This window comes from Corylus avellana, chromosome 6, assembly GCF_965113065.1.
Source record: "Corylus avellana chromosome 6, dhCorAvel1.hap1.2, whole genome shotgun sequence".
NCBI lineage: Eukaryota > Viridiplantae > Streptophyta > Magnoliopsida > Fagales > Betulaceae > Corylus > Corylus avellana.
The window spans coordinates 6,209,961-6,281,882 of NC_142495.1; the positions used below are offsets into that span (position 1 = coordinate 6,209,961).

The following is a 71,922-nucleotide window of genomic DNA, read 5'->3' on the forward strand; positions in this document are numbered from 1 at the left end:
ATGCCCACCATAAAGTTACAATATTTCTTACATTATGGTTCAAAGGAGCTTACTCAATGGGTGGATGGGGTTGATGGCCCGTTCGTCCAATTTTTTTAGTTGCCTAGGTAATACGTCAAAATTAAGGACCTCACCTAATTTCTTGTATGTCTTATTCTATAATTTCATTTATTTAATTCCCTAAGTAATACGTTTAGTGGGTCACTTTCATGAATTAATTTGGGCAAACAACTAGCAGAAGTTAAAGAAAGGACCGAAATTCAATGTTGTCATTTATCCATTAGGACCATTAATGGAGACTTAAAAGAAACACATATCTATGTTGTATCCTTTCAAGGATGTTTTTGTTCTGATCCATGCACCTTCCTATAGCTCTTACTAACGTTTGCTTGTTTGTCTAGAATGGAACTTTAAAAAATCATGAAAAATATATATAACCGTTTTTCTTCTATTTGGATCTCCAAGTTTTTGAAATGCTTCAAATCTAATTGAGCACCAAATAAATCTAGTTAGGTTAAAAGAAAAGGCAGAATGGGGCCTGGGTATCTATCAATATCGTAAGAACTTGACCTTTACATATTCACTTTTTACATGTTATTACACTATTACTCAACAAAATAAAAACAAATAAAAAATAAAAGCTGGTTTTAGGATATGGCTCATATTAGCTAAAAATTGCTAATATGAGCCATTTTTATTGTCTAACAGATTAACTTCAAAGTATGCACAATTTGTGTTATAGTATGCATAATAATCTCTTGCTATACACTGTAGCACAATGTTTAATTATTTTATTATTTTTCACCATCCCCCTCTCTCTCTCTCTCTCCCAGCATCGTCCTCTCTCTTCTCATCGATTCTTCCTCTCTCAGTGCAAAACAATCAACTCCTTTGATCTCATCGATATATTCTTCTTCTCTCACTATAAAACAACTAAACCCGGCCCATTGCCATACAACCTTCTAGTGGTTAGAATACTCATTAAATGATTAAATTTATTCATTTTTATTTACTTAAGTTTTTAACAATATGATATCAAAGCAAAGGTCTTGAATTCGAACCTTGCCTCATCCATTCCCCCTCCATTTCAATAAAAATATTTCATATATTGGTTTTCACCTTCTAAAAGGCAATTAGAACCCATACCTGTGATTAAATTTACTTATTTCCAGGATAGGATAGAAGTGGAAACCATGCATACCTGTGAAATAACTCCAAGAACTCCAAGTGAAACTTTAGCTGCATTAAAATCTTCGTCGCCATCGTTGAGACTCCGAGTCTTAGCATATCCTTCTTCAGGCTTTCCTGGACTAACAATCCGAAGCTCCACAACATAATCATGGACCGAGCTCCCCTTGCCCCACAATGTGCTACCGTGTGCACCAGTGCCCAAGAGGCCACCAATTGTCAAGCCCCACCAATATGGCGCATAAGGCAATGCTAGCCCAGACTTGGCAGCCTCATTGATGAGTTGCTTCAATGTCACGCCGCTCTCCACAGTCATCGTCATGGCTTCAACATCAACTTTCAAGATATGGTCGAGGTACTTGGTGCTTATTAGCAGTCCATCTTGGCCGTCGGGGCAAACCAGCTTGGGAATGCTGTGTGAATAACGTGTAGTCACCTTCATTTTCCTTCTCTCCTTGGTTGCTGTTGCCACCGCTGAAATGAGTTGTTCCTCTGTGGACGGGTACGCCACCTCAGCTGCTCCACACACGCTTCGATCAGGAAATATACCGTAGGCGTTTGTGACCGTGCAATTTGTATTCTTTGATGAACATTTGACAGGGTCCTCTGGGGGGGTACAACTCACAATAAAGATTAAAAGAAAGAGACTGCCGGATCGGAGAATCGACCGGAATACAATTTCTTTTGAGCTTATGAATGCCATGGATGGGAGTTTTGCAGGTGCTTTGTCGTTCAGATTGTTGCGTACATAGGCTTGCAGGGGTATATATATAAATAGCTGTGTAGCTTAGAGCCTAGTTTTAGGATGCTTTGAAGACATGGTCTTTATGGGGTTTTCCATTTTTTTATTCCTTCACATGGGTTAGCACGCATGTGACGCGCAACTTCAACAATCAAAACGTGCTGCGCGCGGTAAAATGTTGAGATTTTGTCAGATTAGGTGGCTTGCTTTCTTCGTCAACTTTATACGGTGAGTTCCAAACCAGTGTGATTTCTTTTAGAGGAATGCTCAATGCATTCTACCCACCATCTACTCACCATCTCTTCACTTGCATTTTGATTATTATTATTTTTTTAAAAAAAAAAATGTGAAGAGAGAAGGGATGGTGGGGAGATGGTGGGTAGAATGCAAAAATGCATTTCCCATTCTGGGTAGAATTTTACGTCTCACACTTTTTGACTTAGGTTTTTACCCACACTTTTTGACATTGTTTTTAACCACCGGATTGCATGTCTTTTAGCAATGCTCTATATGCCATTCGATCATTTTTTATATTTAAAATTTTTTAAAAAAAAAACCACAAAAATATACTTACATCAGATTTTTTATATTTAACCAACTCTCAAGAGTTGCTACAGTGTTTTCCAATGTGTAGTAAACCCAAAGTGGTTTCTTATATATTATTATAATATAAACATTTCTTTTTTCTCTCTCCTCTTTCATCTTTTTATCTTAAATTGAAAATTGTGTTGGGATTTTGTGAAAATAGGGTATGTAGGGAACTTGTGTTTTGTAAAAAAATAATATTTTAATGGTATAGAAAAGTGAAAGAGAAATTATTAGAAATATATTTTAATAGGGAAGAAAAAGTAATTTTGTGCTTTTAAATTTAGAAAAATCAAAGAAACTTCTAGTGCTCTTATTAAGCTTATTCTAATAGCTTTAAAAAGGAGCCTCTTGTTGTTGAAAACAAAAAAGTCACAACAACTTTAGTCAAAGTGGGAGAAAGAAGAAAAGCTGAAGTTGCCGAAAAAGAAGAGCAGCAACTCGGTTTGAGAGAGAGAGAGAGAGAGAGAGAGAGAGATACGCCATTGATGTGTTTTGAGTGCAGAAAAGCTTTGTGAATTTTAGAGAAACTCTCTCTTTTGTAATTTTTTTTTTTTTTTAGAGTGATAGTTTGGTGTATTTAGAATTTTAAGTTTGAGTGGTTTTGTTTGTACTCTATTTTTTGTTAGTGAATTTCTCCTTAATCGTTTCCACCAATAAATGTAAGCTTATTAAACCGAACCCCTTAAATTTTAATATTTTATATAATTGTGTTATTATTATTATTATTATTTTTCTATTCTACACTTTTTTTACTTCTTTGGTGATCTTGAAACTTGCAATATTTGTCACAACAAGTTTAAAGGCGAGGAAAAAAATGAAGATAAATAGTCAAACAAAAATTTGGTAGAGCTAGCTCTTCCCCACAAAAGCCCTAGTAAAACTGGTTTGGTTTGGTAATTAAGGCTTTTTCATTCTCTCTATTTTAATTTTTAATTTATAATATTTTGTATGGTCCGGTTGAGTAAAAGATGGAAGTGGATTTGGTTTATCTTATTTATGGTTTGAAGACATATATAGTTGGCAAGAAAAATGAGCATTATTGCAAACCAGATAACTGTGTACGAGTCGTCGATCGTGGCAAGTTGTCAGAGTTTCTTTAACTTGAAATCATGGAGTTTTTGTTGCTTTACATTGGGTGTTCGTTCACCAAGTTAACTTCTCCACCTGCCGCTATCTTGAGAGGCAAGGAGATCGAGAGGGTTCTACTGACAGTTTTAAGATTTTAACTGGATGTGGTTATATATACAGGTGTGATAACGAGGGGACGAATTGAAGTGAGAGGCACAGTTAGGTATTGCGTACAATGTGTTGCAGCCAGCCAGCACACACCTTCGCATAGGGTCTTCTTGCCACCTCAAAATTAAAGCATTTCTGACATCAGACACACGAACTTCATTGAAGAGACTAGTTCCACAAACTTTTAATACAAGTTTTTGTGTGTGAGTCAAGAGTTTGTTGGTTGGTGTGAAACACTTTAATTGAAGAATGCAAGCTAATGCTTTAACATGTTGTTCCTAAAAAAACACAACCAAAGTCTATCTGTGGAGATTGGTAAGTATTGCACTCTCAAAAAACCGACCAAACTTGTTGGAGGTGAGACACTTGAGGAGTTGGTCATCCTAGCTACAAACTGTCATAGTAAAATTAAATTGATGGACGCATGATAATTGTTGAGAAAATTGATAATTAATTGACAATCAATTTTTCACCAGCTCTTTATGTGAAAGACAAGTTTAAAAAGAAAACACACGATAACACACACCAATTACACACGTATATAAAGAGTTTACGTGGTTCGACAATATGCCTATGTTCACGGGGCATGATCCGGTATCCTTCTTTACTATTGAGTACAATAATACAAGCCTGAACCGCTCAAGTTGAATATATATCTCAAACCCAAACCCTTAACCTCTTGTACACCCCACTCAATTGTCCCTCTCAAATACCCAGTAAAAAAAAACTCTCTACACTTTGTAAATGTTACAAAGTCTTCTCACCAATTTGGATTTTCCGGATAATCTTAACCAAGGACTACATATACTTAGGCTTAATCACGAAAAATAAGAGAACAATTTTAATTCAATTGCTACTGGGAAAACGAAACCATCATGAATACAAAGTCTTTTCCATGACGAAGATAAGCATTGCAGCCTACATGTTTATCCACACACGTTTTTTCCAAAAAATATCCAATTTCAAGTTGTTCTTGGACTCCTTTTAAAATTAACATTATCTTCTTATAAATAAATAGGACTTGAGCCCATCAACTTAAATATTAATATTTTTTTAGCAATTATCTTCATACTTATTGACAATTTGAGTCATTATCAACAATTAAATAACGAAGAACATAAAATAAAGAACGTGCTGAGTCTCAATGACCAATAATGAAGTTTTAAATACTTTTCATCGAGGAATTGTTCAACGAGTACAGATCATTACGTGGAATTAGGGAAAGATAACTACGTATAACTACCTAGAGAATCGAAGAAAGTAAAAGATAAAACAAATACTTCCACAATTAGTCTGGAACTACATAGACAACACGGAAACAACACCTTCGTGAATTGGATTTGTGTCACAAAGTAGACTTGAAGTGCAAATTGGACTTTCAGGTGGTCTCCATACTTGTACGATATGATTTGCTGATGATCATTAGCAAACCAAAAACCATAAAATAAAAGACATCATGAAAATTCCATTGAAAGTTAAGAAATTAAAATATTAATTTTTAGCACCTCTGACACATTGAACATGGAGATCGAGGCTAATTATAGATGATCCAAACATATATGGGGCTTTGCAGTATTAATCTTAGCACCTTTAATTAATTTGACACATCGAATAATTCGAAGACAACAGGGTCCAGTTCTCATCTGCCAGATCTGTTCACAAAAGAAAAAAAAAAAACATATACTCAGAACCTCAATAATTTGGTGAAAAACTGAAGTTGGCAGGACGAAATTATGGCAGCATGCAAGTTGTTTTAGATAAAAAATATTTTGGAATATTTACTAATAATTAAGAACCCATTGATGAGCGTAATAAACATCCGGGAGTGAGATAAACTAAATTATTATTTAGTTAAATGGTTTCTTATTAAATATGTAATTAACATTCTAAATGGGGTTAATTAATAGGAAGGATGCGCACATCAAATGAGTGGATTAAGTTGCCGTTTTATCCATTAAATGCACTAGATGATGGTAATATATATATATATATATATATATATATATATATATATAAAATTGATGTGGTTCTTAAAATTATTATTAAATAAAAAATTATTCAAAAAGAAAGAGGCCCATCAATTTTGTTGTTGAGCAAGTAAAAAACATTTGGTTGGGAAAGTGGAGTAACTAATTAAAATAATCAGCCATCACCAAAACATACAGGAACAAGAAAACAAAGAAAGAAGAATATTCAAAATCTGATCCTAAGACATGCAACAAGAAACCAAAAGCATACAAGTCAGATGCTATATAAAATATAGATTAAAACAAACAGTTTCATCCAACATCCAAGCATCGATCTCCGCAAGAATTTTGATCCTTATATCTTTTTTTGCCGTTCTCATACTTTACATTCTTTATATAAAAAATTCCCACTTCAATTAAAAAAATATTTTGAATTTAATACAGAAAAATTGTATATAGCACACACAGATTTACAACTTGTGTAGAAGATGGGAAAGCCTTATTTTTCAGTAATAAAACTGGGTTCGTGGAATTAACAACCACAAGAATTACAAGTCTTTCCAAAACCAAAAGTCAATCATGGAATTGAGGAGAAAACTCAACTTGCGGGCAACGAACTCTCTAATTCATTCTAGCCACTTGAAGTTAGGAGGCTGATATACAAGTATTTTCCTAATTCTGTCACTTATATGTTAATACATCTAAGAGAAAAGCGCTCGGTATATCTGTGCTATTATCACAAAGGGCTACCCAATTTGAAATTTTCTTAAAAATACTTATAAAGCCTAATTTCACATAATAATTTAGCAAAACTACTCATTCGATCTATATAAACTACTCATCTTGGCCCAATATGAAATTGAAGTGTTACAAATAATAGCAACGAAATCTTTTTTGTTAATTGTAACATTGTGCCATGCGTTGATCGTTTGAATTTTTTATTTCTTCTGCAAGATTCACGAGGCCTAACTTTTTTGAATAATAAATTACAAAACCAAACTCCCGGATGTTGATGACTGTTCAAACTTAGTTTATTACGCCTATCTATTTTTAATAAATTCCAAAATATTTTAATCTAAAACAACATGCCCCAATTAACCTTGAACTTTTCACCACCTATACAGATTTTTCAACCAAATTGTTTTTTCTTATGTCAACTTCCTGCAGATCTGGCGCCAGACGAGAAACTGGACTGCGTACGTCTTCGAATTATTCAACGTGTAAAAATGTATTAAAATACTACAACCCACCTAATCCTGCGTACGTCTCCTTACTCAATGTGTCAAAGGTGCTGAAAATTAATATTTTAATTTATTTTTCTTTTCGTGAACTTTCAGTATAGTATTCATGATCAATCAGACAATTTTCACAAATCACGTAATCCACCAATCCAGCAAATCATCTCATGCAACAAGAAAAGATTATGTTGCATTATTATCTGCCAGCCCTATAATAGATTCTGCAATGCATCATTAAGCAAATAAGAAACTAGTCACAAGCAAGAAAGGAATACACCTCTAGAAAAAAATCTATCAATCAACTACGGAGGGAGGGGAGGACCGGGGTGGGCCATGGTCCCCCCCAAAATAAGGAAAAAAAAATTAAAAAATTAAAAAAAAAATAAAGTTAAAGTTTTAATTTTAGTCATTTGGCCCCCTCAAAAAAAAAAAAATTGGCCCTATTTTTAATTTTGTTGGCTCATACCCACTAAGTTTTTTTTTTATTTTTGGCCCTTACTTTTAAATGTTCACTTTTTTTGACCCTTACAGTAGTCTTTAGTTCATAAAAAACAACCCAAATAATTTTTTTTAATAAAAAAATTCTAAAGAACCGAAAAAAAAATTTGGCTGGCCCCCTCCCATAAAATTTCCTAGCTCCGTCCCTGCACACAAGGAATGACAATCGACTACGAAAGGAAGTTCACCATATCTGTCCTTAATAAAATCCACAATTTGTGGAATTGCTTGTAAAGTTATGAGTGTCTCAAGTATATATTACCATGTACACAGTTGAAATAAACAAGTGAGAGAATTACAAAGCATCTCATATTCTTTTTACATTTTTATAGTATCAAAGCCTTTCAAGACCCAAGTCTAATTTTATTATTTTTTATTTATTTATTTATTTTTTTTTCGATCCTATGGATTCCTCTTCCCCTGCCATGTGACCATGTCCTCCACCACTTCTCCTGCCATTATGCCCTCCCCTGCCCCTGCCTCCTTCATCAACAACATCTCTCACAATGTCACAGCCAAACTCACTCGTGAAAACTTCATCACTTGGCATTATCAAATGACCACCTGTCTACGAGCCCAGCAAGTCTATGGCCTTGTTGATGGAACAGCAGTTCCACCAACCCAAACCATCCCTAATCCCACACCCTCCTCCTCCAATGCACCAGCCACTCTGGCCAATCTAGAATTTTTACTTTGGGTTCAACAAGATCAGCTAGTACTCAGTGCCATTTTGTCATCTTTATCTGAGAATTTAATTTCTCATCTGGTTGGATTTGCTACATCTCGAGAGGTATATATGGCAAGCACTTGAACGCATGTTCTCGTCCCAGTCTCAGGCCAGAATTATGCAAGTCCATTTTCAATTAGCAACCATCAAAAACGGTGGTTCCTCTATTACAGAATATTTTCAGAAATTCAAAAATCTTGTTGATACCCTTGCTGCAGTAGGACAGCCTTTGAATGACTTTGAACTTGTGTCATTCTTGTTGGCTGGATTGGGATTTGAATATGATCCATTCGTCACCTTTATGATCACCAGGGTTGATCCTTTGTCACTTGAAGATTTGTATGCCCATCTCCTCACACATGAGATGCGCCTGGAGCACAATCTCCAATCTGCTGAAGCTTCTTTTCCTTCAGCCAATGTTGCTGCCAGATCTTATGCTCCAAAGCACAAAGGCCCATTTCATGGCCCTTCTAGTTCCATGAGCAATACTCACAAATCCCTTTTTCCCAACCACAATAATGGATCCCATCGAGGTTGCGGGCGTGGAAAGGGACCCTTTTCTCACTCACCTTCTGGCACATCTCCCAGACCAGTCTGCCAAGTTTGCAACAAGCCTGGTCACACTGCATTGAGCTGCTACCATAGGTTTGATTATACCTATCAAAAAGATAATTCATCAACTATGCAAGCTAATACCGTAACCCCTTAACCCAGCAATGATCTCAATTAGTATCCCGGCACAGGGGCTACCAATCATGTTACCTCGGATCTTGCTAACCTCAATCTTCAAGCTGAGGAATACAATGGCTCGGATCAACTCCGTGTAGGCAATAGGCAAGGTTTGCTAATTAAACATCTTGGCTCTTCCAAATTACATTACCCTCATGTTTCATTTTCCTTGCAAAATTTACTTCATGTTCCTAGTATTCAAAAGAATCTTCTCTCTGTGTCTCAATTTACCTATGACAACAATGTGTTCTTTGAATTTCACCCACACTTTTTTTGTGTTAAGGATCGTCGCACGGGCACCATTCCACTTCGCGGCCAGAGTAAGAATGGACTATACACGTTTCCCTCCATACCACATTCCTCTCGGTTTGCTTTGGTGGGTGAATGTGCTTCCTTAGATCATTGGCACTATCGACTTGGTCATCCATCTCTTCGGATTATCAGTCAAGTTGTTCGTACCAATGCTCTTGCTACTCTCCAGAATAAGGCTTCCACCATTTGTCATGCATGTCGATTGGGCAAAAGCCATGAGTTACCCTTTCATTTGTCCACTACTGTTTCTACTCATCCTTTAGACTTATTGTTTACGGATGTATGGGGACCCTCCCTCTTTCCTTCAATAAATGGAAAATGTCATTATGTTTGCTTCATAGATGATTTCAGCAAATTTTCATGGTTATTTCCCATTGCTGTAAAATCTGAAGTTACCTCCGTCTTCTTGCAATTTCAAAAGCATGTTGAAAAATTATTTGAACGCAAAAATAAAGGCTATTCAATCTAACTAGGGGGTGAATTTCGTTCCCTTAATTCCATCTTGGCCAAACAAGGAATATCTCACATAATTTCTTATCCTCATACCCATCAAAAACAAGGGCCAGTTGAAAGAAAACACCGCCATTTTGTTGAAACTGGATTATCTTTGTTAGCTTCCACCTCCATGCCCTTAAAATATTGGGATGAAGCCTTCTTGATTGCATCTTTTCTTATCAACCGCTTACCTTCCCCAGTCACACATCACAAATCTCCTTTTGAATTACTTTTTTATAAAGCTCCTGACTACAATTTTTTGAAGCTTTTTGGGTGTGCTTGTTGACCTTATCTTCGTCCCTACAACACAAAGAAACTTAATTTCTGCTCCAAACTTTGTGTCTTTTTGAGATATAGCTTTCACCACAAAGGATATCGTTGCCTACACTTCTCATCTGGCCGCATATACATCTCACAGTATGTCATTTTTTACGAATCCATGTTTCCTTTTTCCTTGCCTTCTAACCACAATAGCACATCCCACACCCACTCAAATTCAGTTTCTCTTCCATCAAATATTCAGGTTTGCCCCACCAATACATTATCTACGTGTAGTCCCATTTCTACTTCACCTATGTGTTCAGCTCCTACTTCCATTCTGTGTCCAGCCCCTACTCCTACCACTCAAGCTACTCCACCTCATTCTCCTACATCTGAATTATCTCTTTTAGCTCCTGCCATCACTCATTCCTCTGCCATGGAAGTCCAGCCATTGTCTCCTCATCAAGAAGATCACATGGTTGCAAGCTCCACGTCTCCATCTCGAGAAGAGCTACTGGTTGCACCTCACCGAATGCAAACAAGGTCAAAAAATAATATTCAAAATCCCAAGCAATTTACAAATGGAACCATCCCTTATCCTCCACCCAAGGCACTCATCACTGAATCGGTTGTTGCTAAAATTGAACCCACCTCTTTCACTGAAGCGTCAAAAAGCTCCCATTGGCGTGATGCTATGAATACAGAATTTAATGCTTTCATGCACAATGGCACGTGGTCCTTAATTCCTCGTACCTCCACCATGACTTTAGTAGGATGTAAATGGGTTCTCAAAATTAAACGAAAGCCCGATGGTAGTGTTGATCGCTACAAAGCGCGTCTAGTTGGTAAAGGTTTTCATCGGTAACTCGGCATTGACTTCAGTGAAACATTTAGTCATGTTGTGAAGCCCACTACAATCCGCACTGTTATTTCCATTGTCGTGTCTCTCAACTGGTGTATTAACCAACTAGATGTTACAAATGCATTCTTACATGGCTTTTTGCAGGAGCAGGTATATATGGTTCAGCCCCCTAGGTATGTTCATCCATCTTTTCCAGATCATGTTTGCCATTTAAAGAAGTCTCTCTATGGTCTAAAGCAAGCACTACACGCATGGTTTTCCCGCCTAAGTTCACGCCTTCTAGGGCTTGGTTTTATGGGTTCCAAGTCAGACACATCTTTGTTCTTCTCAGGCCACAGCTCCTTTGTTATCTTCATTCTCATTTATGTGGATGATATACTTATAACTGGACCCGATTCTACATCCATTGCAACATTAATCACCAAGCTCCAATCTAATTTTCCCTTCAAAGACCTTGGGCAACTTCATTATTTCCTTGGCATGGAAGTCTTGCAGGACATTGATGCACTTTTCTTGTCACAAAAACAATATATACTGGACCTGTTGCAAAAATCCAATATGATCAATGCCCAACCCGTGACTTCCCCCATGACATCCTCCAAGACCTTATCCCAGTTTGACAGTGAAGCTTTTGCAAACCCCTCTCTGTATCACAACATTGTGGGCTCATTACAATACCTCTCCCTCACTCGGCTGGACGTATCATTTGCCGTCAACAAGGTGTGTTAGTTTCTTCAACGCCCAACAATAAATCATTGGGCTGCAGTCAAACAGATCTTACGCTATTTGAAGCACACTTGTATCATGGATTATATTTTCGCTAACAGTCCTCTACTAATCTTCATGCCTATTCCAATGCAGACTGGGCAAGTTGTCCTGATGATCAGCGATCCATTGGAGGTTATTGCATTTATTTGGGTTCCAATTTAATCTCTTGGAGCTCTCGCAAGCAAGCTACGGTCTCCCGGTCTAATACTGAAGCAGAATACCATTCCTTAGCTAATGCCACTGCTGAGCTCCAATGGCTTCAATCACTCTTACAAGAATTGGGTATGTTTTCTATCTCAGCCACCTACATTATGGTGTGATAATCTTGGTTCCACATACCTCATTGCCAATCCCATGTTTCATGCACGTACGAAGCATATTGAAATTGACTTTCACTTCGTACGTGACAAAGTGGCCTTCGAGAATCTAATCGTTAGTTTCATTTCCATCAAGGACCAACGGGGTAATATTCTTACCAAGCCCCTTGTCTCAAACCATTTCATTACTCTTTGTGACAATCTCAACGTCTTTGCCATTCCGCTTAGATTGAGGGGGCCCATTAAGACAATTTCCACAAATCACGTGATCCACCAATCCAGCAAATTATCTCATGCAATGAAGGCAATGATAGATCACAATAGAAGCCCAACAAGGAAAGATCATGCTGCATTATTATCTGCCAGCCCTATAACAGATTTTGCAATGCATCATTATGCAGATAAGGAAACTAGTCACAAGCAAGAAAGGAATACACCTCTGGAAAGAAATCTATCAATCAATCACACAAGGAATGACAATCAACTACAAGAGGAAGTTCACCATATTTGCCCTTAATAAAATTCACAATTTGTGGAATTGCTTGTAAAGTTACAAGTGTCTCATGTATATATTACCATGTACACAATTGAAATAAACAAGTGAGAGAATTACAAAGCATCTCATATTCTTTTGCATTTTTAATCACGCAGAAACGACCAAATACAGATCAAATTATCTATATATCTATGGCCATGTTATAATTAATTATCTTTTATTAATTTTCTTTTCTTTTGTTTGCTAATAAGCAGCAAGTCATACAAGTATATATATTGTTAACAATATTATGTTATTATTATTTACTTTCTTTGGTATTCTAAGTTTACTAGGTTTACCTTTCCTTATTCTACTAGGTTTGTATTATTAGCCTATATATAGGCCCCTTTAGTACATTATATAGTGTGATTCAATATACAACCTTATTCTCAACATGGTATCAAAACACAGGTTCTGAATCACTTTAATTTTTTTTTTTTTTGTTGGGAAACTTCAGAAAGCCCCCCTGAACTTCTAGCCGTTTTGAAAAACCCTCCATGAATTTTCAAAACTCTTACTTAGGCCCCTTGAACTTTGATTTTCTCTCACTTTGGACCCTTTTAACGTTAAAGTCAAAAAATTTGACTTTTTATACCCATTTTACCCTTCCCTAAAACTACGTCGTTTTGTGTCCTAAAACTACAACACCTACCCAGCCCAAAACGATGTCATTTTAGGCATTAATTTTAATTTTAATTTTTTTAAAAAAGCAACAACCAAAAAAAAAAAAAAAAGGGGGGGGGGGGGGGGGGAAATCGGGGGTGGCTTCACCCTTGGCTGATCTGGGGGTGGTCAAACCACCCCCATGGCCCCGGACCACCCCCTTGGCCAAAAAAAAAAAAAAGGGGTGGCTGAAACCACCCCAGCCCAAATTCACCCCATCCCCCCCCCCCCCCCCCCCCCCCCCCCGTTTTTTTTTTTTTTTTTTTTTTTTTTTTGGCCTTTTGGGGGTGGCCGGACCACCCCCCATGGCCAAGGGGGGTGGTCTGGCCACCCCCAGACCGACCAAGGGGTGGCTGAAGCCACCCCGATTTCCTTTTTTTAAAAAAAATAAAATTTTGCTTTTTTTTTTATTTTTTATTTTTTAATATTATGCTAAAAAAACGACGTCGTTTTGGGTTGGGTGGTGAAGTAGTTTTGAAGCCCAAAACTGTGTAGTTTTGGAGTCCAAAACGACGTAGTTTTGGAGTCCAAAACGACTTAGTTTTGGTTGAGGGTAAAACGGGTATAAAACGTCCAAAACGACGTAGTTTAATGTTAAAAGGGTCCAAATTGAGAGAAAATCAAAGTTCAGGGGGCCTAAGTGAGAGTTTTGAAAATTCAGAGGGGGTTTTTCAAATCGACTTGAAGTTCATGGGGGTTTTCTGAAGTTTCCTTTTTTTTTCTTTTTTTTTTTTTTTTTTTTTTTTTTTCGGTGTCGCTAGTGTTATCCGGCAAATCCTTCCCTTTGTCCCTCATGGTTCTCTATTATTTCCTCGAAGTTTTCAGCGGATCACTATACCGCTTGAAAGCTCAGAAGACAACCGTCACAAAGTTGCTGCACACAGTTCCATCAGAGTTCTCACGCTCCCACACGTGCCGCCCAAAGTTTGGGCAATTTCGCCACCGGCCGCCACGATGGTCCCGATCCGAATTCAATAAGAAGAGCTAGTTTCTAATTGCACTACAAATCTTATCACAATTGTATTGTTTTCGTGTAATCTTTGTATCTTTTACGTTATTCTACATGTTGTAGTTATCTTGTCCTAATTATTTAGATTTAATATTTTTCTTTGTCATTAATTAGTGATGATTTTACATGGTATCAAAACCAGACATTATGAGTTCAAGCTGTCAATATTCAAAGTGTTGGAGCCTAGTGGTGACAGTCTTTATATGTTTATCTTTTATATATTTTATGTTGTTATTTATTTCACCAGTGTCAATCCAACCTAAAATAATTGATAACACGTAACTTGTTATAGAAAAACGGATTAACATGAATTTTCTTCTTCAAACATTGTCGTTCACGAAATTCATGCACTCCTCTATTTTATAATTAATTACAAGTTGGGTATTATCATGGATAATTTTATGTTAAATATTCCTCGATCATTAAGCTTATGAAATCCACACAAGAGTTATCTTCTTCAAATTAACATTGGATATTCAAAGCGATTTCGTGATTTTTCCTCTTTTGAAGTGCATTTAATATGTTATCGTGTGTGTATAAACAAAAGACCAATAAAATCTTATAAAAGGCCAAGTTCACTGCATGGAATAAAATATAGTGTACGTAACTTGTTAAAAGAACTGAACGTTATTTTGTACAGATTTTTTTTCTCGATTAGGACTTTTTCAGCGTTATCGTGTTTATTTTTTCTTCTTCTATATATCCCTAGTTGAATATCCAATGTTTGAATAAGAAATTCATGTAATCCGTTATTTTAGAACAAGTTACGTATTATCAATTATTTTAGGTTGAATTGGACTTGTTACCGATTGTTTTAGGGAAAGTGGAAACTATTTTTTGAAACCAAAGAAGGTTTTTTTTTTTTTTTTTTTTTTGTCAAACAAAAAATATTTTTTATTGAACCTAATTAACACTGAAAAATACAAAAAAAATAGTTTACATGGAAACAAACAGATCGAGCTTAAGCCGCAAGCATGAAATAACTTCTTTCTTTTTTTTTTTTTTTTTTTTTTTTTTTTTTTTTTCTGATGAATAATAACTTTATATTGATCCACGTGGCACTACTATCCTTTATACTCGTAGTGGAAGATTTTGAGTTACTCTTTATTTATTTATTTATTTAATTATTTTTTAAAAAAACACAAACTCATTTAGAAAGCAATATACTAGAACTCTAATATTGAAATAACATTTTACACATAACTAAACGTCGTTACAAAATCCCTATACTACTATTGTCCCACGACTCTCACGTAAAACTCAAAATAATGACTTGTGAGGCATTTAATACAAAGGCTGCTTTGACAAAGCCCAACAAAAGCTGAGGCCTCCTACCGACCTTATGGGTAGTAATCCTTTTTATTTTATTTTATTTTATTTCTTTTCTATTCAAATAAAGGGAACCGGGAAAAGGAAAACAACATTACAAAGGAAGGTCTTTGCCACTCCTTACACGAATAGAACTAAGAAAAGGAGAAGAAGTGAGAATGCTTCCGAATACAAAGTGGGAAGCGGCCCATTTAGCAATTTGATGAGCACAAAAGTTGGCACATCTAGAGGTCTTCAAAGCTGTCCAAACCGGGATGGAGAGCAAAACATTCTGAAGATCAGAGATAACAGGAGAAGAAGCCCAACCAAAGAAGAGGGGGGGATCCTTAATAGCAACAATTGTAAGAAGAGAGTCCCTTTATAAAATGAGGGAGGAGCTGCCGAAAGAAACTGAAAGTTCAGCTGCAAGAAGGGCAGCATGGGCTTCACCAAGATTAGCATCCATGACTGCTAGCTTTTTAGAGCAAACCACAACAAAATCGCCATTGTGGTCCCTGAGAGTAGCAGCAGCTACAGAAAAATCAGGTCGAATGGCCACATCAAAATTCACCTTCAAGGTACCAAGAGGGGGAGGGGACCAATCAGCAATGGGAGGATCACCAAATTTCCATGCATTAAGGTGATGAATGGTGGAAATTCTAATCTGTTTCTGAACAACCAGGGGGTCCGGGATGATACCGTTGTGGATCACTTACTCCTAGTAAGCCGAATATAATCCGGTAAAACTAACACTGAGAGCTAAAAATTGTGAGCTTCCTTAGGAGAAATACCAAACATAGCACATGGGTGTAGCAAAGCTTTAGTCCAATTGGCAATGGGCTGGGAGCTAAGGAAAGAAGTATGCAGAGGCCAAAAGGAATTATGCCACAATCTTCTAGCAAAAAGGCAGCCCAAGAAAATATGCTGCAAAATTTCAGGGGGGCCAGAGCATAAAGGGCATCTCAACATCTCTTCTTCAACATTGGGAAAAAATTTGAAAATATTAGTACGAACCGGCAAAATGTTCCATGAAATTTTCCACAACAAATGCTTTAACCTCAATTGAATCCGGAGAGACCAGAGAAGCTTCCAATCAGTCGGGCTAAGGGGCGAGCAGCTCAGAAAGAGAGGGCCAACCGCCAAATCATGGGCAGACTTAACCGAGAAATTACCACTAGGGGCCGAGGTCCAAAGAAGGGACTTGGGAAAGGTGGATATCTTTAATTTTGTTTGTTGAATTGGAATAAAAAAAATGTGGTTTATAAGAGGAAGATTCCATTCTCTAAAAGAAGGAAGAATGAGATCAGAGACTGAAAGAGAAGGGACAGAAGATAGAAATGTTAGGGGAGGGTATAAAACCATTCAAAGTGGGGATCCAAGGAGAGTTCCAAACTTCCAAACCAAGCCCAGAAGACACCGACCAACAAGCACCTTGTTGCACAACATCTTTACAATTAAGGGCCCCTTTCCACAACCAAGAAGCAGTGTGGGAGATAGGAGATGACAAAAAATCTGTGGAAAGTAAGTATTTCGCTGAAAGGGAGTGAACCCATAAAAGATTTTGTTTGGTCAACAATTTCCAACCAATCTTGGCCAACAAAGAGCGGTTCTGGCATTCTATGGTCCTAAGCCCGAGACCACCAGCAGCTTTAGGTGAGCAAATTCTATTCCAACCCAGCAAGGATAGGCATTTTTTCTTATCTTGAGGGAAACCCCACCAGAATTTCCTAAGAGAGGAGTCTATATCTCGACACAAAGACTTGGGGAAGAGGAAAAGTGACATAGAATAGCTAGGCATAGCATTAGCCATAGCCTGGATATGAGTAGTTCGGGCTACTTGAGAAAGAATCTTAGCCTTCCACCCAGAGAGCCTGTTAAGAACCTGAATCTTAAGATTTGCAAATGCAAGGCTCTTGTTTCTATAGAAGAAAAGTGGCAGCCCAAGATGTTTGGCATTGGACGGAATCAGACGAAGATAGAGAGTGGACTGGATCATTGCTGAGGCAAAGGGACCACAATTTTTGCTAAGGAACAAAGAAGACTTAGCAAAGTTAACTTGTTGCCCAGACCAAGCAGAGAATCTAGACAGACAATTCATAATGCAATTTGCTTCAGAAACATTTCCCCTAGAGAACACCATTAAATCATCTGCAAAGAGGAGATGAGAAATAAGGGGGCTCTTTCTCGAGATTGTAATACCATGCAGATTTCTAGCCATTTCCTCTCTGATAATAAGCCTTGATAGCACTTCGGAACCAAGCAGGAAGAGAAAGGGGGAGAGAGGGTCACCTTGTCTCAAACCCCTATTAGGAGAGAACTTGCCGTAAGGGGAGCCATCCAAAATAATAGAGAAGGTTACTGTAGAAATACACTGCTCAATCATCCGGATCCATTTCAAGTTAAACCCAAGGCAGGAAAAGATTTTCAAGATGAAGCCCCATTCCATCCGGTCAAAAGCCTTCTCCATGTCAAGCTTGAGAGCCATAAGAGCACCATTACCTTTCTTCTTCTTCATGGAGTGGAAAATTTCATGTGCAAGGATTGAGTTCTCTTGTATTGATCTCCCTGGTAAGGAGGCAGATTGGTTTGGGGAGATAATCTTTTGGAGCAGAGGTTTGAGCTGGTTAGCCATAATCTTTGAGATGATTTTGTAAGTAAAATTTGTGAGCCTAATGGGTCTGAATTGAGTAACTCTAGAGGGTTGTCAACCTTGGGAATGAGAGCAATATGGGTGTGGTTAAATTCCTTGAGCAAAAACCCATGTCTGAAAAAATCTTGGACAAAATGAATCACTGAGAGACGAATAATGGGCCAATAGGTTTTATAGAATAAACCAGTGAAACCGTCTAGACCACGAGCTTTGGTGAGGCCAAGCTGGGAAATGACAAGCTTAATTTCTCTTTCATCAGGGATGGCGCAAATTAAATCATTCTCATCCAAGGAGATAATTGGAGAAAAAAGGGAACTAAATTCCTCATCAAAAGTGGGATTAGAAGAGGTGGACAGAGTCTGAAAGTACTCAGAAAAATGTAACCCAATTTCAAACCTGTTACTCAAAAAAATACCATTGTCAGTTTTTAAAGAAGAGATAGAATTATGCCTGCGACGAATGGTGGTGGAGGCATGGAAGAATTTTGTGTTTAAGTGTTTGCTAGTGAGCCACAGTTTTCTGGATTTTTGTTTCCAGAGGCTTTCTTCTCGAATTAATTCTTCTTGCAGGGCCAATTGAATTTTGTCTTCTAAAACAGGGGACTCATCTGTCACGGGGGAGCATTGAACTCTGTTGAGCTTAGCCAACAAATTCTTAATCTTGAAGTGAATATTCCCAAAGTGATGAATATTCCAATCCTTTAGAGCTGCTTTAGAAGCTTTGATCTTTCTGCTTAAAGAAAAAGCAACAGAGCCATTAAAAGGTGAATTCCATGCTTCTGCTATCACTGAATGGCTTGCAATATCACGAGTCAAAAACTCCTCAAATTTGAACGGCTTGGGCAGGTTAGGAAAAGGACCAGAGGTAGAGAGAAAAAGATGATTATGGTCAGATTCAGAAGCAGGCAAATGAGAAAGGTGGGCATCGGGGAAAAGAAACACCCAGAGATGGTTAGAGAGACCTCGATCAAGACGCTCCTTGATGTTAAATCTACCAAGACGTTTATTATTCCAAGTGAAAGGCTTACTCGAGAAACCCAAGTCCACCAGTCCGTTAGCCTGAACAAAATCAATGAACTGATAGTGAGAAGAAAAACCAAAAACTCTTCCTCCTTTCTTCTCAGCAGAAGAAAGAATAGCATTGAAATCACCGATAAGGACCCACGAGCCCCCAAATCTAATACCAACATTATTCAAATTGTGCCAAAAAGATCTGCGAAGATTCCAGGAAGAGGGGGCATGCACACAAGAAGCAAGCCAGGGGGAAGAAGGAGGATCAAAATAAACCAAAAAAGAGATATGATGCCTATTAAGGAGAATAGGTTCAATCTCAATACCTGGCTTCCATGCAACAACAAGACCACCCTTAGTTCCAAGAGGAGGAACTTGTAGCAAAAAAGAGTAGCCCATCCTTGAAAGAGAATTCGGAGTAGGAGGGAGACAAATTTTTGTTTCACATAAGAACACAATGTCAAGCTTATGAATCACGCACAAAGCCCTAAGAGTACGAACTGTCGTGGGCAGGGCAAAACCATGACAGTTCCAAGACAGGAGCTTCATGGAGCCAAGGAAGGCGTGGATAGGCCCGCCTCCTCAGCCAATTTTGTAGTGACAAAAAGTTGGCCGTAGAGGCCTGGAGAGACACTTCATGAGGCAACCTATTACGGTTCCTGGCAGCTTTGAAGATACGACGTGCAAAGGTCTTCGAGGAGCCCAATGAATCAATTTCCTTAGGAGTTTGGATCTCTGAGATGGGATCAAGAACCTCCGTAGTAATTGCAATCCCTTTCCCTTTCTTGGCTGTAGGCAACTCATCAAAATCATGAATTCTTATGGGGGGATTGAGTGAGAGGGGTTGGGGAAAAGCATCATTAGAGGGGAAAAATTGGGGAGGATTCACGTGATCTGAGTTAGGGGGCTTATGCTTGATGGGAGGTCGAATAGGATAAGGTTGTGATCTGGTCTTTTTGGTACACTTGGATAAGAAACTCCCTCTAAGGCTGTGGCCTGGGCTACCATCAACATACTTTTGGGCTGTTAGGAGAGTGGAAGGAGAAGGTTTAAGCTTATCATTCCAAGTGTCAAGGTCTGAAAAAAGGTCAAATAGAAGTGGAATGATGGGTTTTTTGGGTCCATATATTTGAAATTGGGTTAGAGGGAGGGGTATTTGAAATTGGGTTAGGGTTGGAATGGGGCCCGAAAAAATTTGCAAAAAGTGGACGACTGGTTTGGGGGAGACATGAGGGGCAAGGTGGGAAGAAAGATCGTTTGAAGGGGTGTTAATACCAAGGGTGGTGGGTGGGAATTTGTTCGGCGCCATTACGAGGGTAGAATATGACGAGGACAGTTCATGAGCGTTGGATGTCTCAGGTTGGTGGGGATGAGGACCAAGGGCTATGTGATGGGCTGATGTGTGACAGGTACGTCCCACGAGGGGTTTGCAAGCTTGGGGAGAGAGAATAGAGGGTTTAGGATTGAAGAGGATAACCTAGGACTGAGTTGGTACAGTGGGCTGAACTCACTCCGCCTTAGTATCAGTTGATTCACGAATGGGGACGGCACCCCTGAAGCTGGAGAAAGTAGTAGCTTTAAGCGAGACTTTGTAATAGTCTGGTTCCTTTGAGTCAGCGTTTGCACAACAAGCATACTTCTTATGATTGATTAACCCACATGAAACACAGTAATCACCCAAACACTCGTATTCGAACTGACACCAAGTGGGGATTCCACCTTCACGGGCTTGGAAAAACCCAGGCTTAAGTGGCTTCATTACATCGATTTCCACAAGGATCCTGAGAGAAGACCGGCAAATGGACCCAGATTCTCCAATGTTTTCAACTTTCAACAAATTCCCCAGTCCTAGACCAATAGAAACCGCATTGGAACGGTTCATATTTTTCAGAGTTAGGTCATGGATTTGAATCCAAAAGGAGGCTGAACCAAAAGGAACCTCATGGGTAGTAACCCTTACTTGCATACAAGTCCTCCTTGACCTCCTCAACAACATCGGTAAAATTAATAATTTTATAGGTAGAAGCGTGAGTCCATGACTCAGCAAATATTAAATAAAATTTTTTTAAAAAAAATTATCATTATTTATGTGTGATGTGAGTCTCATAATATTGAAACCAAAATTACAATTTTCCTTAGCATTTTCTTTTCTTAGAGCTCCATAGTCTTATATTATGAGTATACTCATAATATAAAGCAAACAAAGGCATTTGATTACATGTAATAATGTAAAACAAGAATTAAATCACATTATATTAGAACTTATAAGCAAACAAATGGAATATAACATTTAATCTCTTTAAGCTTATCACATCCACTTAACCATCGGGAATGTTAGTTTACTCTCTCTTCTTATCATCGAAGTGCAAAGTGTATCAATCTCACTTAACCGCTGTGTTTGTTAAGCGTATCATCCACACTTACCTTGGGTTGCTAGTTTTTTCTCTCCCTTCCTAGCATCGAGGTGCTTAGTGTATCAACTCCAATGAACCTATAGGTTGCTAGTCCCTTTTTCCCATTCCTAGCATCAAGGTGTGAAGTGTATCATCATCACCCCTACATAACCACCAGGTTTGTTAAATCACATTTTCATGATCTCCTTTGAAAGCCCATTATTTTTTCTTTTCTTTTTTCAAAATTCATTTTGCATTGAAAGCATGTAATTCTCGTGCTAATATATACCTTGATATTTATAAACATATTTAAACTTGTAGGCTTGATTATATTATCACAATGAAATCATGCTAATAATACATAATATCATAAAATATGTAAAACATTTTAACTATTGGTCAGTAAATTTGTCCTTACGACTCTTTGTTATTTACTTAAAATATTGTGCCAATATATGCTTCCACGTTTGTCTGGACTTCATTATAACTATCTGTTAGGATCTAGGCTTATATAGAAACCCAAAACGTTACCAAAACCTAAGAATGTTTTGGGCCTTTGGCCCATTTCTGTACTCCTTCATTGTGGTTGATTACCCAAACAAGAATAACTCTATATTTTATAAACGTTCCTCATGGCCTAGATCTCTTATTGAGCCATTCTTACACATTTTGGGTGAAAATACGAGTAATGTTGATAAGATATTGACTCATAGAATGCTTAAATGCTTAGGTTATCAGCTACGGAAAAAGTCGTCTTTGATAATAAGTATCATCAGCTGATAACCTTTTTTGATGAGGCAACCGTGACAACCTCCTTTTGTATAGGTGTATAAGAATAATTAATATACCTACAATTTACAAAGTATAAGTGTATAAGATATATATACTAACCTATGAGTATGAGTGTATAATTGTATATAAACATAGTATGTTTATTGTATAATAAATTTCAGTGTATACTTACTTGTATACCCACATATAATATGTTAATACATACCATTCTTTTTACCGGATTAATGATTCTGAGGTCCAATTTCTAGTTAGATATCATGGAATGCCAAGAAGCTTTTAGTTGACATCCGAGAAATTTCAATTCTACTCACAGATAATATGTTAATATACATACTATAATATTATGGTAATATGACTTGTGTTCAACCGAGCCGAGTCGAGTTTAGACAAGTTATCCACAATCCATTCATTTATTGAATGAACCAAATTCGAATCGAGTCTATCTGAACTGAGCCTAAGTCGGTTCCCGAGCAGCTTTCTTCACTTAAGAGCCCTAGTGTTGAGGGTCACCGCAAAGTCCTCAATTTTATCTTCAACTTGACATAAAAGGGGGAATAAAAATACCATTTTTTCTGAGCCAAATAAAAATACCTCTTGAATCATTCGACCACCTATCCAATACTCACTACTCACACTCTATTTCCTACATCAGATCCCAACTACCTCTGGATCTTTTTTACTTCTCTGGTCAGACCAACATATATCTCACACACAAATTAAAACTGAAAACCTAACAAGTTGCAACTTTTGAAGCCTGTGCTTAAAAAGCTGATAAAGAAAACCTGACAAGTTATTCGCCATAATTTATCATCAATATTGACCATTAATCACCTCAACCACCTTCTAAGGTCACTGGTTGAAGAAGGAGAAATCTCACCACCAAGGCTATCAGTGCAGCATGAGGAATAATTGGACTGACGCTCCATCCCAAAATGTGTTCCAGCAACACTCTTAAAGCTTGGACTCCTCAAGTTATGCCCATGACCTCCATAACCCATCCCCAAACCATAAGGGTCCGGTGCCGGGAACGAAAGCCGCTTCTTCGCCGCCGACCCGACTCGCTCCCGCTCCGGTGTTAACGGCCTCTGCCTTGGCGCGCTCTGAGACCGCACACGAGCCTTAGCAGACTCGGTTGCGGCCATGTAATTAGGCATTGTAGAACAACCAGTGCCACCACTACTTGTTCCACCCCTGCCAGGTTGATGCAGGCTACCACTGTAACAATAGTTGGACCTTAAGCTTGGTGTTTGAGATGTATTGTAGGTTCTATCTTCTCTAGAGCAACGAGGGCTCGCCGACCGGACTTGGACAGGCCGGGTTTTCGATGGTGAGGGTGTGGCAGGGGAGTGATGGGGGTGTAGATTTTGGTGGAATCTGTGGAGCGGGGAACTGGGTCTTTGTTGTTGGTGTTGGTGATGCTGATTTTGATTAGGCTTCCGGAAAGTAGGAGCTAAGTATGAGTAGGGCTGGGAGGTATCCATTTCCACGGTTTTGATGGGGTCTCTTTGATCAGTTGAGGCTCTTCCCCGGGAATCCCACGGCTTCGTGGCCATCCAACGGTCGAGCCATTTCGGTCTCTCTTCGAGCTCGTCTTCATTACCAATTGATGGGCTCCTGCCAGTCCTCCAAATCTATGATGGGAATTGAAAGTTAAAAAAAAAAAAAATAGCACACGGATATGACATAACTAAAACAAAGGCCACCGAAACAGAGTAAAGAGCCAGAGTAGTGGATAAGATAAAACCTGCTGAGAAAAGGAGTGAGACAAGGTCTTGTCACGCTTCATCGCAGTTTCTTTTCTGTGCTGCAACATGGCTTTCACTTCTTCAACTGTGTGGGGGCGTTCATCCCAATCATCTGCTACACTACTTCCTTCTCTTGACTGTAATTACCCACCAAAAAAAAAAAAAACCATTAAAATACTTGAGCCGTTGCAGCTTACTAGTGTCAAAAGGTTTCTGTTTGATTGACATTTGGGAAGCAGGAAAAGGGCTTCTTTGATTTTACCATCATTTTGCTTCTAAAAAGCAAGAAAAGTAACTTTGGCTTCGGATCAAAACCAAACTTACAATCGATTTTCTTTCTGAAATGTCTTGAAGATACCGCGACTCCCAAACGCTATTTGTGTCGCTGAATGTGGATTTTCTGGTGCCATCATGGGAGAGCCTCATGCGTTGGTCAAGCACCCTAGCCTGCACCCGAACCAGCGCTTGCATGCACCTAAGAGTCATCTTTGCTTGCTTTCTAACATTATGACCTCTCACCAAAGCCTGCAACTTTACCAGCCCCTTAAGCGCACGAAGCGCTCTCCTCGCCTACACCAACACACGGCAATACACTGTCACACAACGCGAAAATGGCTAAATACTCTGTCTTCTTATAGAAAATACAAGGCAGATCTGTCGATCTTTGGCTTACCAAATACCCTCTAAAAGCTGTCTGAATAACAACGGCAGCAGAGTGCTCTTTGGCATGACTAGCAGGCCTGGTCAGCCGAGCCACCTCCACCGCCGCCTGGGCAGTGGCCATTGCAGCCTCGGCAGTGGCCACCGCAACTGCAAGCGCTTGCTTTCGCTCCGCAGCCGCCTTCGCTGCCGACTCATGGTTCGTCGGTGCAGCAACGGCATTTGTAGGGGTTTGCTGCGGCTCCGTTTCTTGGTTTGTGGGCTTCCTGAATATCCATCTTCGCTTCTCTCTCTTCTGCGGGGAGAAAGCCGGATAAAGATCATGATTTGCAAAGTTAAGGGAACGAATCAAGAAGCCAAAGAATGTTCATTTTTAAACACAAATAGAGATTAATAACAGTTTCACACCTTTTCTTCATCCTCTTTAGTAGGAGATCTGAAAGCCCTTTTGACAGCAGTCAACCATGAGCTACCTCCCTTCTTCCCCATCAAAAGATGAGGTAAAATCCAAGTTGCATTTACAGCGAATCTGCTAAAATAGATGACAAAGACCAGAGAACTTCGAGGGTAAAGATGATCCGCTCTTGTGTTACCTCTTTAACCGTGCATGTGTTTGGAGGCGTGTGAGAGAGAGGGAGAGAAAAATAATAATAATAATAATAATAATAATAATGCAAGTGCCTGAAGCAGCAGGCTCTGACGGATTAACTGTAGTGGTGAGCTGGGAGAGAATCTACTGCATCTGTTCTTGGTAAACGTAGCGCCAAGCTTCCATGAGATTAGATCGTACGCTCACAGCTCATGTCATCCAAACTCTGCTCAAAAGTTACTCAATTTTTATTATACTTTCTTACCAAAGTTTATAAAAAAATTTGTAATTTCTAAAAAATTGTCATGATGTAGAGAACACCCACATTTCCGTTTGTTAATTTGATTTAAAGGGTATTTTCTGTTTTAAGTTTGAAAAAATATTTTCTTTTTTTTACATGAACTCATGGGAAGACGGTGACATGCGGTGTCAGAGTGTACGTTAACAGCTTTACTTATCGAGTGAGAGTGAAATCGAGGAGCTTGAAAGCCACGAGAGCACGTTGGGTGCACAAGAACCCAAACCCCCAAATGCCCTTTTTTCTTTTTCGTTTCTTTTTCTCAACAGTAATGTGATTCTTCGCTTTAATGTTCAGAAACAATTGCGCACCCCTCATGGCTATCACGTGCTGCCAGCAGTTGATGGACCATGGCGGTCCTCAATTTGATCAAAAGTTTAGTCGGCAGGTGGCTCCAGTCCATTGACTATTTAGTCAATGCCAAGAGGCCTAGTTGGATCCCTCGTGGCTTTCACGATATCGAAGACTGGTCAAACTGTGCTGATTCCCTTGATCTTGTTTTTAAGTTGGTGATCTCATTCCAATACCACAACAAAATTATCAGATATCTTGGACAGAGTTCTGTTCTTAAATCTTTGACCAGGCCAATTGTAACAACTCTGATCCTTATTTGGGTTAATTCTTAGGTAAAGTTTAAGTGCAGATCCATTAATGAGGCTTATGTTGACTTATTACTTAAATAGATCACCAAGCCCATTAAATATAATTAATAAATTTTATTTTTCAATATTATTCTGAGTAATACGAATTGTTTAATGATTTGTAATTTAGTATTGCATGATTTTATGCTCGTATCTTTTTCACCTCTTTTATAGTTGTTGATTAATTTGAGGATGGATGAGGAGGCCGACTTTGGACCGATTCACTTAGTTGATTTTTTGAGGAGTTTGACCCGCTCTAAAGTGGAGAATTGTGGCGTAATTTTGATAATCTTTTGGGATTTTTCCGAAAGTATTGTCAGTTTTACGATAACCCTTTGATGGACCGGGAATTTTGCATGTGTTAGACTATGGTTACTGATTTAAGATTTGGTCTATAATAAATTATATTTGACTTGGAGATTGGTATGAGATCAAGACTTTTGATGATCATCTCTATAGTATGATGCTTTATTAGTTGATCTAGTATTGATATATATTATTGTGGGTGTGTTGATAGTTATAAAATCATGACGTACACGAGACACATATAAAAATATATATATATTATTTTTTTATAATGAGTGACATGTGCCATGATTTTTATCGACTTTGAAGTAACACAATGACATAAAGGTTAAGTTTATTTTACGGAATTTGACTATAATGAGTAACTTGTTAGAGTAATGCTAAAAGGAAGGTCCATATCCTCCTTGTGTCATTTCAATGATGTGGCACTCTTAAATTTGTGATAGATTATTATTTAATTTTGATAAAATTATAATTTTTAGAACCATATTAATTTTTGGATGACACAAGAAAGACGTAAGCCTTCCTTTTAGCATTGTTCAATTTGTTATTTGTGTGTATTCCATAGAGCTCTTAGAACATTTAATACCACATAGAGTTTATTATAAAGCAAATAAACCACATGGATTGATTTTATATTTTTCCTTGCTCCATTTGTTCTGGTGTAATATATATATATATATATTTGTATTTTTAGGTATTTGGTGAGATTGAAAATAATAGTCAAATTGAAAATTGAAAATTTGACAAAAAAAGTTTTTTGGAAATTGTTTATGTTTTTAACTTTCATAAACCATTTTTTGAGTTTACATTTCTCCTTCTTAAACTGTTATACCATTGATGGAAGTCTCCAACCGGTCTCCAACATGGTTCATTTTCTGTACAAGTATATTTTATGCAAAATGTTTTTCGTATTTTATGGTATTTGGTGAGACTTGGGGGAACTAGAATGTTTAGTTTGGGGGGCAAAAAAAAAAAAAAAAAAAAATCAAGGGAGAAAGTTAATTTTTAAAGGTATATTTATAAAGAAAACAAAAAAAATTGGGGACCACCCTATGGCTTAGGGGGCTGCCGCCCCCCAAAGCCAAAGGGTGGTTTCACCCTTGAGTGAGACCGAAAATAATAGTCAAACTAAAAATATTTTTCAGTTTAACCAAAAAAACTTATTTAGTTTTGAAAAATGGTTTATGTTTTTAAGTTTCATAAACCATTTTTCGAGTTTAAATTTCTCCTTTTTAAACCGTCGGACTACCACTGGAAGTCACCAATTGTTTTGCGACATGTTCAGTTTTCTATATGAGCAAAATATTAAAAAATATTTTTATAATAAATAATTTTGTTAACAAATAATATTTTACTTCATAACAAACCAAACTAAATCTTAATTGAATGAGATCAATAATGAGTAATTATAAATTGCCTACTTGTGTCATATTTATGTCTTACTAAGAATGATGTGGCTATTAAAATTACTCTTGGATCAAAACTTAAAAATAATCAATCATAAGCCCAATGATGATTTTAATAGTCACATCATTCTTAGTATGACACAAATATAATATGAGTAGGCCTCCTAAAATTACTCATCAATAAGTCAGGTTAACCGAAAGTTCAACGTCACCTTTATGATATCACTGCTCTTGCCTTCTGAATGTCTATAAATTCATGAGATAATAATACATTATTTGAAAGCTAATTTTTTAAAGAAAATATTTGAGAACCAGCATTTATGGTTTATAAAAGTATAGGCTCTTCGGTTCTCAAAGTTTTTGGAAAAAACAACATTAATAAATATTAAAAAACAGAAAGTGCTCCTAAATTTTTTTAAAATAATCTGTTCCCAAAAAAAAAAAAAACTACAAAAATAATATTTACTTTAATGTAACTTCAAAATATATTTTGTTTTTTGTTTTTTTTTTTTTAAAATCAAAACAAACTCCAAATCACTTTAACTAACATAGCCTATATATTCGGATAAAAAAAATAAAAAAATAAAAAATAGCCTATATATTTTCCCCTTCCTTGTACGACTCTATTTAAATTGTTGTAAATATTATTTCCATGTAAGATGTAAGCAATAATTATAGCCAAATTGGGTTTTTATTTTTTAGGTAGCCAAATTGGGTTCTACTTGTTGATGAGAGCGAAGAGAATGTGCTTCCTTAACCTAATTACACCGTTTATTTGCTGTTTCTTTGTCCCTAGTTGACAATTAATTTCGGAAAAGAAATAATCCCCATTAGCTGATTAGCGGAAGAGAGTAGAGACTCAGAGAGGAAGAGCCTGCTTCATATTGTAGATGAAAGGGTCTAAAACGAGGAAGTATAAGAGAATGCCAAGGATTAACAAAGACACTGAAGCAGAGGATTGGTGTTTCGTTTGCAAAGATGGTGGGGAGCTTATTATCTGCGATTACGGGTGAGTGTTTTTTTTGCAATTTCCTTTATTTTTTTCGGTTTCTTGTTGATATTTATGCAAAAAAGCTTTCGATTTTAGTAAGCGTATTCATGAAGAGGGTGGGACGGGAACTGTCTTTTTCTGGGCGACACATGTTTGTTCTTTTGAATACGACAACTTTCTCTTTGTTCTCAGTCACAACTAGCTTTTCCTTTCATCGTTTCTCTCTCTCTCTCTCTCTCTCTCTATATATATATATGAATGAATGAATGAATGAAATGCTATACACCACTTTGTTGATGTGCGACAATGGAGTCATTGTGTAAAATAAAATAAAAAAATTCACAGGCAAATTGAAAGTGGGATAAAAAAGTTGACCGTGCAAGTGAGATAAAGATTTGGTGTAAAAAGCCTGATGAAAAAGATAGGGATTGTTTAGAAATCCCCAACCATAATTTTTTAGTTTAACCCACCTTTGTCAATGTTTTCAATTAACCTAAAAAAGAAAGGAACTTTGACAATTATATTAGGTGGGTGTTAAGGTGAAAAAGGCACAAGTAGTTAATCTTGGCAGAGCAAAGAGCGAATGGTAATACCCTGAATTCCCACTATTTTCATTATGGCTCGTTGATTTTGTTTTGGCTTAAGCCTGGCACATTTGATTTATGGTTTTTTATTTAATCTTTAATTTTTAATTTTTTACCGTTATTGGGATTAAGGGCAATTATGTATTTTTGGATTTCTGCTTGAATAGTGGATTAGCCAAATCAGGGACCACATGTGCACATGTTTGCACTATTTAATAACTTTTTTTTTGTGTGGAAGTCTTTTGTAATGTTGTATTCGCTGTCAGTCACTATTATGTAAAGGATGCAAGATAGTGTGATTGGTGGGAACAAAATATGGCCACTCACCTCTTATTTTTATTTTTTATCTAAACAAAAAAGAAAAGATAAACAACGAATAGTCCCTTTTAGAAAGGAAAGAAAGGGGATTGGCTCCCCTTCCTTTAAAACCATTTTATTATCTTCCATTTTGATCTAGATGTAAGACGTGCACATGTAATGGGTCTAATAGGATTCATATAATAATAGTTGGTAGGATCCATAAAATAGTTGGATTTTGTTAGTTGGTTAGTAGGCTTAGCTGATTGGATTCTGTTAGTTGGTTGGTTGGTGGGCTGATATGAAGAGCCCAGTTCAGTGATAAAGATATGGAAGAAGAATGGTCAAGTTTGTTTCATTTCTTTGTAATAGGAGGTTGAGCACTCGAATCACTCAATACATTTTCAATACTGATATTACAATTCCTTCATATCTATCATCCCATTCAACAAACCTTATCATTTTCAATTCAAAAATACAAACCAAAATAGAAAAATTACGGATTTACAACAAACGTGTAACAAGTGGTATCAGAGCCCAAGATTCAGCTTGATGAAAACAAGTTTTGTTTGATAATGGCGGAAGATGCAAGGAGTTCTCAGAAGACAGAATCTGTGGAATTGTTACAGAAAGACCAAGATGAGTTCAAGATAGAAATCTTGAAGAGTAAAGCAGAATTTCAAGAAGCAATTCACAAAAGCCTAGTAGATTTTAAAGAAGCACTCCAGAAAAGTCAAGAAGCCTTATAGCAAGTGCAGTAGATGTCAGTTTCAAATCAAAGGTTGCAAGAAGTGATCAGAGCCAACAAGAGCTTCCCAAATTTGACGTGCATAATCTTTTAGCTTGGAATACAACATTCAGCAATTTTACTGACTGGAATAGTTTTGTGAAAGCAATGCAAATTCGTTTTGGACAAAGTTTATATGATAAACCTAGGGAATCTTTAACAAGGTTGAAACAAATGGATTCCGTGGAGAAGTACAAAACCCGGTTTCATCCTTTTTGATTTAACGCTGAATTTTGATGGGAGGGTTGACATTGCAAACTTCTGAAAGATGGTGACCCTAAATTGACACTTTTTAAAGTTTAAAGATATGATTGCAAAGTGATGAAAGATTAGGAGTGATAGGTGAAGTTTTCCCTAAATAGTTTCTTTTGAGTCATTGTAGGCAGTGTTTTCTTCTCTAATATAAGATATTTCAGATTGGAGTTCTTTGACATAGCGAAAGCGATAGACGTGAAAGAGAAACTGTGTTCTTAATACGCAAAATCAATACACATGTTGATGGAGAAAACTGAAAAAAAAAAAAAAAACTCTGATTATTCCAATACAACTGATCCACACTTACAGTAAAACCCTAAAGCTAGGAAAGGTAATAAAATCCTCCTACAAATGGAAAAAAAAAAAGAAAATAAGAAAAAAAAAAAAAAACAATAGTTATAGAAATACTTGATGGCAAAGAAAACCTAAAGATGGAAAATTCAAATAAAATCCTAATCTAAAATAGAAATCAATAAAATTGATTTTCTTTCTCAACTAAATATGGTTGAAAATCAGCTGGGATCTTGACAAATTCTTTCCTTCAGTATTTCCATTGTCTGAAACCGAATAAAAATCTCCTCAAATGGTGCTTTCCCAATATGTTCTTTGTTATTTTTCTTAATTCAGAAAACACCGAAAATATGGGTAAATATTGTCCTACATTAATATGTATGGATAGTAGGGCTATTAATAAGATCACAATCTAGTACCGGTTTTCGATTCCTTGTTTAGAAGATATGCTTGACAAATTAGTTGGATCAAAGGTGTTCTCCAAAATAGACTTGAGGAGTGGGTGCAATCAAATTAGAATGAGTGACGATGAATGGAAGACTGCATTCAAGACACCAATTGGGCTTGATAGAGAAATGCAAGCTGTTGAAGAACAACTTGAACAGCTACCAAAAGTTCAACAAGACGTTATTGAAGATGTGCTTGATGTCAAAAAGTTATATCAAGGAGTAGCAATCGGTAAAGGTGGTTCTTGACTTCGAACTAGTGAAAGTAAATGGGTTGATGAATAGGAGTTGAAGAAAATTGATCCTGAGTTGTATGCTGAAACAACCAAGGTTTTCTCGTCGAAGCCAAGTTTTTTAAAACTCAGAAGGATTGATGCAGGAACTTTTAAGCCCAAAACAAAGAAAGCCCTCTAGTCTATTTTTTCTAGTCCATTAACTATCTCAAGACCAATCTTTTATTATCATGTTGTGCTTTATAATATTATGTTTTTAGTATTTTAAAAAGGTTATGTGACTACCATGTGATTTTTAATGAAGTTGGATGTTAAAATTTATTTGTTCTATTAAAGATGAAGAGCTAGGATTCTGGGGTTACTAAAGGTTATTATAGTATTAAGTAGCCTCTTTTGAGACATTGTATGCAACATTTTCTTCTCTAATATATGATATTAGGTTTTAGAAATTGGTTTTATTCGATGATCAAAACGTTGGCCGTAAATCAATTTCATCACCCAAGTGCTTTGGTGTGAAAAAGATGGGTCTTTGCGTATTCTGGTGTAAGATGTCACTTGGTCGTCCAATAGAAGTGTTGACATCCCTTGTTATGAAGACTTTGAAGACTAGTGTTAGATGTCAGCTAGAAGTGCTGGCGTTTGGAGATTCAAGAGCACCAGTTTAACGTCACTTAGATGCCAGATAGAAGTGTTGACGTCGTGGAGGTTCAAGGATACCTGTTTGACTTGACTTAGATGCCAGATAGAAATGTTGAAGTCATGGAGTTTCGAGAGCACCAATTTGAAAATGTCACTTGAACGTTAGATAGAAGTGCTGATGTTGCTTGCCAATATTAGAAAAGTTAGCGATGAAACCTTGGCTGAAGTGTTGACATCAAAAGGTTTGTCATGATGCCATAGGGAATTCTGGTCTTAAATTTTTTTTTCGAACTTTTAGACATTGAGCTGACCTTATCCCTTTGACTATAAATAGGAATGGATGTTTATTTGTTCAATAGAGAAGTATAGCCCATTGTTGAGCTATAGAACCTCTTGTGATGTATCCCTTCATTCTCCATTGTTGTACCAAGAGAGTTTTGTATAAAGCTTGATGATTTTCCTCTCTTGGAGCTAGTTCTCTCAAACCACACCATACACAACCTACAAGCGCAAAGAGGTTTATTGGTGGGTTGGTAAAGGAGAGGCACTCATAGAAGGTTTGCTAGCAGGGAGTTAGAGTAGAGACACACGGGGAACGGGTCGTCCTACAATTGGTCTTAGTATTTTACAAGGTGTTGTAAGTTTACTTTGTGTGTAGTTAGTTCTTCTACATTATAGTGATCTCTTCGTTTTGGCTGTCCCGAAGTGATTTTACCTTTGAGGTTCTCAAAGGGTTTCCACTTCATGACCAAAATTCTTGTGTTGATTTTATGGTTGTGTTGGGGTTGGAACCCGGTCATTAGTTTTTATATGAAATTTCAGATCCGAGTTCTTGGATTCTGTGGAGCTTACAAGTGATATTTTATTGTTTCAACTTTGATCTTATATTCTTCTCTTTGCTTTAATCTTGTTTATTGCTAGAGTTTCTTCTTAAACCTTTTTGCAAGCGTCAATTTGCTTAAAAGGTGTCATCTTTGGCTGGTTCATATCAGATCTACTCTAGATTTGAGTTGTCCTTGCCGTATCAAATGAGTATTTTGTCAATGGAGGTTTTCTACCAGTGTTCAACTTAACACAGTTCATTTTTTGGGGAAATAATATAAGCCTCAGGTTTGGAATGCATTACTGTAGGTCTGTAGTGATGGTGACTTTCTTCTTATTTTCTAAAGAATCTGCCGAGCCTACTTAGATATACCTTTGGAGAGTACCTCATACTGCTGAAACTTGAACACATGCATTCCTGAATCAAACTCCTAATGATTAATTTTTTTGATAAGTTTTTTCTGGCAACGATGCATGACACCCAGGCAGACGTGCCCTCGACCAAATGGCTTCGGGCACAACTTGCGTTCAAAGACTCGATGATTTGCAGGATTCTGCAATTCACACCAAGTATTGCATTTCGCTACGTTCTTCATCGATGCGAGAGCCAAGATATCCATTGCCGAGAGTCGTTATGGTTTTGTACAAGATTCGCCTCCGGCACGCACACCGTTTCCGAGGCGACCGGAGGCACTCTTTAATTGAAGTTCCTTGGCGCAGACTGCGCCGGGGTTCATTGTTCGGCAAGAAGGCAGGAGTGTCTCCCTAGCGTTCAGGGGCACAGGGCGAGAGCACCCCCCGACCCCAGTTGTTTATACAAGTTCGTGAGTCATTTTGCTGGGGATGTTGGTGAGGAGAGTCTGGAGAGAGGACCTCCCCTATGAGATCCTTAACATAGTGAAACTGGGAGAATGTGGAGAAATATGTAGGCTATCCGACATCGTTTTACCTAGCTGCATAGAGGGGTACCGTTTTAATATGTACGGAGTATACCTCTACCAACCCGAGCGGGATGTTTACCTTTTAGTTTTCCGTTATTTGAACGGAGGCATTTAATTTGTTGATGGCTACTCGACACCGTTTTAACTAGCTGCATAAAGGAGTACCGTTTTGTATGTATGGAGTATGCCCTTACCAACCCGAGCGGGATAATGGCACATCACCGTTCCATAGTTTCACATGTGGAGTTTCCTTTGACACATTGATGCGCTTCCTTTTCTATCTAATGATTCATATGTATCTTATACATCTTGCAGTAATTCATTATGTCTGGAAGGACCATTTTCTCTTCATTTGATTGTAATTTGTGCATAAGTTTCTCAAGTATGGGTTGTCATCGTTAAGAAACTTGTAAATTGGCTTGGTTGATCTGTCAGCAACATGGCTTCATGACGAGCTTGGCCCTTTTATGTACAGTTGAAAATTTATGATATGTTTCTGTGAAATGGAACCATTGTTGAATAACTTCATCATCTTGATCCATTAATATAAGTGTACGTTTCTTTGTGCTACTTATGGCATTCTATACAAACATAAATGATAATTTTCAATGGCTTAATATAGAACATTATCTATGTTACTTCTTTAATGTATCTGTTCATTGCAGGGATTGTCTAAAAGTTTATCATCCTGGATGTGTGGGAAATGATGTTTCATTTTTTGAGACTAGAGAATCCTGGACTTGCAGTAAGCTATATTTCAACTATGATATATTTGGGTTTGATAAATATTGTCATTTCTGTGAAAATCTTTGCTTATCAAATATGGTGTGAATTTGGTAAATCTAGCATGTACGAATGCTTGTGATCCATCACTTGTTATATTGCATAAGATCAAGCATGATTTTAGTAAATTTAATGATCATGTTTAACATGTTTTAACCCATCTTGCTGATAGAACTGCACTATATGCTGAAGTATCCACTGAACTTGACTTATCCCACTTTATATTTTTATCTCACTGCAATTTTAGGTCATTGTTCTTTTCAATCTTATGCAAAATGAGTTAAGTGATATTCTTTTACATCTCAGATTGTCATTCGTGCTTAATATGCCATAAATCTCCAAAGTTTCATTGCTTGTGCTGTCCAAACTCCGTATGCAAACATTGCATCGGTGCTGCTGAGTTTGCACCTGCTAGTGGGAAGAATGGATTCTGCTGTGAGTGTTTGAAGCTTGTTCTACTTGCAGAAGAAAACATGGAATATGACTCTGATGGGGTATGTGCAGTAATCTTACGAGCTTAGTATGAAAGATACAGGTTTCTGCTTGAATGCATTATTTTTCATTCCTAAAATGGGGGTTTTGGATCCTGATACTCTGTAGAGAATATGACCCCGCCAACTTTTTAGAAGTTTACAAGAATGGGGCACTTAACTTTCAAATTGGTGTCTATGTTTTAGGGGCATGCGCAGTTGATTCGGTTTGGTGTTTAGGAGAAAATGCACACCAAACCAACCTAGTCAGTTTGTGGATTAAAAAAATAAAAGAAAAAAGAGCAATTGACTTATGGATATGAGTAACTTCATCGTATTGAGGATGTATTGGTCGTTCGGTTTTGGTGTGGGTTACTTGGTGAGAAATTGAGGGGGAGAATTGAGAGCATGCTGGGTGGCATAGTGACTGGTTGAGTGCAATGCTGTTGCTAGGGGCGGCTTAATATAAATTGGGGCCTAAGGTGAACAGTTTAGACGAGACCTATTTAATTTCAATATAGTGATATAATAAAATTTTATATCATACAAAATATAACAAAGTTATCTAAAAAAATCCTTCTTGCTTTTTGATATGCAAAAATACCAATTAAATTTATGTATTCAAGTTTCTTGAATATATCATTTTTAATGGAGAATATGATAATTCATTTAATATTTTTTGTGACATAGTCGATCGTAAATAGGATTGTATCAATTTTAGTTTAACAATTCTTTCTACAGAAGCAACTTTTGTGGGTATTATCAATAATATTCTATAAGTAATGTGTGCATTTGAAAATGAATATAATTTTTTTTATTTTTTTTATTTTATATATATATATATATATATATATATATATATATATATATATATATAGGCCAGTGTTTCAAGTGGAATATTTGTTCCTATTTCACATGGCAAAGATGGCTTTTACCTTCTCTTGATTTTACCTATTTTTGTCTTAGCAAAATTCCTTTTAGACAGCAAGATGCCGCACTTGGTAATCGTCTCCTGATTTTTTTCTAAATCAATTTGGCCATTATAGATGCCTTTCTTCCTTGAGATTCATTTAATCCTATATTTTTTCCTTAATTACACGCTGAACATTGACAAGCAAAATAGCAAAAGACATTTAAGGTATGTTATGATCTAACCTTATAAGATAATTAACTTTCAGTTGCCATCATTAAATTAAAGATGCTAGTTTTAGGGGATTTTATTTCTTTAGGGTGCATTTTAATGCTATTTTTTAAGGTGCTTTATTTCTTAAGGGGCTGTTGATGCTATTTTATTGGGGGGCCTTGTTTCTTGGGAGGCCTAAGACAACCCTCCTTAATTGCCCAGCCCTCTATCTGGCCTTACTATTGCTGAGTGAGTGAGTTGCTGAGAGAGACTTCATAGCATAGCGTTTAGATAGTTAAGCAAAGGGTTCACTGTTATATGAGAAAGGTGACAAAATCCTTGGTAGGTCACTAAGTAGAGTTGATTGAATTTGTGGTTATGTTTCTAGATCTTTATTCTTTTTTGGATCAAATGAGCATACAATTATGTTAACTTTTGTTTCTTCTTCAACTGTATGGTTGTTTGATTTTCAGGGCAAGATAGACTTTAAAGACAGAGATACATATGAGGGCCTGTTCAAGGAATATTGGGAAATCATAAAGGAAAAAGAAGGCCTGACTTTGGATGATGTCTATACTGCGAAAGCCAAGATGAAGAAGGGTGAAAATTCCTGGAGTTGTTCTGGTTCCATGGTGTTGGGTGGTGATGAAAAAGACGATGAACTCATAATATCTGATTGTGATTTGGATGATATGGAAGAATATAAGCCATTGCGGAAACAGAGGTGGTCCAAGGCGCAGAATTTTATAGGTTGGGGATCAAAACCTCTCATTGCATTCCTCAAATCCCTTGGGAAAGACATAACCAAACGGTTATCACAATATGAGGTTGATTGTATGATTGCTGAATACATTCGAGAAAACAACCTTGGAGACCCAGAAAATAAGAAGAGGGTTGTCTGTGATGAAAAGCTGCACTCTCTTTTCAGAAAGAAATCAGTATTTAAGAACCGGATATATAAGCTTTTGGATACCCATTTTGCTGAGAATTTGGTGCAATTAGAGGAGGAATTTGAGGATAAAGATAAAAGCAGTTTGATAGATAAAAATGAAAATCTTGAGGTATTATGTAAGAAACAGAGAACGTTGAGCACGGATAAAAAGTCTCCAGAAGTTGAAGTTGAAAGTATTGTCCAACCGACCGGTTATGCATCTATAGTTGCCGAGAACATAAATCTTGTCTACTTAAGGAGAAGCTTAGTGGAGGAGTTATTGAAGCATCATGAAAGTTTTGAAGGAAAAGTAGTTGGAAGTTTTGTAAAAGTCAAAACAGACACCCGAGATTATCTGCAGAAAACTTCTCACCAGCTTTTGCAAATTGCAGGTAATTGTTACAAGGCAAAATGACTGCTAGCATTGTGTTAATTTTTTAGATTATAGAGATTATATTAATTTGGATTCTTTATGAAATAGAGCATGTTGCACTAACATGAACCAAGAGTAATGTTATTTGGTAGATTGCTACATGATTATCATACGACTGGAAAAACGTGGCAGTGAAAATCAGCCCTTAATTTTTATGTTTTTTTACAGGTGCTATTCCAAAGACTGATATTCATTGCAACATCATCAAGTTGTATGGCAGTCGTATAGTAGTCTACGAAATAACATTAATCATGATCTTCAATAACTAATAATGTTTTTTTTTTTTTTTTTCCTCCAATTGCTTTTACCCTGTAGGCATAAAAGAAACCTCATCATCTGGTAAAATCCATAGTGAAATTCTCCTGCAAGCTTCCAGTGTACCAGCAGACATTTGCATTTCCATGCTGTCTGATTCTGACATCACTGAGGTAACTAAAATTATTTGGGAGGTTTCTCATTTTAAATGATGAAGCAAAAACTTTTTAAAATATTGATCAATTCAAAATGAGCTCAATTGATGATTTTTGTGGTATCAATCATGAGAATATATTAGGAATGGCCATTTGTGTATTCTAAAATCTGTTCCATTGCACAGTTATTTCTGGCATTAAATAGAGTATCAAGTTTGGAATATGGTCCCTTCATTGCAAATACCCTCCACAATATTTGTGTTCTAACTGTGTAGTGTTGTATGCAGGAGGAATGTGAAGATCTGCTGCAAAAAGTGAATAGTGGCCTGCTCAAAAAACCTACTGTCGTATGTAGTAATGACTAGTGCATATGTTGATATGACCGTTCTACCTGTTTAACATATGCTTTTTATTTTATTTTATTAAGTAGTCTTTGCAAAGATTCTTACGTGAAAAGGTTACAAAAGAAACACCAAGAAATGATTTATCCGGAAGGGCGAATTTCTTCTAAAGAACATTGTAGAAAATTCCTCTGCATGGTTATTCTACTGTGAAGTGAATTTTAAAGTACTTAGCTAGAATAAAATTGCATCTACTGAAACTGTCTTTAGTAGTCTTCTTGGCATAGTTTCTGAAGGTCTTGATGCCTTTTCCAATGAGAAAGAACTTTGTATATACTGAAAAATGTTATGGTTCCTTTTGAAACCACGTCATGGAAAAAAGGGGTTATTTTTAGATGAGAAAAGTTATGAGAAGTCATCTTTATTCTCACAACATATGTTTTGCAACGACTTAGATATGATGGGAATTTCTTCCGTCTCTTTTTTTTCTTCAAAAGCCAAAGAACCACCTCCTTTTTTGCCTGAACTTACTTCCTCAATCATATCCTTAAAAGGAAATATTCAGTCATAACGCTTCAAAGTCAATAAAAAATTGTTACTCTCTTTGTAGCTCCTAATCTCAACTTGGAACTATGTCAAAATGAAGGTAAATATCCACACCCATCACAGAAATAATCATGACGGTATTAAGTTGTGCACAAGTTAATTATCAAGCCAAAAAAAAAGTCCAAAGCTGATGACTTTGTGGATCTTGCCAGACAATTTTAGAATTTGTGGATGCCTTTTAATGCTGAGACTGTCTTTGTGGTTATCATCTCATAATATTTTTCCTGTTGTGATTCTCATATAGTCATTATTCTGAGTAAAAATTCTATAATTCACAAGGATCCTCAATCAGAAATTCATCCAAAGGATTGAAGCAAGCTTTAATTATGTTTGCCTCAATCATTGTTAGACAGAATCCTGGAAGATTCTGTCTTCTAGGTCCTTCCGTTGTATTACTCTTTAACTAGATTAGCATTAAGATAATGTATTTACTAGTTCTCTTCACTGGTTCACCACGGGGGCTTTGTTTGTATTTCTTGACATAGTCTAGAAAGCTCTTCTATCAGAAATTTGTTATGCATCTCACTTTACAGCTGCTAGATGATTGTCAAATGTTCTGGTCATCTTTCTTTGTTGCTCTGCCTTCAATGCATTAATGATATTAATTTGGTGAATCAAAATCTGAACCAGAATATGTTGTTTTACAGGTGGAGCTTGAAGATAAGGCCAGAATTCTGCACGCAGATATCACAAAGCATGTATGTTATCTGATTCAATTCTCATAGTAAAAATACATTGTGGTTCGTCTAGGCTAAAATACATTTATGCTTGAATAAATTTTGAATTGTTACCAATTTGGTGGTTCCAATTCGAGCAATGCCAATCCTGAAGTTTTCATTTGTTTTTAATTTATTGCCTCAATACGATACTGTACGTTATAACTGTTAAACATCACATGAATTACACCTGACTGAAATGACATGATATTGGTGCAAATAGTTAATAAGAAAGTAAAAAAGATTAGAAGAACAGAAATAAACCAAGAAAAAAAATCCATTCTTTGTACTTCTAATTATTTTTCCTTTCTCTTTTTGATTATTCAAATGATCTTTATCACGTTATCATGTTGTGCCAGATTTTCTCTTTTGAAAACTCAAATGAATGTAAACATGCCAATGCTACGTCATTTTATATTCATGGGCGGGGTCACATGACCTTTTAATGTGTCCATGGTTAATGGTGTTAAACAAAGGACATAATTGAAAATAAATTGAAACTTCAGGATTGACATTACCAAATTAAAACTTCAGGAAACCAAATTTACAACCTGAACTTTGGAGGAACAAATATCTATTTTACCATAATGATTTGCTATATAGCTTCCCTTGTACTTACCATTAAAAAGTAGCTGTAATCATTAAAAGTTTATCTTTAGGATTCAAGCAGTTGCATACACGAAGTTAGTGCATTGGAAGCCAATGAACTTTTATTCAAATGATACCTTCCCTTCCTATGTAAAGGAATGGTAGGCGGGATTGTGAGTTTAAGACATTGAGTTTGTATGGCTGTCTAAATTAAAGTTCTTGGATTGGAATGAAAGCTTGCTCCTGGGAAATTACAAGAAGAAAGAAGAAAAGAATAATTGTGTAGATATAGTATGAAATAATCTTAATGACCCATATGGCGCTCTCTGCCCTATTGTTATGTTGCAAAAGTTCTGAAATTGGTTAGCAATTTGGTGGTCAAAAGTATGCAAGTCTTGGAAGAGGGTCCCTAAAACATGTACTGGAGAGAAAGGGAAAAGTATACTTCAGCTTAGTAAATCTTTAGTCATTGTTGATGATGCTCATGACAAACAAATCGGTTGCTTCTATAGTTTTATCTAACGCAATTGGAAACAGTTTATCTATACAACATTGTTATAGCGCTCAAAATGTTCCATCTTTTACATGTATGTGTTTATTTATTTATGTAGTTTTTTGATTTGGCGTCTTCTACTCTTTTCAAAACAATTTGTTTTACTGCTTGCTCTTCATTTTCTGATCCTTATGCATTTTACACACATTTTTTTAGAGGATTGAGAGAGAGCTGGTTGCATTACAAAATCACATTGATCGGGCGAATGAGAAGGGCAGGAGAAGAGAATATCCTTCCATGGTTTATGATCTGTAAAATAGAGTGAGGATTGCTATCGCATGCCAAATTTTGCTTATACAGGATTCTAATTCCATTAACTACTTTCCTACGCAAGGTGAAATCTTCCAAAATTTCATGAAACAAAACCAAGACTTTCAAATTACAATTATTTGTCTTGAACTATCATATTCCTATCTGTATATTTGTGTGGTCATGTTAACTGGAATGAACTTGGGGGGATGGCTTTTTAAGATATTAAACTATTACTGTTCATATATCATTTCTACCCACTTGTTTTGCTCTGTGTCTGTGTTTTGTCATGCCATGTGAATCTCTGTAGCTGTGGACCTTAACAAGCTATGTGTGAAACATTATCTCAATTTCTAGACCTAAGAGAGTTGCTCAAAACGCCCTCAGAGCAGGAAAGATTGTTAAATCAGGCGCCAAAGGTTGTTGCAGAGGTTGTCGAGCTCAAAGCTGCTTCGAGAGATTTGGATGCCGACATGGAAAGAAGTCCTTGCTCACCACAATCGATCCTTGTGTGGAATCCCAAAACTCCTACTACTTAAATTGAAAAATTAAAGTTGGTGATAGAAATTTTGTTAATAGGGTTTTAGTCAGGGCAAGTTGACTACTAAAGTTGAAGATGGTTTTTTGTTTTAATTATCATTAGCAACTCAGATTACATATTCAAGTTTGTGCAAAATACAATGTTACAGACACAGTTAAGCTTGTTAGCTTGTTATCTTAATCTTTTCCATTTTTGGAGGATGTCTTTCCAACTTTGTTGTCTTGTTCTTTCTCTTGTATGGTGACCACAAGTTATTATATATATAAATATACGTGGCTATTTGAGTAACTACTACTAGTATATTATATATAACTATAGTATAAATATATGACATGTAAGTATGTAAGGCATATTATACAATATAGTATATAACTATAGTATGTAGGTAACGTAAGTAGCAAGTCTAGTATTCTATGTATAATAGTATTAACTATTTAGTTAACACTTAACTATAGTTAGTAACTTAGTATTTACTTCATCATTCCGGCCTCCTCTTCTTGGGAAGCTCAAAATATCAACCAAAGTGCATACTTGTATACTCACTATGCGGTAAATTTGGCCATAACCAGACTTTTCTCTGGTTATATTCTCAACTTTTTTTTTCCTAGTTGTTATATCCTCATTTTTAATGGGAAAGACCCACCTCCTAGTCTTTTTTTTTTTTAAAAAAAATCTTTTTCCTTTAGCACGAATTAAAAAAAAAAAAAAAAAACTTGGTATTTACTCTTTAGTATATAATATCCCATACTTACTAGTGACCAACGTATTTCCGATTCAAGAACATTGCATGGGACCTGAAGGTCATTAAACCTGCCACGTCAGCGTATACGAAAGCACAATTATATGCCCGGTTCATGCGGCCAGGCCAGGCCGGGCCGGGCCGGATGCTTATCATTTTGTTAGAGGGCCCTTTGGCCCATAGTGGAGAAAGACATGGGCTACTGGGTCAGGACTCAGGACCCATTCTAGAAGGCCCAAAATGGATTGTATGGTTTCCAACCATGCCCTAGGTTACTCAGTCCGGAAATTCCCCTTTTGCCCCTTCAAAGATTCATGGCTGACCCTGACCTTGTATAAAAACATCTAATATTTCCGCATTATATAATGATTACTCACTCTAATGGATATATATATATATATATATATATATATACTCAGCAAAAGAAAACAGTTTGTTTTCATAAGCCAGTTGCATGCCCCGACGTCTTTATCCTTTATGAGATGTCGAACAAGAATCAAGAAAGATAATATTTAATTGGATCTCATGGGAATAAAGTCATAAATTATAGTTTAAAGATAAGACCACACATAAGTGATCATTTAGTATTTACGAAAGACTAATCAAATAATGGTAGGTCGGTCAACAGCAAGAGCCAAGAAGCATGTAGTGCCCACGCACATGCATATCTTCATCAGAGTCTAGCTACTAATCGAACCTAGTACTGCAGCTAGCTCCGAGCAAACAGGGATAATGTTTGCTAATTAGTATTGCGACATATTGGTCGTATTAACTCAACTGCTTTTTAATCACTTAATTAATAAATAAGACATGCACCCAAATTAATCATATTAATTGGAATTATCTGTTGATCTCCTGTTGCAATCCTGTTAATTTCCAGTGAGACAAAATTGCGACTTTAGAATCTTTGACTTGACTTCATACATGAACCCCACTAATAATTAGCACTACTACTCCAAAACATAACCAAAAAAAAAAAAAAAAAATCATAGTAATTAAAGTTATATTTACAGTACTCCTGTGCTCATAAGAAAAGATCGAGGAGGGGGGAACAATGCATTGGGGTTTTCGAAGGTGGTAAGTTTTTTGGTGAGCCCTAGCTAGGTAAATTTTATGCATGAAATGGTGCGGGGAAAGTGAAAAAATTTGCACCATGCAATATGCATGCAGGGTAAAGGATTTTATTAGATATATATATGATTAACAGTACATGTGAAGAAGATCAGGAGAAACGAAAGCGAAAAATAATGAAGGATGAATTAATTGGTGAAAATGATTGTGGAAGCAATGATCAGAACTGTAGGGTAAAGGGTGTCGTCACTTTGGAATAAACCTCATGTTTTCTTGTAGCCTGGAAGTTAGCGAAAAGAGAATATATGTCTTAACATAAGGTATTTAAAATTCAAAGAAAAAAGGCCACCTTTTAATCCCATCAAATATCCTTTTTGAGATTATGATTCTTTTGGCCTTGTTTTTCAAAAAGGAATAGCTGCTGAAGCCAACCCCTTCAATTAATCTACAAATAAGCAGTCTCGAATGTGCCCTATTTCGATCAAGATGTAACACTCTGCCCGCATCCCGGCTACCCCACCCGCACCAACCGTGATTAGTTCACTAATTAATTAAAGTTTAACCCCTGTGGCTTGGAAAAAAATATCATGGCTCATCCATCGACAGCAACCAGGGCTCCAAAAGTCCTGGCCAACAACCATTTTATGCCTGGAGAGCATGATGGCGTATGTACTATACATCTCTCTCAGAAGCCAAATTAAGCCAGTTGTTATGTGTGTTGGGTAATTTGTCGGCTAATCCGGTTTCCCATTTTGGCTGCATCTTCCAATTCTGGCTCTTGTTTCCCACGGCATCAAAACGGATCATGACTATTAATTAAAATTCTAATTCTAATTAATGGTATTTCAAATGCATGTTAATTAATTAATTTCTAGCTTCTCTTTTTTTCTTTTTTCTTTTTCTTTTTTGGGGGTGGGGGGCCCTGCTCGCATCATGCTTGGATAATTGTTGACTACCATATCCCCTCTACGCCCCCACCAAAAGAAAAGAGAGGAAAAAAGCGACAAAAAAAAAAGTAGTCTTGTTTGCTGAAATAACTATGCGGTGATTCCGATTTAAAGCACCTTGATCAATAATTGGAATCTTTTAAATATATATGTAGGTAATTTAGCAACATCAACTAGTACTAGTACATCAAGAGAATAAATTAAAGGTTAGCCTAGCTACAATTAATGAGATGTCCTAGCTAGATCCATAGGTATGTAGGGTGAGAGCTAGCTAGTGATGAATGATTACGTCTCATATCAAGTTTTAATCGCAACAAATGAGTGGTAAATCTTAGATTACCATAGATTACCGTCTATATCAAAAGTTTAAAATAATAAAAAAAAATGGTTAATTTAATCATTTCATTTATATCCTAATAAGCTCTTCAAAATGTGAAATATTTAATTGAAATGAGATTAGGTGAACGACGAAGATAATTAAGGTTTGAACTCAATACCTTTATTCTAGTAACATATTAAAATTAATCGTCACTTTTTTCCAAAAGCTTAATTAAATTGAAAGGAAATGGTTAACTTAATTAGTATATATATAATAACTTTTGAATTAAGGTGACGTCCCAATAAATTTTATCAACACATATGTATATATATCTAATTAACTTGAAAATTTCCCTAAGCTAGTAAGTGGTGTCAAAACCTAATAGTAGAATGTGACAAGGTGGATGATGGTGATTCCCTATTACAGTGGAATTAAGCAGACGGTGCCTCAAAGGTTGAAGCTTGATGATAAAAGCATTCTCTTCACGTACACATTTTCATCTGTAAAGATGCAAAGTGCAGCTACAAATGATGTGATTCTAAAAATAGCCAAGTGACTAGACATGAGACGTGATTTTCTTTTTAGAATGGCAGAAACTCATGATCAGGAGGTCTATCGTCGAGCACTAATGTCCACTGATTAATTATTACAAGATATCCGGGTCAATTTCGATTATATATATATATTGCTTAATTACTAATTGGGTGGGAAACCGAGAGCTTTTAGGAATTATGATCTCATGAGTAGAGCTATTGATGAAGGCTAGGCTAGCTGTGAGGAGAAGATGAAATTCTTTATAGAAGAAAGAAATTTTTGAGTTTGTACGTGGAACTTCTTAAAGGCAAAAAGGCATTGAAGATCAACGAATGAAAGTTTAAGCTGAAGATAGTGAAAAGCTAGCAAAGGACAAAGCTTGATGTGTGGCAAAGAGATCGATTCAATCAAAGAAAAGGGATTGCTATACTGATATGTTTTTTCTACAGTTGTAAAAATTATAAGCTCCTTGGATCTCGAGCTTGAGCTAGCTTTGTGCCACAGATCCCAAGGAATTGAGTTTGGAAAATGCTCCTCCCGGCCGGGAATTACCATGATCTAGACCACACTGGATTAGAGATCATCTAATGAGCCTTTTGCATTGCTTTTGATGACTATTAAGTATGTTAATGATATATAAGAAATCTTAATGTTCTACTTGAATTTCGAAAATGCACTATATATTAAGTACATTGGGAGTTATCTTTTCTTGGCAGATGCAAACAAGTGAGAGAGTAGGGTTTTGTAATGAAAAATTGAGATTTTCTCTAGGAGGCAAAGTCTTAAGTGTTGTGAGACCATGAACACAAGCTTGTAGGAGATCTCATAGTGGTGTACTAATTTTGCTAGGTTTGTGGTATTTTGATGTGAGATCAATTATATTTGTTCCTAGAGAGGTGATAGTCTTATGTTAATTACCTAATTCACTATGAACTCATGTTTCGAGCATAAAGTTGAGTGTTATAATCTCTATTTCATTAATTACAATGGATTGATCAAATTCATTCTATGATTTTTCTTTCATACGCAAGGGTTTTTCACCTCTGAACCATAAAATAAAGATTAATTCCTTACCAGCATTAATGAAAACCTATCCAGCTTCCTAAGAATAAGGTCTTGCTCTCTCCTAGTCGATCAAGTAAAAAACATACCCACTGATTGAAGATCAAAAAGCCAGAAAGGTGTCTTAAAGACAACCTTGGATGGAACTTTATTTCATGCATACACAATTGTCTTTAATGTTTGGTTCCATAAGGATAATGGTATATTAGAATTACTAATCATACTTATCATTTATCCATTTTCTATGTACCTACTATAGTACTATTTGCCATTATCATATCTTACGATGTTGATTTTTTTGCCTTATAGGTTCTACAAGCATTTAACGCCTCAACCTTATCATTCAAAAGATAGAGATACATATATCTTGTATGTTCATCATTGAAAGAGATAAAATATATTTGACCATTTAATTAGGTAGGGAGTAAAGAAAGGTTAACATATATAGTGTTTCTAATATCAAGAATTTCAGAGCTCTTTTTAACACATTTTGTAATTTTGTTGTTCTGATTCATGTTAATGCTATATATATATGTATATATAAGATTCAAAATTTTCATTTACTAACTTTTTGATTTCATGGATCGAAGACTTGACTTTATGGTCTATGTTTACTTTTAATGTTAATTGCCTTGGATCTAAGGGTTAGAAGTGATTGGCACAACCAAGTATGGATGGTGGTCGCACCATACAACATCGCTAATTGGGTGGATCACTTGAGGTCAAACTCGGTTGGACAACTAATAAGTGTCTGCCATTATATCTCATCGGGGCACCAGTATGTATCACAGGATGCCAAACTGAAAATTTGGTGGGCATAACTAATCTTATAAAACCGGTTTTAATAAGAGAAGGTTGACAATTCCTTATAAAAATGCTCAAGATCTTATCCACGGACAATGTGAAATTATTCCTTAAAAGAAAAAAAAAAAGGCAAATTAATGGTTTCAATATTAATTATGATCAGTCATGTATATATATACATATATGACGTCACTCATTGTATATAATGGGCCATGGCTCTCATCAATCATCATAACCTTCTTTTTAATCTTTCAATGAGAAAAAAAAATAAGAGTTTACCTGTCAAAGAAAAGAAAAACAAAAATAGAAAGCGATCGAGAAAAAGAGAGATGGCCAGACAGACCTAAGTGTGAGGGTGACGATACACGGCCAGCGAGGGTCGTAATCCGATAGCATGGAAGGGTACGTAAGGCATTTGGTATCCTGCAGTTGGTGGCATGGCCTAGAATCCCGCTATTTTGTTGGGTTTCAGTTTTCGTCCCACATATTAACTGAAAATCAAATAAGATTTTTTTTTTCTTCCCTATTGTAGCCACGAAAATTCGTGAAGGAGCAAAAATAATGGACCTATCAATCATCCTCAACATTTAACATACTCCTCTATATATTTTGGATTCATTTCTAATTTGTTTGCTGGTTGATGATGATGTGACCAGGTCAATAGCCCCCTTTTTATTTTCTTCCATGTGGTCAGTAGGGTTTAGCGTTTATATATATATGCACCAAATACATAAAACGACGCGTCTCCTCAAAATTCCATCGTCCCATTATTATCCTTGGACGAACCCTCCATGCTTGTATGATGTCAAATTAAACTCGACCATTTTCCCTTTTTTTTTTTTTTTTAAAAAAAATAATAATTAATTTGAAGCTGTGACGACAGATTTAGGCAAAAAGTAGGTAAGAATGGGAAATCAAAATATGATTTTGTCTCTAACGGTAAAAAAAATTTGTGTCACCCTGAGGTAAAGCGCATTAATTAATTAATGTAAAAATTTCTTTTCAAAGTCTTAGAAAAGAAAAAAGGGTAAAGAACAAAAAACAAAGTGCTGTCGACTAATTAATCAGAGCCCGGATTTAATTACATGCAGCAATAATAAGTGTGAACTTGTTTTGTTTGTTGAGAAAATTAAATAGCATAGTTCTTAATTTGACTCTTCCATACTCATGCCATGACAATTACGTTTGAATACTTCATCTTCAACTTTTGCGAAAAAGTATCTTGCAATTTGCAAAGAGAATATAAGTCGTTGTACTAGATGAATATATCAGATAAAACTAGATATTTTATTTATGTTCATAATTGAGAAAAAATAATAGAGATTTTGCAGGTTTTTCTATATATATATATATAAAGAAAAATGTTAGCTGATGTAGCTATTCATGAGTTTGAAAATTCTGATTAATTTAGACCCAGTACTTGTTAATTAATTAATCACACAATTAATCCGATCAGTAATAAATTGAGCAAATATTCATGCACCACATGTACATAAAATTACCAAAATCAAAAATAATATAGAGATTTTGGTAACAAAATAAAAACCTAAAAGAGTTATCAAATTAACCACACTGATGCAAAAAAATGCACAAGTACTTGTTCCACCATATATTTCTTAAACATCAGCCTCAAGCGGTAAACCTTATTATAATTAAAATTTATATGGTACAATTAACATCACTCTTAAAAACCACCACTTGAGAAAGTTTATTTCTATTTTAATTTAGTGCTCGAAAGTTTGATTTAGCTCTGTGTTAAATTATTACTTATCACTGATAAGAATGATTAGATTTAATCATTTAATTTAATATTCTAATAGTATGTACTCTTTTTTTTTTTTAACAAGTGAAGTCCAATACATTGAATATTTTAATTGAAATTGGGTAACTATGAAGTCAATGTTTGAACTTAACTTTTGCTATGTTATTAGTTATAGTACTGTTAAATCGCAAATTGTCTCAAAAACTTAAGCTATATAGTAAAGGGGAGGGAGGCCGTGGAGTTAATCGCCTTTCGTACAACCAAAGAGAGAGGGAAAAAAAATAAGGAAAGAAAACTTTACTTATCGGATCCCCTCGAAGCATCACATATTTTGCAATATGTTACCACCAAATTATCAAAAGTTACAACGTGGGTGCTTCAGCTTGTAAGTCCCATTTAATTTTCCCCTACCATTACCATTAAGTTTTGCGTCAACATATATAAATGGTTGATAGGTGAAATATCTTTGACATATACCACTGCAAAATTTACGCAAATACAAATTTATCCTTAATTAAAAAACTAGACAAGACCCACATGGTGGCCGTGGTGGGTCAGTCCACATATATTTTTCACTTAAATTTTGTTTTTTTTTTTTTTTTTATATAAAAAGTTATTTTAGTATCTTCGGTTAGGATTTAACAAAAAATTCTAAAAGAAAGGAGGAAAAAAAATTAAAAGTGGCTAAGAAATGAAATACCAACTTTACAACTTTTGATAATTAATTTGGCAATTACCAAAACCGTGATACTTTGAGAGTTGGGTTGTAAGTGATCAAGTTATTATTTTTTTATTGAGAAAAGGGTAAAAGTGGAAGAAGCAGCATGTAGCGATACGGGAAGCATTTTTCATATCTATTTTCTTTTCAGTTTCGTCGACGAATTGTTAGGTGCAACATTTCCTTGCGCCACCAACGAGTCGACTCGGTGAATTTGCATCGACCTGTCATTTTGCTTTATTGTTTCCCCTCCGACGAGGCAAATATGCAAAGCTTTGCGTTTCTCTTTGATTCTCTTTTGACTTCGTTAAAGCAGGACAACCTCTCTCTCTCTCTCTCTCTCTCTCTCTCTCTCTCTCTCTCAGTATTTGATAGTCATACATGTTTGCGGAGCCCATGTTCTGCATTTTTTAGTCATAGTGCAGGATGGACCAGCCGAGCCACGGGGTCGCTCAAGCGAAACCGACAAACCACGTGACCAAAAAGATAATCGATAATTAAGCACAAGACCACCTTGATGATATTTGAGGATCGATAAAGAAAAGAAATAAAGGCATGATTATGATTGCAGTTAGAAAAGAGAATCGAAACCACCCAGAGAATGTCCAGGCTTCTAGACGGAAATTTGATTAATGGTAGACATAGTGATTAACCGAAGATAATGATTGACAGTGCCACCCCATCTAAAACCCCTTCACCTTTATTTATCATGTGGTACTACTAGTAATATTATCACAAATAACTGCCTCTAATAATAAGCCTCTGACTTCAACATCGAACTATATTATAATATATATATATATATACACATAGATATATATATATATATATATATATATATATATATATATATATATATAGAGAGAGAGAGAGAGAGAGAGAGAGAGAGAGGAGGTTATTCTGTTATACCGGAGCATTCGGCACGTGGCATAGCTGGTCGGACGATGATTGAGCGAAACTCCAGAGGTCGATTTCGGTGTTGTAGTCCTGACGGGTGGGATGGTAGGATCCGTTTGAAGATGAAATTGATGAAGATGATCGAAGGGTGGGAAATTGGAGTTGATGATGATGATCAGTAGGGCCGTAAGGCATGGTGGGGTCACTAAAGCCTGCTTGGCCATTCAGCTGAGAAGCTACAAGCCTGTCAAGGGCAGCCCAGTTGGTGAGGGCAGCTGATGATGATGATGACTCCATTTGATAACCGGCTAAGCCTTCATTTTCTGTAATCATATGATGATCTGGATTAATGGGTTGATAATAATTTTGGCAGCTGGTGGAGCTTGGGCTCTCTAGGCTTGGAAGCTTCATGAATGTCTCATGGTACCCATTTTTCACGCCGGTGTCTATCTGTCGGAGAAATCTTCCGCTCCTTTTCCCCTCCTTCTCTTCCTTGCTACCGTTTCCCATGTATTCTAGTATTTGCTCCAAGGCTGCTCCCCCATTACATGAATCAAACATCTGGCTTCTGGTTTCTCCAGTGCTCACAGGGCTGTCTAGGGTTTTGTGGTAATTTTTCTTCTTGAATATGCGGCACACCACCCACCCCTCTTCCTGACTTGCCTCTCCCATACCATTGGAGATCTTAAATACAATATTTACCATTACTTTTGTTCAGTTTCATGACAGTTAATTATTTCAAAACAAAATTAAAAAAAACAAACAAACAATTTTGGCTTACAATATTGGTGTCAGTACTGATGTTGTCGTCAAGCCTATATTCGTGCATGATCCAATCGGATTTTAGCCCATGGGGTGCTCGGCCTTTGTAGAACACTAGAGTCTTCCTCATTCCGATCCGCCTGCAATTGCTATGTATCACTTTATCACGGCCGGTGGCTTTCCAGAATCCGGCGGCGGTTGCACGATTGGTGCGAGTCCCGGTGGGATACTTCTTGTCTTTGTGGCTAAAGAAGTACCAATCGTTTTGAGGGGTGGTGCCTATTTTACACACCTCTGCAAGAATTAGACCAAGAAAAAGATTGAATATGGTCCTGACAAAATGACATGTACAAATTAATTAGAGGGCATTAATGGAGAAGTGATCATGATGAGGCCTAATTACCTTGTATATCCCAGGGCTCGAGCTTATTGAGATCAACATCACGAATAACATCTAGGTCAATCTTCTCATACGAAACCTTCTTCCTTAAATAGTATTGCAGGAGCTCCTCTTCCGTTGGATGAAATCGGAACCCAGGAGGGACTTGGGATTGTCCATTTACTGATATACTCATATTTTCTGGCATTCGGATGATGAAAATTAAAGGGTTCAGGCTAGCTAGCTGCAGACACAAAGATAGAATTCGCTAAGGTACACAAGATATATATATATATATATATATATATATCTAGAGGAATTAGAAAGGATTAATAAGTTGCTGTACCCAAATGAGTATGTATAGAGGACTATATATATGTGTGTTCAGGACATAAAGGGCCAAAGATACATAATAAATTGAAGCTTTGTTCTCATGAGGCACACATTGGCATATTTCTTTTTCTTTTTTTCCTTTTTTTTTTTACAAAAAAGTGGGGTTCGTTTTACTATGCTACGAGAGTAGCCACCTACCAACAAAGATGGAGAAAGGGTACTGTTTTTGGCTGATTGTTTGGGGTCCATGTACGTGGTTAATTAGAAATTAGAATAGTGGGTAAATTATATTTTACAATAATCGATCTCAAAATCAACAAATTAAAGAGGGTAAATAATAATATCTTCTATTCATTTTTGAGTAATTCTATATAGAAGTAAAATTATTTCTCTTTACAATAATATCTATATATATTATATGGAGGGTCCATGCACAAAAAGTGTTGTGGGCAACTAAGAGTGTGAGGGTGCACACCAACATCCATAACTACGACCCCCGACCTTAAAATCTCCTTAGAAAAGCACCTCTTAAACAACCCTGGGCCACTTTCAGTGTCTCTCTGCAACCACCACCGCAACAATAAAAAGATGATGGGGTAGGGATTGCGCTTTCATAGCCCGTTAGATGAGAAGAAAAATACGTGATGGATGGGAACAAGTGAGATTGACATTACGCTCCGGTATGCCGTCCGTGGGTTTTTGTTCTGTTTTCTTTATCTCAACCTTTGTTCTTTGTTCTTTGTTTTGGTTGAAAAAAGAAGATCCTCTGTTGTGTTATGGCCATGTGGCAATTCATATATATGGGATTGCTACACTCATTATATGCTCGTCTCGCTCAACACCGTTTCTAATATTACTTCATAACCTGCACCATTTTTATTTTTATTTTGTACTTTAGCTCACTTAAATTATATGACACGTTATTGAGTAGCAATCAGTTTAAGTCCTACCACATTAGCACAAAAGGACCACCCACTATAAGATAACTCAATTTTGGATGTGAATCTGCCTATCATTAATCTTATCTCATTTATTACAAGATAGTTACAAGTAATCCAAATACAAGTAAGAGATAGCTAGTTACAAGTGTTCAAATACAAACGAGATCTTGTTAAGATATCCTACCCCATACATTAATTCTCTTTGGCCCGTTTATTTGAAATGTATTTTGTTATCCTCGAAAGTCCAATACGACCCCTCAAACACGATGGTGACGAACTGATGTTGAGATTTGACTTCAAAAATGAGAAATGTTGAAAACAAGGTGTTTATTTAGTCAATCTCTATATGCTTTGTAAGATAAGTTGCACCTATATTATCACAATATAAAATGGGTGCTCGCGGGAGAGAGAGAGAGAGAGAGAGATAGACCAAGTTCATTGAGACTAAAGCTAAACAAGCTTTGTAGCAACATTAGCCAATACTTTGTATTCGGATTCTGTACTGTACCTAGATAATTTCAGTTGTTTCTTTGAATTCCGTAAAAACATTTTTCGGTAGATATCTTTTAAGTCGAAACAAATGAAGCATCAATCTCATTTAATTTGACTTCAAAAATGAGAAATGTTGAAAACAAGGTGTTTATTTAGTCAATCTCTATATGCTTTGTAAGATAAGTTGCACCTATATTATCACAATATAAAATGGGTGCTGGCGGGGGAGAGGGAGAGAGAGAGAGACCAAGTTCATTGAGACTAAAGCTACACAAGCTTTGCTGCAGCATTAGCCAATACTTTGTATTCGGATTCTGTACTATACCTAGATAATCTCAGTTGTTTCTTTGAATTCTGTGAAAACATTTTTTGTTAGATATCTTTTAGGTCGAAACAAACGAAGCCTCAATCTCTAAAAGTATCTATATCTTTTAAAATTTGTGAATAACATATTTTTTTAATAGCGTGTGAATTAATATCATTAATAAAAAAATAAAATAAAATGTATTTCTCACGTGTTTAAAGGGACACACATATACTTTTAGATATTGAATTCATGAAAGTTGAAAGAATGAATAAATATAGCTTAAATACTGTAAAAAAAACTACAGCATATGAATTATGAGATATGCTATCTAGTAAATTATCACACGACTGTTATACAATTATAGTGATGTGACAGTGTAAATTAGGCACTGATTTTTTTTTTGTTATAAGCCCCCTTTTGATCAAAAGACTAATTTTTATTGTCATATCATCATAGTTGTATATGATCGAGTAATATGAAAGTATACCAAATAGCTTTATTCTATGTATTATACTTTTTTCAACTGTCCATATTTAAATTAAATTTTTTTTTATATAAAAAATTATTAAATTAAATTATAACCATTGAAATAATTATGTGCCGTCAACTCTATTGTATTTTTATTTTTTAATACAGCATCCAAGTCCTTCCTTACAATCCAGGTTGTATTTCCTTTTTTAGAATTTGCTGTTTGTTGATAACTCTTATGCGTACAATTGAATGGCTTAAATAAGTCAATTGGGTAGCGCGTTACATCACACCCCCCGTCAAGTGGCGCTAAATTATTTGACGCGAAAAGTGGTAAGATAACGATCGACATGGTAACCAAGGTTGATAGGGTCGAGTTAAAGTCTAAATTTAACAGAAATTAATTAAGTCTAATTTTCAATCCTAATATATATATAAATAAAATTTTAAAGAAAAATTGAAAACAGGGGAGTGCTAGTTTTTATATGGTTAAAATGGGCTGACAAAACAGGTACTTGGCAAATAAACATGTACCTGTTTATTCTATACATGCAATTATTCTTTATGACGCTTAAATGAACCTGATTATAAAAAAACATGCATAAGATAAACGGGTCATATCTTGTACTTGTTTTGCAAGCCCTTAATAGTTTAGTTTGTAGTGAATATTGCTAATGGGAAAATTTTTTGTTTTTGTAAATAGGAATTCATTCATAAATAATAATAATAATAATAATAATAATTTTTTTTTTTTGAGCTGTTCTGTTTAGAGTACTGGAGACTTTTACATAATTAGGTTGTCGTCTTTAATGACATAGACATCAACGTGGAATAATAGCTTGTATGATATTCACCAATTTTTCGAGCCCCTTACGTCACAATTCTTTCATCAGGATCTCGTAAAAAGCATTGAAAATGCAGGCATGTTTGCTCATATTCCACAAAGAATACATCTGTTGAGTGAATTGGACGCTTAACTTCACTACTCTTCTAATAAAACTTTACCCACCAAACATTCGTTGAGTGAAGTTGGTTAAATCATGGCCAACTTAGTCAAAATTGCCAAAAGTTCAAAGTATATGCTATATTTTCCATATATCTCAGTAATTTTCCATATAAGATACAATAAAATAGAGCATATATATATATATATCAATCAAGAAATTTGAGTCATAATAATAACATTGAGCCCTTTAAGAATGAACGGCAAATCATCTCTTATCTGTTTAAGTTTATGGAATAACTCGTGATTTAAATGTCCTAATTTCGAATTTTATCTTCGTCATTCAATCTCTATTTCAGTTAAATTTCAATTTCCTTTGATGGGTCTCATTTAAAATGTTGAGATAAATGGTAATTTAATATATATATATATATATATATATATATATATATATATATTTCATTTAATGAATTTCATTGAGAAGCTTCCAAATAATGTAAATGATGTTTTTTTTTTAAACAAATCATACTCATTCATTAATAAAAGTTGCGAGCCTAAAGCTCTTACAAACAGAGCAAAAAGCTCTGAAGTAAATCATAGCCAAAGCTAAAGATACAGTTATCAACAACAGACCAAATCAACCAAAACACAGCATCCGCTAACCTATGACTAAATATCAGGTTGAAAACTCAGATCTGCATCAAACAGACACCATCTAATACATAGGTAGCGCTTATTCCTTGGCCTTGAGAGCAAAACCCCCAAGACGATACTTATTCCTCGGCCTTAAGAGTAAAACCCACAAGCCGATACTCATCCTCCTCTACTCGAAAGCCAGGATAAATTTCACATCCACAACCTAAAGGTTTGGACCAGTTATATCGGGCAGCAACCGGGCGCAACAAAACAGGAGGAGAAACCCTTATTACAAGCATAAATAAAACCATACAGGGAAATAAAGGGAACAATAAAACTAATGCAGGAAAAGAAATTACAGCAAATAAAACCAAATACAGGGGAACTCAAAGGAAATACAAAACAGAAAAACAACAAAACAGGAAAATAAATGCGAAAAACACTCAAAGCGGGTCACGGCAGCCGGAGGAGGCCGATCGCGAGTTGACTGGAAACCGCCGCGGATGGTGGCACAAAAAGCTTGGCGCCGAAGGGGCGCGTGAAAAGACCCGACAGCGAGCGGTGAGCAGCGAAGTGAGCGCGAAGGAGATCGGCGGCACACACAAACAAACAGGGAGGGGGAGAGTTTGAGTGAAAACCGCCAAAAGCAGTACCCACCGAGAGAGAACACAAGCACAACAGAACAGAAAACACCAAAGACAGAAACAAACCTAAAACAAAAAACGGGAAATAAGGAAGGGAGGAGGGATGCAGGCAACGAGCATCCCTCAATGTAAATGATGTTGGAGGATGGTTGAATTCCAAATAATATATGTTTCTAACATTTCACTTTCTCCATGCCCTCAGCAACAGTGGAACATATGTATTTCGTTAGGAAACGTATAGAGGTCTCAAGACTAATTATAAATTTCATGCCCCCATCTGAATAATTCCTTTACATTAATTAATCATCATTATTCTGGCTGATTAATGACATAGCAACGACTTTTTACTTTAGTTAATAACCGGCACGGGGTTTGATGCCCATGTCTTTTTTCTTTTTTGTGGTTGGTGTTGCAGAAACTAATTAATTTGTTAAATAAATAATTATGTAAAAGATCTTTGTGTATATATATATATATATATATATATATATATATATTGTAAGAACATCCATTCAAATTAAAAGAGATTACAACATATAAATAAAAGGGTTAAATACTAAATACCCTTATGGAGTTTCATAACTTTATTTTTTCCTTCATAGGGTTTCATTTTTATCACAGGAGGTCCATGTGGTTTTGATAATAAACCAAATTAGTCATTTTGTCAGTTGACCATTAGTTGACTTAACGGAATTCCAAGTAGACCAATCAAATGTTGACACGTGGCACTCACTTAATTTTTTTAAAAAATTAAAAAAATGTATTTTTTTTTTTTTTTACAAAAAAAAAAGGAAAAAAAATTGGGAGTGGCTCGGCCACCCCCATGGAGCCTAGGGGGTGGCCGAGAGCCACCCCCATGGCCAAAGGCCACCCCCAATTTTTTTTCCTTTTTTTTTGTTTTTTTTTTAAAAAAAAAAAAAAAATTAAGTGGATGTCACGTGTCAACATTTAATTGGTCCACAGGGAATTCGGTTAAGTCAACTAATGGTCAACTGGCATAAGGACTAATTTGGTCTATTATCAAAATCATAGGGACTTCTTGTGATAGAAATGAGACTTTAGGGAGGAAAAAATAGAGTTATGAAACCCCAGAGAAGTATTTAGTATTTAACCCTAAATAAAAACAAGCTAATCTGAAAAACTCAATTCAAACAGACTCCTAGCACCTTAGTGATCATGAACTAGTAGGAGACTAGAAAAGTAGAAGGCACTAGCAAATGCAACCGATTAAAGCCGCGGCGCTCTAATATGGATAAAATCATTTGGAGTAATAAAACCCTTAAAAACTTAATCTTAACAAGTTTCCAAAGAAACTATGAAGATTTAGTAGATAACAAACAGTGAAAAAAAGGTTTCTTTCACAGACATTGAGTTTATGGCCCAACCGATCCAGGTTATTTTTAAAAACTTAATCTAGACAAACCATTAACACCTCAATGAACTTGAAAGAGAACCAAAAAAAATAAAAAAAACCTACAAAGACACAGAGTTTGAAGCCCAGTCAATTCGGGTTAATGATTCATATATATATATATATATATATATATGAATCATAACTTTATCATGCAAAGTGCAAAATACATAACTTTATTGCTAAATGGCACATATTTTGAATTCTCTAAGATGCATTTTCTGATTTAAAGGGACCTAGGCTATATATATATAAATAGAACACCTAGAAACACGTGGAAGTTTGCATGGGAAGCAATCATATAGGTGGCATATTATGGTAAGGGTGGTCGTAGAAGTGGTGAAATGTCAACATATATATATAGTGTCACAGCAAATTAGATTGGATACCATTGATGCTATTGCTATCTGAGAGTAGCTAGACTCCTATACGACCTATTACACTTGCAGACACCGATCGATACTTTTTTTTTTTTTCTTTTTTTTTTTTATCTTTTTCTACTTTTTATATATTTTTATTTTTTTGTCTTTTTCACCAATCTTTTACTCAACATTCTCCATACCTCTCAAAAAGAACGGTGGTAGATAATCCTGTTTTTGGGGTAAAATAATATCGATAATATTTATGGCAATAATTTGACTTGACGTGATTGGATATATCAAAGGTGCATTTGGTGTTGGTACGAGGATGTTACTCTTAATTTTTGGAATGACATAATGCAGAAAAACCAACTCAGATGTGTATTATATTTAAAAACAATAGTGGAAGTTATAATTAGCAGAGTCCTATTTATCGATCCATTTATATAGTCCAATTTTACCTAGTACCGTTTTCTTTTTGTGACCAATCTTACGTATATAGTACTGGTATATATAAAATCATTGTGAACATTTTCAAAAACATTTTACCATTTTTTTTAATGTTTGGTATATATTTATATATAGTCAATAGAAAATGACGACTTTTGAATCAATAGCAAATTTTTCATTGTAAAGTGAAAAGTGACTTGCGCATCGCGAGAAGCGTAAACTATTTTGGGAGCTTGTCTTTTTCTTACCAAACCTCTCCAAACAACGTACATAATCTTGCTAGTTTTCAAAAAGTTGTATATATATTAATCTATAATCTTGCTTTTAGCAGCAATAGTTGAGGTAAATATGATATATACGACAATAATTTGATATGATATGATTGGATTGGATATGTGAAATAGGTGAAATTACATGCATGCTCTACTGTTTTCAAGGTTAAGGGTAGTATATATTAATATATAAAACCATAGGTAAATTCTTGTTAATTAGATAGAACTTGACTATGACAGGGCATCTTGATCTTATTTGTTCTCACTTTTTTAACAAGTTTAATTAGAGCACGTTTTTCTACCTGCATGAGACGTATGACAAAATTAATCAAACCGAGAAAATTGTTACATATAGATAAACTCTTGTCTCTTTACACGCGCCAATGCATTGCAAAGTTGATGCAAAACAGTTGAAGAGCGTGACTCCGTGATACACATTTCGTGTGTCCCATCAAATGCATGTTTAAGACACATAGTATTGGGGAGAGTTCGCAGCAGCTGCCGAGAAGGTGCGCTAGCTAGCTGTCTTAGGAGCTTTTTTGCATTTTCCCTTGAGGAGATGTCTATAATATTTCAAGAACACCATAATTCTTCTCATATGGTACATTCTACCAACTCTTAAGATTATTCACATTTAGCTGATTAAAATAACTTTTTTTTTTTTTTTTTTTTTTTAATTTTGTTTGTACTTAAAAAAGAAAAAGAAAAAGTTGTTTTAATTGAACAAGCAACAGTAGTCCCACATTTCCTTGCGTTGCGGTTATGATTCAATGGAAATTGAGCGAGTGAGCCTCCACATAGCCCGCTATGGTTAAAAAATGACAAATTTGTAAAAATATGATTGTTGGAGAAAGAATATTTAAAAGAAATAGTAAAATTGGACAGGTAAAATGTTTGGTCGGATATAAATGTTTTTAAAAAATAGATAGTTAAAATAAATAAATAAAATATATATATATAATCTTTTAAGTAAAGTTTAGCTAATACTATTACTGAAAGTTATGCTTTTTTGTTCTTTCTTAAATTTTCTTCTCTTCTGTTGAAAAGATAGTAAATCGCTCGACATCGTTTTTGTTTTCTGTTTTTTGGTTGTGCTTTTTCACCCTTCTCTGATTCACTTTTCCATTATATATGGATCCCAGGTGTACTTTTCTTCATGATAACAACGTAGCACTAACATTTGTTGCTTTCCCACTTTTAACAAATTAAAAAAAATAAATTTGGATTTTAAAAAAATTATTCGGAACTTTAATTATTCCTCTTCTTCATAAATCTAAATATAAAATACCAGAAAGGAATAATTGACCTTTTCCTTTGATAAGAACAACACATATATCAAAACTTTTGACTAAAATGCTCGAATCACCCTTTTATCTTTGTCCCCATCCTCTACATATATACTGGGAGGCCAAGAGATGGTAGGCTCTTAATTTGTCTCTCTTTCACGTATAAAGAAAAAAAAAAAAACATTTTGAGAACTAATTCTCACAAAAATTGCATGGCCAGCTACTCCATATATATGATGGTCTATTTATAGAGATATGGAAGGGACCCAAAGGAGACATAAAATCTAAATCCAATAGCTAGGCTTAAGTGATATCAAATATATATATATATATATAGTGATATCAAAACCCCCTTCCAAGTCCTATTAATTATAATTATGTCACTATAAAATTAATTATAGTTGTATTCTAAGATTTATATTGTATTAAAGCTTGCAAATAAACCACTTCATGCATGGTGAGATATATATATCCATAGATGAACAATGTTTTTTTTTTTTTTTTTTTTTTTTTTTTACATGTTCGCATAAAAGGGGGAAGGGGGATTTGAACTAGTAACCTCCGCTTCAATAGACGTGGTCCTAGCCGATTAAGGTACCTTTTGGGAATATGAACAATGTATTTTAGTTTGCTAATTAACAACATCATATGTTTATTCTCAAAAAAAAAAAAAAAACAACAACAACAACATCATACTTTAATCTTTTGAGTCCCAATTTAATCACATGATCATCTATAATACTCTTATAAGAGAATCAAATCTTTCAGAGCATTAATTTTAGTAGTCACTTTGCTATAAAGTTACCAATCATAGACTTAGATGATCAATTCTATTAAATTATTTCCCCAGGGGATATCTATTAAAGTTTCTTCATTGAATATCAATTTTACAGAAGAAAAAAAAAATTATATATATATTAATTTTTTCAACGGTCCATATTTAATTTCACTCTATCTTTATATGAAAAACTTGGCATTAACCTGCACAAGGGGATGTATTAATGTTGGGTATAAGGAAAGTGGATAGGTAACTTGACGTACCCTTGTGGCTGTAACACTATTAATATTGTTTTTAAGGGCACTAAAATTTGTTGCATATATATGCAGAGAATTTTTTTTGGTACGTTAATGGGACGTCATAATTTTGTAATCACATATGTAGTGTAGGTATAGCCGGATAGGCGTGTAGGCACCTTCTAGTACCGATCGATGATCTTTTGATTAAAGTTGTGAAACATTATAACTATATATATATTGTCGCTACCTATATATATATATATATAATATGCATGAATCTGAGTGAAGGAATAGTATGCATTAAAATGCATGACATTGTGTGATAATTAAGATATATATTTAAGACTAATTTTCATTTTTATCTCAATTACAGGTTAAGGGTCTGTTTGAGATTGCGTTTGAGGGATTTAAAAGTGCTTTTAACACTCCAAAAGTCCGTTTGAAGAAAAAAGTACTCATTTGGTAAAAAAATTAAAAGCAGTTTTAAGGGTCCAAATTAAAAAGCCTAAAAATTGTCAAAACGCACTTTTGGTTTTAAGCTTTTGTCCAAAAGCTCTTTTTGACTTAAAAATTCTATTTCTCAAATGCAATCACAAACAAACTTTTAAGTAGACTAGACTAATGGGGACGAATATCGATCACAATCGGTCGTACTCTAATTAATGTTTAAGGATGATTTATATTAATTGCTATTGAGAATTTTTGAGAATTGTTGAGCTTTTTGACTTAAAAGTTCTATTTCTCAAATGCAATCACAAACAAGCTTTTAAGTAGACTAGATTAATGGGGACGAATATCGATGATTGTCGGTCGTACTCTTATTAATGTTTAAGGATGATTTATATTAATTGCTATTGAGAATTGTTGAGAAATGAGATTAATACATTTGTCTCTGTTCAATATGATATCACTCTTTATATATATATATATATATATATATATATATATATATATCTCGTTCCCAACCATGTTTTATCAGCAACCGTGACCGCAGAATACAAAACTATAATGAACCAAAATGTCCTCAAATTAACAAAATATATTCACCCAATCGGTTGTATGGAGAATCAGGTCAAAATATATTCACTCAAGTAGCCGAAAGGAACCATGGGTATTGGCACATCTTTTGTAGTAATTGGCTTACAAAATTCTTTGCATGGGGAGCAAGTCGATCTGAGGCAGACAGAAAAATTAAACAGTAAAAAATAATCCTCGAAAAAAAAAATATTCATATAGTCACTACAAAAAAAACAAGGTTTAGCGACATGGTTATTTGGGACATTTTTGGCTAAAAAAATGTCCCTATTGATTTCGCAACGCTTGATTAAGGGCACTTGGGACACGTCGGTTTTTATGGCGACTAGAATTTAAGATTGAGACGTTTTTTTACTAAAAAGCGCCTCGAAAAGGGGACGTCTAGAACAAAGCGCCTCCTTTTTTAAAAATGGGCGCTTAGTGGTGAAAAACGCCCCCTTTTTTAAATGGGTGCGCTTCCTAGGCAAGCGCCCCCATTTTTAAATGAGGGCGCTTCCTAGTCAAGCGCCCCCTTTTTTAAATGGGGGCGCTTCCTATGCAAGCGCCTCCGTTTTTAAATGGGGGCGCTTCCTAGGCAAGCGCCCCCGTTTTTAAATAGGGGCGCTTCCTAGACAAGCGCCCTCGTTTTTAAATGGGGGCGCTTCCTAGGCAAGCGCCCCCTTTTTTAAATGGGGGCGCTTCCTAGGCAAGCGCCCCCGTTTCTAAATGGGGGCGCTTCCTAGGCAAGCGCCCCCTTTTTTAAATGGGGGCACTTCCTAGGCAAGCGCCCCTTTTTTAGAATGAGGACGCTTCCTAATCAAGCGCCCCTTTTTTTAAATGGGAGCGCTTGCCTAGGAAACGCCCTCATTCTAAAAAGGGTGCGCTCATGTGGACAAGCACCCCCTTTTATGAAAGGGGGCACTTACATGTAAAGAGCCCCTATTTCTATATGGGAGCACTTCCACGCCGCGAAGCACCTCTAATAATTAATATATAGAGAAAATATTTTCCTCATGTAATCCGTATATATTTTTTATTTTCTCTTGATATACAATACGCAATACAATATTGTATTACGTATTTTCTCCATAAATATTTTCTCCATTCATCAATCTCATACAATCTTATACATATATATCTCACAATATATATCTAATCCATATATACAATCTCATAAGACATCTAAATCCAAAATGATGATATCATAAACACAAAGTGTACCATATCTTAAAAAGTTAACAAAAATTGTACCATACATATGAAATAAAATATCCAAAACGATATCATAAACAAAGTGTACCACGTCTTAAAAGAGTTCACAAAAATTGTATATTGCATATGAAATAAAATATGTCAACGACTTCGCTTAGCATTTGGCGTCAAATACGTATCCAACCTAACAAGTCAAGTATGCGTACATCACTTAACGATTACCTGCAAATGATAAAACCAAAAAAAAAAAAAAATTAAATTACAAACCTATATCTAACTATTTTGAAAGTGCAAACCTATATATAATTAGATTATATTACAAGTGACTAAGATATGAAGATGTACACATACTTTGTGATGATCCATAATGGTCGTCTTCTGCATCAGCTACATGCTCATCTTCATTTGTTAATTCATTCTCACCTATATATAAATAGATGCAAATGTATATTATGCAATCATATATATGTTCTTAAGTAACATTTTTAATCATGAAAATGTAAATATAACTAATATAATGTAATTAAGGTTAATTAATTACCCGGTCGATTACCAACTGATGATCTTGCTCTCACAACAACGGGACAGTCGGTGTCCTGTGGAGTACACATGTTTATGTTACTCGTTCTTTGGCTCGGAAAATAATTTTCCATAAATTTCTGGACTATCATTGTCAAACATGATATGTCATGAATATAGCACATGATTCGGTTATCATAAAGAACTTTATTTCAACTAATGACATGTAAAGATCACATACCTAGGCAATGCTGCTCAATATCATAAAACTTGAGGAATAAATAAATATATCTAAGCATACACCCTACATCACAGCACAAATACTTGAGTCAATCAATAATGCAGAGAAAGCAATATTGAATAATACAAAACCGGCCAATTCAAACATATAACAAAGACAATTTTAAAAGAATTTCTGCAAAAACCAACCTACCAGTACATGTTCAGAATTATTGTGATTTGCATGTACATATATGTTTTTCAGCTTAAAATGAAAGAAGGCTTGCGCACAATAAAATAAATTAAAATCTAAAGAAATAAGCAAAAGAAAATCTATTGAAAAATGAGCAGACTTGCACACTTTCATTGGCCATAAGAATAAATTCCAGCTCAAAAAGCACTTGCATGGCATAAATTGCCAAATGCAAAACATATATAATCAACGAAGAACCAAATGCAAACACAAGCAACAAATATTTAGAATACAGAGTGAGAAATAAAAAACCAAAATAGTTAGGATTTACAGGGCTTTAGTTAGTATAGCAACTATAGATAACATAGAGGCTGCATTATACTTAATAACTAAATAAATCATTCATAAACTGTTCTCAGCCCATTCAGTAAGATATAAGGATCTTTTAGGATAGAAAAGCTAAAAGATTCAAACATGATTGACCCTTGTAATGAATGCATCCTACATCAATTACAAAAGCAACTAATTTAACTGGTCAGATAGTTCAGATGAGCCAGCAGAAGTTTGCCTCCAATGTTATAGAAAAATGTTTAAGTTTTGGAACTCCAACAGAACGCCAGGCCCTGGTTAATGAGATGCTTGGTTCCACTGATGAAAATGAGCCCCTTCAGGTTTGTTAATTGTCCAAGTCCTACCTATCATTAAATATGACAAAGCCTGTTCAAGCTTTTTGTTACATATATTTGTCAAGGTGAATTAAGTTCTTTTAAATAAAGCTCTCGTATTAATATTTGAAATAGAATAGGCTGGTATCAGAACCCCATCCTATCTCTCTTATTATTCTTTTAAATAGAATAGGTCAGTACACGCCTCTCATTATTCCATGATGTACATTGTTAGTTTGGGATACCCCTGTATTTCAACAGATATTTTCTGATTTATGGGGCCGAACATGCCAATTGGAATTGTGAACCTTAGATTATTGAAGGTTTCTGTAAATATAGTGTTTGTCTCTTGGCATCACCAAAGCTTCATCTCAAGTGTTCTTGTAGTTATGCCTAATTTTTTTTTCAAGTGAATTGGGTATTTAAATTTTTAGATCAGCAGTTCACAAGGTTTCATAATTGTACAGTTTTTGGCCGTTCTCTGTGTCTGCAAGGTAGTTCATTTGCTAATGTTTTTTCACCCTGGTTTCATGGTTACGTGAACTTTTCTGACCCATTCTTCTTTTCTAGGCGATGATGAAAGATCAGTTTGCAAACTATGTTGTATAGAAAGTGTTGGAAACTTGTGATGACCAGCAACTTGAACTTATACTTAACCGAATAAACCAACTACACCCTAAAAGCAGAGAAAACTTTGCTGAATTTAAAATCCCTAATTCTCCTAAAAATCATAATACATCAAAAATCTAATTATTAGAATCCCAAATTGACAACTTAAAGAGACAACAGAGTCAAAGAAAAACAGAGACAGAGACAGAGAGAGACTCACCAGTACAGGAACGTAGAGAGGCCGGCCGGTTTCGACTGGAGAAGAAGGCCGGTGGGTTGGCCAACCGTGCGGGTCACTGGGCGCCGGAGAGAGATAGGAAAATCGAGATTGAGAGAGGGGGACTGGCGCAGTAGAGAGAGATATGGAGTGATATATATTGAGGGAGAGGGGAGAGGCTAGGGATTGAAAATATATATCACGTATATATATATATCTATCCTGATGCATAGAGAGGGGGGGGGGGGGGGGGGGGACTGGCGGGCCGGGGAGAGGTTAGGGAAAATATATATTGACGGAGAGCGGGAGCTGAGGAATCATAATTATGTTCCCGCTCACAAAAACAAAAAAATATAAATGTATTAAAATTTAAAAACACTTATAAATTTATTAAAATTAGAAAACACTAGCTTATAAATTTATTTATAAAAATAAAAAGTAAATACTAAAAATTAAAAAACATTTAAAAGAGACTTAAACTAAAAAATATATAAATGCAAAATCAGTTAATGTGGTTGTCTAGATTAAAAATTCATCTATGTGATATAAAAACTAAAATAATACTAATTCAAAAATTATCGGGATAGGCCACAATAATAATTTAATTCCTGTAATTAATTAAATTCTGTCAAAATAGCTAACGGATTCCATTAGAGCATCTACAGCAGTAAGATGTATTCTACCTAGTCAAAAAGCACAATTCTCTATTTTAGCTATACTCATTTTTTAATATCAACTCCAATAGATTCTTTATATCATTCTCTATTTTAAAAAAATATATATATTTTTAATCTTTATTTATTTTATTTTTTTCACTTTTCTCTCTAGACTCTCTCTCTCTCACTCTTCCCTCTCAACCCAAACCCAAACCTCCCATGACCAGCTATTCCCTCTCAACCCAAACCCCCCAAGGCCAGCTCTGCAATTTTTTTTAGGAAGTTTTTAGTGATTCAAAATACTTGAATTTGTGTCATAAATTCATAAACAAAGAAGAGAGAAGAGAGAGAAACGTTGAGGGAGAGAGAGAAGAGAGATAAAATAATGTGGAAATAATATTATATATATTCAACAATCTAGTGTGCTACAGTGAATAGCAATATGAAGCTATTCACTGTATTAGTTAAGGTATAATAGCTAATATGAAGTTATTCTGTTGGAGCAAAAAAAATGGCAAAAATAGCTAAATGGATAGCTAATATCTCCATTTTAGCTACACTGCTTGAGATGCCCTTAGTGTATCACATCATCACCAATAGAATGATGATACATGTCATTCTTATTTAAAAGTACATAAATATATTAAATATATAAATTATTTTTAATATATTAACTTTACATTAACCATATACCTCGATCAACTACTAACTTTACATTACGACCACAGCCATCAAAAATTAAACTATATCCTTTCATTACCAAAACACACATTCCGTTGGTCAAGGTTGTTTAGTCGGACGGGATCAACCGGCCATCACGTACGTGCGACTAGTTCATAGGTAGGGATTCGGTGGTGAGTGGGTGGGCGTTGGATTAGAATTAACGAAAAATTTCATAAGATTTATTTGAATTAAAGACACTGTACAGGGAGAGGGAAAATATTGAAGGGGAAAGTATTAGGCGAGAGCTAGGAAAATTAAGCTCGCGCACTAACAAAAATAATTTTGGTGCGCTTGCTATCCAGGCACCCTTATTTAAGTGCGCTTGGCTGGCAAGCACCCCTAATTAAGGGCGCTTGCCAACCAAGCACCCTTAATTAAGGGCGATTAGCTGGCAGGCGCCCTTAATTAAGGGGCAAGCGCCCCTAATTAAGTGCGCTTGCCTGCCAGGTGCACTTAATTAAGGGCGCCTAGCTGGCAGGCACCCCTAATTAAGGGCGCCTAGCTAGCAGGCGCCTCTAATTAAGGGCGATTGGATAGCAGGCGTCCCAAATTAAGAGCGCTTGCCAGCCAAACACCCTTAATTAGGGGCGCTTGCCAGCCAGACACACCTAATTAAGGGTGCCTAGCTGGCAGGCGCCCCTAATTAAGGGCGCCTGGATAGTAGGCATCCCGAATTAAGGGCGCTTGCCAGCCATGCACCCTTAATTAGGGGCGCTTGCCAACCAGGCGCACCTAATTAAGGGCGCCTAGCTGGCAAGCGCCGCTAATTAAGGACGCCTGGATAGCAGGCATCCCGAATTAAGGGCGCTTGCCAACCAGTCGCCCTTAATTAGAAGCGCTTGACAGCTAGGCGCACTTAATTAAGGGCGCCTAGCTGACAGTCGTCTTTAATTAAGGGCGCCTGGATAGCAGGTGTCCCGAATTTGAGGCGCTTGCCAGCCAAGCGCCCTTAATTTGAGGCGCTTGCCAGCCAAACACACTTAATTAGGGGCGCCTGGATAGCAGGTGTCCCGAATTAAGGGCGCTTGCCAGCCAAGCGCCCTTAATTAACTAAATTGGGGCATGCCCTATTGGAATGTCCCGAATTAAGGGGACGTTTTTTTGGGCAGGCGTTGCTAATTTTATTTTGTGTCGTTTACACAGTAAAACGTCCCTATAAGGGGATGTTTTATTAAAGCGCCTCTATTCCAAGCGTTACTAAACCTTGTTTTTTTTGTAGTGAGTGTTACAGTGAATAGCAAAATGATATTATTTACGATGGTGTTATTTACTGTAACAAAATGTCTCATTAACCTTCTTTGAAACTACTCTGTTGAAAACTAAAAAATGTTCAAAATAACTAAAATATAACTATTATGAACCCTTTTAACTAATCTGCTGGAGATGTTCAGTAGCAATTTAGAGTCTTCTTAATAGATCAAAAGTATGTACTGCTTAAATTTGTAGAGTTTATTAATTTGGGAGAGAAAATAGAATGAAAGATAATTGGGAGAAAAAAAAAAAAGAAAAAGAAAAGGAAAGGTGTCAAGCGTTTTGGGGTGCATACCCTTTTAAAGAAGGAGGGGCTCCCCCAATATATTCTGTGAATGTTTGCCACATGCAGCCACCAACCGGATAATTATTTTCTATGCGGTGGATATGTCGGTTTAGTGGGCGGTAAATTTATTGTACCAACAGCCTCAATAATTTTTTACTTTAGTATCGTACGGTTGGCAGAATCTCCAGTATAGGTCGATAGCGACACAGATTCAGGGACCACCTTTGATATTACGGCAGTGGTGGTTTTGGCTTTTAGGAGTAGTTCTAAATGCTGCTAAAAGCCATGATTCCTGCGAGTATTCTTGCTTCCTGTCTTTTCTGTACCTATTGTTGATGATGGAGTAATTCTTCCTTTCAACAAATTAAAGAAAGGCGTAGGGAATTTAAAGTTGATCGTTTTTTTGGGTCACTTTTCAATTTTCATCAATCCTTAATTTTTCCCAAAATGAAACGTCGTAGACCGTCGCACTTGTGTCACATCGATCTCTCAACCTAATTGCTTCCATGGCATGCACAGTGTACTTGAATCAAATATGAATATATATTATACCATGCATACACATACAGTCATCTGATCATCTCACATCTTCTTGTTAGAAAAATCAACGGTACAATAGATTCAAAGTAGTGCATGTGTCAGTTGTATTGAAATTTGTTAATGTTCCATTTAATTTTTTATGAATATATATTATACCATGCATACACATACAGTCATCTGATCATCTCACATCTTCTTGTTAGAAAAATCAACGGTACAATAGATTCAAAGTAGTGCATGTGTCAGTTGTGTTGAAATTTGTTAATGTTCCATTTGATTTTTTACTCAAATATCTAGAATAATACTCAAGCACACTGATAATTAAAGAGATCGATTGCTTGATATACATTAATTCTCTCACGTACATTTCTGTTTTTGATTGATGCATATATATATATCAATCCATCCAATAAAAGGTTATATATATATATATATATATATATATATATATATAATGGAAAAACTTTATTTAATGTTCTTGAACAACTTTCTAAAGTTTAAAAGTTCTCAATTTAGTGTATGAAATTTTAAAATTAAAGTTTTCTATAACCTCATTACCAGTGGCGGAGCCAGGATTTTGGCTCCAAGGGTCAAGATTTTTTTATTTTTTTTTTTAAATATAAAAAAAATTAAAGTCGTTGAATAAAAATTAATTATTGTTGTTTTCCATAATCTCAGGTAACTACAATTATATATTTCATAATATTAAAATACGTAACAAAAATTATATATTCATAAACAATTAATTTAAACATCAATCTAAATACAAAAACTCAATCATTGTAAAAATTTAATTACATACCTCTCAGTCTCCAAAACAAAATAGCTAAAAAAATTGATTTGAATTGTTAAAGGCTTCGAATAAGAAGAAATATCCTAAAAAAAAAAAAAAAAAAAAAAAATTCTCAAATTGCAAATTGTTGTACGGCTAATTAATCGCAATTGCAAATAAGAGTTTTGATTCTTTGGAATATAATATATACTATCTACCTATTTAAAGACTTAAAGTGTGGTATGGTTTTAAAGAAAAAATAATAATAAGTGAGACAAGTCGGCTAGGGTTATATATATATATATATATATATATATATATATATATATATGTGCGTGTTAATTTTTTTTTTTGTTTTTTTTTTTAAAAAAATATCAAGATGTTAAAAAGAGAAGATGGGTGGGTGAATGCATTGTAGCAAACCTTTTATTTATTTTTTTTAAGTAATCCTTGACTTGCGTGCTGCCATTCTTCTTTTAGTTGTTTTGTCTTTTTTGGTTTTTGGGTGACGGTGCGCGTTAGAAACTTAGAGGGTCTCTTTCTTTTTGTTTTTTTTAGTGGAACCGTGCGTTTTGAAATTTGAGGTACTTAAAAACGGTGCGTTTTTTGTCATCTTCAACCTTTGTTTCTGCTAATCCTTATCTGCCACTGCTCACTACCATTGATGGAAAGGAGAAACAAGAGGAGTAAAATTAGACAAAGATCCTCTCAATTTCAAATTAAATAAATAATATTTATATTATAGTCAGAATTTAAAGTTAATATATTCAACGGTACGTACATAATTTAATTTTTTTTTTATAAAAATAAAAATTCTAACATTAACTTCCTATGTACTATTAGATACACCACAAGCATTATATCAATTTTAAAACCACAAGCCGGCCAAACGTTGCACGCCAGAATTAATATAAAACAAAATTTAAAAGGATAAAATGAGGAGGGGTGCGCCCACGTACCATAACGACCCTCTATTCAACACTTGCAGTAGAATATTGGCCTACTGATTAGTACTGAATATGACATGAGTTCATATAAAAATAAAATAAAAGACAATGTACTGCACCATGCACGCACGTACATATATAAATTATAATATTAGCTAGTATTAATTATAACTTGAAACCAAATTAAGATACTTTAATTCCACACGTGCTAAATATTTGTGATGAGGAACTAGTTGAATTTTCCATAAAATCTGGTAGTCAATTATTAGTTAAAGAGCAAACATCAAGTCGATCTCACAAGAGAGTTCAAATTAAATCAATGCTCTTTATCTTTTTCCTTGATATGGCAAGAGTTGAGAGCTACTAATTATTATTATTGTTGAATACCGACATACATAGCACGATGTCATCAGACAACACAACAAAAAATATTTGGTTTTTTTTTTTTTTGTCAGCTTAATAATTTGGACGTGCATTGGATGTTGTAGAGGCTTCTACGTTCGAGATTTAATTTTAATATTTCTGATGTTACAGATCAACGTATTGCCCAGTTGCTAGGTGCTGGACAAAGACACTATCG

At 35.6% G+C, this 71,922-nt stretch overlaps 5 protein-coding genes, 1 long non-coding RNA gene and 1 other non-coding gene across 7 annotated transcripts in view; 2 read left to right on the forward strand and 5 right to left on the reverse strand.

The window, feature by feature from the left end:
• LOC132187609 (putative L-gulonolactone oxidase 6) overlaps window positions 1-1,905 on the reverse strand; it is a 3,898-nt gene extending 1,993 nt beyond the window's left edge. Inside the window, exon 1 of the mRNA XM_059601973.2 lies at window positions 1,202-1,905. Within this exon, the coding sequence (XP_059457956.2) occupies window positions 1,202-1,891 (690 nt within the window). The 5' untranslated portion in view covers window positions 1,892-1,905. The remainder of the gene's footprint in view (window positions 1-1,201) is intronic.
• A 5,985-nt stretch (window positions 1,906-7,890) lies between these two features.
• On the forward strand, window positions 7,891-11,931 carry LOC148584808 (uncharacterized). The gene is made up of 8 exons (XM_088517283.1): window positions 7,891-8,247; window positions 8,369-8,881; window positions 9,197-9,505; window positions 10,078-10,137; window positions 10,244-10,832; window positions 10,988-10,993; window positions 11,175-11,563; window positions 11,671-11,931. The coding sequence occupies exons 1-8, from the start codon at window positions 7,891-7,893 to the stop codon at window positions 11,929-11,931; spliced, it is 2,484 nt and encodes an 827-aa protein (XP_088373409.1).
• A 10,871-nt stretch (window positions 11,932-22,802) lies between these two features.
• LOC132186728 (protein IQ-DOMAIN 18) lies at window positions 22,803-25,356 on the reverse strand. Its single transcript, XM_059600752.2, has 5 exons — window positions 25,102-25,356; window positions 24,707-24,988; window positions 24,358-24,603; window positions 24,033-24,170; window positions 22,803-23,919 (listed from the first exon to the last, which is right to left on the reverse strand). Exons 1-5 carry the CDS (start codon window positions 25,180-25,182, stop codon window positions 23,116-23,118), a joined length of 1,551 nt encoding a protein of 516 aa, XP_059456735.2. The 5' UTR covers window positions 25,183-25,356; the 3' UTR covers window positions 22,803-23,115.
• A 3,318-nt stretch (window positions 25,357-28,674) lies between these two features.
• Window positions 28,675-42,108, forward strand: LOC132188374 (uncharacterized protein At5g08430). The gene is made up of 9 exons (XM_059602804.2): window positions 28,675-28,945; window positions 34,888-34,967; window positions 35,312-35,499; window positions 37,072-37,921; window positions 38,278-38,390; window positions 38,660-38,719; window positions 39,967-40,017; window positions 41,333-41,403; window positions 41,766-42,108. The coding sequence occupies exons 1-9, from the start codon at window positions 28,827-28,829 to the stop codon at window positions 41,962-41,964; spliced, it is 1,731 nt and encodes a 576-aa protein (XP_059458787.2). The 5' UTR covers window positions 28,675-28,826; the 3' UTR covers window positions 41,965-42,108.
• LOC132188916 (5.8S ribosomal RNA) lies at window positions 33,757-33,912 on the reverse strand. The gene has a single exon (XR_009440975.2). It is a non-coding gene; the product is annotated as a 5.8S ribosomal RNA (ribosomal RNA).
• Window positions 42,109-50,825: 8,717 nt separating the features above from the next.
• On the reverse strand, window positions 50,826-52,168 carry LOC132188622 (NAC domain-containing protein 43-like). Its single transcript, XM_059603133.2, has 3 exons — window positions 51,985-52,168; window positions 51,601-51,875; window positions 50,826-51,503 (listed from the first exon to the last, which is right to left on the reverse strand). The coding sequence occupies exons 1-3, from the start codon at window positions 52,166-52,168 to the stop codon at window positions 50,826-50,828; spliced, it is 1,137 nt and encodes a 378-aa protein (XP_059459116.2).
• Window positions 52,169-63,838: 11,670 nt separating this feature from the next.
• LOC132167721 (uncharacterized) lies at window positions 63,839-66,381 on the reverse strand. Its single transcript, XR_015912602.1, has 5 exons — window positions 66,171-66,381; window positions 64,506-64,568; window positions 64,287-64,409; window positions 64,097-64,168; window positions 63,839-63,967 (listed from the first exon to the last, which is right to left on the reverse strand). It is a non-coding gene; the product is annotated as an uncharacterized LOC132167721 (long non-coding RNA).
• Between the last annotated feature and the right edge of the window lie 5,541 nt (window positions 66,382-71,922).

What these genes read in the sequence shown, in the direction of transcription:
- LOC132188622 (XM_059603133.2), bottom strand. Translation starts at nt 52,168, where the DNA reads ATGCCAGAAAATATGAGTATATCAGTAAATGGACAATCCCAAGTCCCT. An exon ending in CGAGCCCTGGGATATACAAG is followed by an intron (nt 51,876 to 51,984) that starts GTAATTAGGCCT and finishes TAATTCTTGCAG; the next exon opens with AGGTGTGTAAAATAGGCACC. An exon ending in TCAGTACTGACACCAATATT is followed by an intron (nt 51,504 to 51,600) that starts GTAAGCCAAAAT and finishes ATTGTATTTAAG; the next exon opens with ATCTCCAATGGTATGGGAGA.
- LOC132188374 (XM_059602804.2), top strand. Translation starts at nt 28,827, where the DNA reads ATGAAAGGGTCTAAAACGAGGAAGTATAAGAGAATGCCAAGGATTAAC. An exon ending in TGGAATATGACTCTGATGGG is followed by an intron (nt 35,500 to 37,071) that starts GTATGTGCAGTA and finishes TTTGATTTTCAG; the next exon opens with GGCAAGATAGACTTTAAAGA. An exon ending in TGCTCAAAAAACCTACTGTC is followed by an intron (nt 38,720 to 39,966) that starts GTATGTAGTAAT and finishes GTTGTTTTACAG; the next exon opens with GTGGAGCTTGAAGATAAGGC.
- LOC132186728 (XM_059600752.2), bottom strand. Translation starts at nt 25,182, where the DNA reads ATGGGGAAGAAGGGAGGTAGCTCATGGTTGACTGCTGTCAAAAGGGCT. An exon ending in CTAAAGAGGATGAAGAAAAG is followed by an intron (nt 24,989 to 25,101) that starts GTGTGAAACTGT and finishes TTCTCCCCGCAG; the next exon opens with AAGAGAGAGAAGCGAAGATG. An exon ending in CAGCTTTTAGAGGGTATTTG is followed by an intron (nt 24,604 to 24,706) that starts GTAAGCCAAAGA and finishes GTGTTGGTGTAG; the next exon opens with GCGAGGAGAGCGCTTCGTGC.
- LOC148584808 (XM_088517283.1), top strand. Translation starts at nt 7,891, where the DNA reads ATGTCCTCCACCACTTCTCCTGCCATTATGCCCTCCCCTGCCCCTGCC. An exon ending in GATTTGCTACATCTCGAGAG is followed by an intron (nt 8,248 to 8,368) that starts GTATATATGGCA and finishes GAATATTTTCAG; the next exon opens with AAATTCAAAAATCTTGTTGA. An exon ending in GGCCGCATATACATCTCACA is followed by an intron (nt 10,138 to 10,243) that starts GTATGTCATTTT and finishes TCAAATATTCAG; the next exon opens with GTTTGCCCCACCAATACATT.